The sequence below is a fragment of the Chiloscyllium punctatum genome, chromosome 12 (genome assembly GCF_047496795.1).
Source record: "Chiloscyllium punctatum isolate Juve2018m chromosome 12, sChiPun1.3, whole genome shotgun sequence".
NCBI lineage: Eukaryota > Metazoa > Chordata > Chondrichthyes > Orectolobiformes > Hemiscylliidae > Chiloscyllium > Chiloscyllium punctatum.
The window spans coordinates 96444518-96516606 of record NC_092750.1 but is presented as its reverse complement, the minus strand read 5'-3'; the positions used below and the strand labels follow the sequence as shown (position 1 = coordinate 96516606).

General features: G+C 44.9%; 1 long non-coding RNA gene across 4 annotated transcripts; it reads left to right on the top strand.

Moving 5' to 3' along the window:
• Positions 1-40152: 40152 nt before the first annotated feature.
• Positions 40153-70498, top strand: LOC140483966 (uncharacterized). Of its 4 annotated transcripts, none has more exons than XR_011962108.1 (4): positions 40153-40237; positions 45671-45753; positions 52166-52246; positions 69651-70498. It is a non-coding gene; the product is annotated as an uncharacterized lncRNA (long non-coding RNA). The 4 variants fall into 4 exon arrangements; XR_011962107.1 differs by lacking the exon at positions 69651-70498 and adding an exon at positions 54707-54848; XR_011962110.1 differs by lacking the exons at positions 52166-52246; positions 69651-70498 and adding an exon at positions 48577-51301.
• Positions 70499-72089: the final 1591 nt, after the last annotated feature.

Genomic DNA, 72089 nt, shown 5'->3' with positions numbered 1-72089 from the left:
CACACAGCGAGGTGGGACACTCGCACGCACACAGAAAGGGGGGGACACGCACGCACACAGCGAGGGGGGGACTCACGCACACACAGCGAAGGAGGGACACGCTCATGCACACAGCGAGGGGGACACACACGCACCCAGCGAGGGGGAGGACACACGAACACAGCGAGGGGGGGACACATGCACGCACACAGCGAGGGGGGGACACATGCACACAGCGGGGGGTGGACACACGCACACAGCGAGGGGGGGACTCAAGCACACAGCGAGGGGGGGGACTCACGCACACAGCGAGGGGGGAGACTCACGCACACGCTCATGCACACAGCGAGGGGGGGACACATGCACGCACACAGCGAGGGGGGGACACACGCACACAGCGAGGGGGAGGACACACGCACACAGCGAGGGGGGGACACATGCACGCGCACAGCGAGGGGGGGACACATGCACACAGCGGGGGGTGGACTCACGCACACAGCGAGGGGGGGGACTCACGCACACAGCGAGGGGGGGGACTCACGCACACAGCGAGGGGGGGGACTCACGCACACAGCGAGGGGGGGGACTCACGCACACAGCGAGGGGGGGGACTCACGCACACAGCGAGGGGGGGGACTCACGCACACAGCGAGGGGGGGGACTCACGCACACAGCGAGGGGGGGGGACTCACGCACACAGCGAGGGGGGGGACTCACGCACACAGCGAGGGGGGGGACTCACGCACACAGTGAGGGGGCACTCACGCACACAGCGATGGGGGGCACTCACGCACACAGCGATGGGGGGCACTCACGCACACAGCGATGGGGGGCACTCACGCACACAGCGATGGGGGGCACTCACGCACACAGCGATGGGGGGCACTCACGCACACAGCGATGGGGGGCACTCACGCACACAGCGATGGGGGGCACTCACGCACACAGCGATGGGGGGCACTCACGCACACAGCGATGGGGGGCACTCACGCACACAGCGATGGGGGGCACTCACGCACACAGCGATGGGGGGCACTCACGCACACAGCGATGGGGGGCACTCACGCACACAGCGATGGGGGGCACTCACGCACACAGCGATGGGGGGCACTCACGCACACAGCGATGGGGGGCACTCACGCACACAGCGATGGGGGGCACTCACGCACACAGCGATGGGGGGCACTCACGCACACAGCGAGGGGGGCACTCACGCACTCAGCGGGGGGGGGACTCACGCACACAGCGAGGGGTTGGACTCACGCACACAGCGAGGGGGGTGACTCACGCACACAGCGAGGGGGGTGACTCACGCACACAGCGAGGGGGGTGACTCACGCACACAGCGATGGGGGGACACACGCACACAGCGAGAGGGGACACACGCACACACAGCGAAGGAGGGACACGCTCACGCACACAGCGAGGGGGGGACACACGCACACAGCGAAGGAGGGACACACGCACGCACACAGCGAGGGTGGGACAGGCACGCACACAGCGAGGGGGGGACAGGCACGCACACAGCGAGGGGGGGACACGCACGCACACAGCGAGGGGGGGACACGCACGCACACAGCGAGGGGGGGACACGCACGCACACAGCGAGGGGGGGACACGCACGCACACAGCGAGGGAGGGACACGCACGCACACAGCGAGGGAGGGACACGCACGCACACAGCGAGGGAGGGACACGCACACACAGCGAGGGAGGGACATGCACACACACAGCGAGGGAGGGACATGCACACACACACGCACACACACACACACAGCGAGGGAGGGACACACAGTGAGTGAGTAATATGCATACACACACATACAGAGTGAGGGGAGGACACCATCACACACTGCAAGAGGGGCGCGCGCACACACACACACACACACACACACAGCGAGGTTGAGACACGCAGACAGAGCAAGGGTGAGACATGTGCTCAGAAAGCGAGAGGGGATACACACACACACACACAAAGTGAGGGAGGGACACGCACACACACATGGTGAGGGAGGGACATGCTCACACACAACGAGGGAGGTACAAAACACACACAGTGAGGAGAATTACACACACACAGCATGGGAAGGGGACACACACACGCATACACACACATATACACAGAACAATGGAGGGACACGTGCACACACAGTGATGTGTCTCCTCGGACATATCATCGTCCAGCTCTCACTCCAGTCTGCTCCCTCACAGGGTCACCGTCTCTGTGACTCCCAGGTACAACTAGGCCTCGATCCTCAGTGCGGATTTATATTCTCCCAGGTGAGAGTCAGCCTCATGCTCCTGCTCCAAGTTGGTCCCTCACACGGTCCCTCCCTCTGTGACTCGGTGCTGATTTCGAGGCTCGTGCTCTGCTTTTTATCCAACTCCAAGTCCCAGTCGGCCTTGACCCTCGCTGCTGATTTATATTCTCCCGTTTTGTGCTGCTCTCTCTCAGGTTCTCTCCCCTTGTGATTCCCAGGGGGTAGGCATCAAGCCTCAGCTGAGATTTATTACACCCCATTCCACACTGCTCTCTTACAGGATCGCCGTTGGGCCTGGAAGACAGTGGGGAAGGGGAGGATTAGACAGAGCAGAGGGTGTTACAGTGATTGAGGGAGCTGTAGGGGATGAAACAGGTTATCTGGGGAGCTAGGCAGACCTGCAGTAACTAAAGAACGTTACTGGAAGATACAGCGAGAGTTGGAGACACTGAAGAAGGTAAAGGAAATAGAGAGATGGTGGATTGTTCATGACGGAGCTTTGTAGAGTCGAAAGGGCTTCAAAGTTTGGGAGAAGATCTGGAGCTCGGGTGCTCATTATTGTGGTTCTGTTCACCGAGCTGGGAATTTGTGTTGCAGACGTTTCGTCCCCTGTCTAGGTGACATCCTCAGGGAGCCTCCTGTGAAGCGCTTCTGTGATCTTTCCTCCGGCAACTATAGTGGTTTGTATCTGCCGCTTCCGGTTGTAAGTTCCAGCTGTCCGCTGCAGTGGACCGTATATTGGGTCCAGGTCGATGTGTTTATTGATTGAATCTGTGGATGAGTGCCATGCCTCCAGGAATTCCCTGGATGTTCTCTGTTTGGCTTGTCCTATAATAGTAGTGTTGTCCCAGTCGAATTCATGTTGCTTGTCATCTGCGTGTGTGGCTACTAAGGATAGCTGGTCATGTCGTTTCGTGGCTAGTTGGTGTTCATGGATGCGGATTGTTAGCTGTCTTCCTGTTTGTCCTACGTAGTGTTTTGTGCAGTCCTTGCATGGGATTTTGTACACTACATTGGTTTTGCTCATGCTGGGTATCGGGTCCTTCGTCCTGGTGAGTTGTTGTCAGAGAGTGGCTGTTGGTTTGTGTGCTGTTATGAGTCCTAGTGGTTGCAGTAGTCTGGCTGTCAGTTCAGAAATGTTCTTGATATATGGTAGTGTGGCTAGTCCTTTGGGTCGTGGCATGTCTTCATTCCATTGTATTTCCCCGAGGCATCTGTGGATGAAATTGTGTGGAGTTTGACCCCACCCCACAGCTCACCAATAGGATAAACAACACACTGAGAAACCTACAAAAAAAACGGACAGATAACCAGGTTTGAACTAGAGAGAATGAAACCTGAAAGCAACAACACCCCCAGATTCTATGGACTACCCAAAGTGCACAAACCAGCCATCCCACTCAGACCCATCGTATCACTACCAGGGACACCATCACACAAACTGGCTCAAGAACTACAGCAGAAACTGAAACACCTGGTCAGCGGATCCAGACAATCTATACAGTCAACACAGGAATTCTTGGACATCATCAGAAATACACACATGACAAGGAAGAAACCCTGGTCTCATTCGATGTAATGGCACTGTTCACCTCTATCGACAAAACCCTAGCCAGAGAAACAATAGCCAACCTGCTGGACATACAGAACAGACAACAGGACGGTGAACTTATCAACAAAGACGGCATACTCAAACCACTGGACCTGGGCCTCACAACACACTTCACATTCAACAACCAAATATATGAACAAATCAACGGCACACCCATGGGCTCACCCATCTCTGGACTCATAGCACAAGCAATAATGCAAAGGTTCGAACAAACAGTCTTACTGCAAATTCAACCCAAACTCTGTGTCAGATATGTAGATGACACCTTTGTAATCGTTAAAAACACAGAAATAGAGAACACACACCGGATCATCAACGCCACACTCACAGGAATCCGATTCACTAGAGAGGAAGAAAAGGACAACCAACTCCCATTCCTAGACGGGACGGTACAGAGAACACCGAATGAAAAATTCACCACAAAGGTATACAGGAAAGCCACACACACAGACCAAGTCCTGAACTATGAAAGAAACCAACCCAACACACACAAAAGAAGTTGCATCAAGACACTGTTCAAAAGGGCCACAACATACTGCAGTACACCAGAACTGCAAAAAGAGGAAGAAGAACACCTATACAATGTATTCGCCAAAAACGGATACCCCCGCAATTTCATTAGGGACTGTCTGTATGGATTTGCTCGATGACTGTCCTCTGATATTGATGAGGGCAGTGCAGATGGTGTGGTTTATATGGAGTTCATTAAGGTCTTTGTCAAGGTCCCACACGGAAGGCTGGTCCAAAAGGGAAGATCCCATGGGATCCAAGGTAAGTTGGTGAATTGGGTTCACAATTGGTGGAGGGTTGGTTTTGTGATTGAAAGCCTTTGCCCAGCGGGTGTACCACAGGGATCTGTGCAGGAGCCATTGCTGGCTGTTACATACATTAATAACTTGGATATCAAAGCAGAAGGAATCATTAGTGGTTTGCAGATAACATGAAAGGTGAGGGTGTTGTCCATAGTGAGGGGGATGGACTCAGGCTGCAGTCTGATATCGAACAGATGATAAACTGAGCAGAGTAATGACAGACCGAGTTTACTTCTGATCACTGTAAGGTAATACACTGTGGGAAATCTCATAAATGAATGATATCCATCATGAATGGTAGGTCCTCCTGGAGTACTGAGGAACACAGGGACCTTGGTGGGCAAGTCCCTGGATGTCTGAAGGTGTCAGCACAGGTAGACAGGGTGGGGAATACACCTGAACTGGGAGCAGGAGGGGGACCCACATCCTGGTGGGGAACGTTGCTGGAGCTGCTCAAGGGGATTTAAACTCGTCTGGCAGGGCTGTGTGACCCCAAAGAGTCGTAAGGCCAGAAAGAAAGTTGAGGCTGGTACAAATGTTCAAGAGAAGAATATAAGTAGACAAGGCAGGCAAGAACATAGCAGACAATTAGGGCAAACTGGTGGATTAAACTGCAGTTATTTCAATACAAAAGGCCAAACAGATAAGGCAGATGAACCCAGAGCATGGATGGGAACATGGGATTGGGAGACCATAGATATTACAGAAACACAGCTGAGGGAGCAACAGGAGCAGCAGCTCAATGTTCCAGAGACAGCTGCTACAGGAAGGATAGAACAGGAGGGAAAACAGGAGGAGAGCTGGTGGGTTTGATTGGGGGAAAACATCCCAGCAGTACCTCGAGGGAGGATTCATGTAGGATCGCCCAGTTAAACGATATTAGTGGAACTGAGAAATAAAAATTGGTCATTAGTTTTCTACGGTCGGACTACAGCGATAGGCAATGGGAGATGGAGGAGCAAATATGTCAGGAGATTTCAGATATCTCTTAGAATAATAGGGTTGGAATGATAGGGGATCTTAACCGTTCCAAACCTGGACTGGGATTGGTACTAAGTTAAGCATTTGGATGGAAGGTATTTGTTAAGTGTGTTCCGAAAACTCCCAGTCATTATGTAATTGGCCCAACTGGAGAATGGGACTAAACCTGACCTCCCCTTGGGAAACAAGGCAGGGAACGGGACTGAGGTGTTAGTGGGGGAGCACTTTGGAAAGTTACCACAATTGTATTAGATTGAAAATAGCGATGGAAAAGGACAGGCCTGGTCCACAAGTTAAAGTTATTCAATGGAGCAAGATAGTATTAGACATGAATTTTTAAAGCAGATTTGGGGAGGCTATTTGCAGATAAAGGGAAGTCTGGCAAGTAGGAATATTTTAAAACCGAGATAAAAGGAGTGTTCAGCGCCAGCGTGTTCCTGTTAGTGTGGAGCTCAATGCTGACTGAATTAGGAAACACTGGCTGAGTTTCGAGGCTGTGGTCAAGAAAAAAAGGGGGCACATGTCAGATATAACTGGCTGACTCAAGGGAATCCCTTCAGGAGCATCGGGGCTGTAGGAATACACTTAGGATGGAAATCAGGAATGTAAAAAGGGGATACGAGATCGCTTTGGCAGAGAATGTTAAGGAGAATCCAAAGAGACTCTACAAGTGTATTAAGAGCAAAAGAAGAGCTCGGGACAAACCCGGTCTCCTTAATGATCAATGAAGGCAACGATGTGTGAAACTACAAGATCCAAAACAAATATTTCACTTTGGAACTTACTGTGGATAAAGACTGGGGCGCTCAGGGAACTAAACAGTGTTTGGCCAGACCACTATTGGAATAATGTGTGCAATTCTGGTCTCAATGCCATCGGAAGGATATCGTGGAACATGAAAGGGTTCAGAAGAAATGACCAAAGATGGTGCCAGGGTTGGAGGGTTTGTGCTTCAGGGAAAAGCCTGAATAGGCTGGGGCTGTGTTCACTTGAACATGGGAGGCTGAGGAGTTAACTGATAAAAGGTGTTTAAAATCATGGTGGGCATCGACAGGGTCAATAGACAAGGTCATTTCCCCAGGCAAGGGAAACTTTTCAAAGGGGTCTAAAGGACAACTGACTCCAGCAGAGTGGATGGAATAAGCTGCCAGAGCAAATAGTGGAGGCTGATAGAAATACATTTAAAAGGCATGTGGATGGGTGTATGAATAGCAAAGGGTTCAGAGGGATATTGGCAAAATTGTGGCAAATGTGACTAGAAACGTCATGCAGGAGTTGGTCCGAAGGGCCTGTTTCTGTGCTGTACATCTCTATGACTCAATGTCTTGAAATGAGTCCACATTATAGAAAAGGAGGTGCTGGAGGTTTTAAAACATAAAGGTAGAACAATCCCCAGGACCTGATCAAATGGATCTCAGGACATTGTGGGAAGCTGGTGAAGAAATTGTAGGGCCCCTAGCAGAGATACTTGTACCATCGAGAGCTATGTGTGATAGGCTGTTAGACTGGAGGGTGGCATTGTGGACAGTGAAGAAGGTTTTCTGAGATTACAAAGGGATCCTGATGAAATGTGTGAATGAATGGCTGAAAAACTGTAGATGGAGTTCAACCTGAATAAATGCAAGGTAAAGCATTTGGTACAACAAACACGGGCAGGACTTATACAATTAATGGCAAGACCTTCAGTTGTGTTGTAGAACAGAGAGACCTCAGGGTTCAGCTACATAATTCTTTAAAGTTTGTAACATGGAGAGACAGGATAGTTTTAAAAAAAGGTGCTTGCATCACTTGCTTTCATTGCTCAGTCGTTTGGATATCGGAGTTGGGAAGTCGCATTGAGATTATACAGGCCATTGGTGAGTCCTCTTCTGGAATACTGTGTCCAGTTCTGGTCGCCCAGTTATAGGTAGGATATTATTAAGCTGGAAAGGGTTGGAAGGAGATTTACTGGGATGTGGCTGGGTACGAAAGGCTTCAGTATAAAGAAAGGCTGAATAGGTTGGTATTTTTCACTGAAACCTGAATGTTGACAGATGACCTCAGAAGTTTATAAAATCATGAGGGGGATCGATAGAGTTAATGGGAGTTGTCTTTTCCCATGGACAGGGGAGTTTCAAGACAAGGCACTACATTTTTAAGTTTAGAGGAGAGACATATAAAAAAAGACATGAGGCACATTGTTAAAGAGGGTGGGTTGTGTGTGAAATGAACTTCCCAAGGAAGGGGTGAACATGAGGACAATTACAATGTTTAAAAGACATTTGCATTAGTACAGGAAGAGGAAAGGTTTGAAGGGATATGATCCAGGAACAGGCAGGTGGGACAAGATCAGTTTTAGTGTATGGTTAGCGTTAACCAAACAGTGCAGTATGACTCTGACTATGATTATAATGTTGTGTCATTAATTCAGAAAGGCTGCAAGAGAAAGCCAGGGAACTACAGACTGATGAGTGAGACATCAGGGTGGGTCAGTTGTTGGAGGTAATTCTGAGAGGTAGGTCTTACATGCATTTGGAAAGATAAGGCCTGATTACAGCCAGCATGGCTTTGTGCGTGGGAAAACATGTCCCACAATCTTGACTGGAGTTTGCTCAAGATGTGACCAAAAAGATAGACGAAGGCAGAGCAACAGACGTTGTTTCTGGCTTCCGCAAACCCTTGTTCAGGGTGTAGCATGATCCATTGGTTAGTAAGGGTAGATCACAAGGGATCAGGGAGAGCTACCCAACTGGATACAAAATGGGATGACAGTGGGAGACAGAGGGTGGTGGGAGAGGGTTGTTGTTCAGACTGGAGGCCTCTGACCAGCAGTGTGCTGTAAGGACTGGTGCTGGGACCACTGTTGTGCACCATTTACATAAACAATCTGAGTGAAAATATAGGAGTCCCTGTTATTATGTTTGTGGATACCAAGATTAGTGGAAGAGTGGGCAGGGAATATAGTTATCGAAGGGGATGGTAATCAACTGGGCCAGTGGGCCAAGGCATGAAAGATGGAGTTTAATTCAGGTGTTGGATTCAGTTCAGACAAACCAGAGAGGACTAACATAGTTAATGGTTGGGCCCTGGGCAGTGTTGTAGAAAAGAGAGAGACCAAGGGGTGCAGTTACATTGTTCCTTGGATTGGCATCACAGGGTGACAGGGTGTTGAAAGCAGCAATTGGCACACTTGTCTTCATTGGTCAGAGCATTGAGTACATGAGTTGGAGATATTGGTAACATTGTTGTCAATATTTCTTATAAAGGTTTATGAAACCATGTAGGGTCTAAGTAAGGTGAATTGCCAAGGGTAGGTGAGTCCAAAGCTAGAGGCATAAACGTGAGGTGAGAGAGCAAGGATTTAAAGAGGGAGCTGAGGGGCAACATTATCCACAGACGGAATGGACTGCCAGAGGAAATGGTAAAAACAAGTACAATTACACGATGGAAAAGACACTCGGGCAGGTACATGGAGAGGAGAAGGTTTGAAGGGATATGAGCCAAACACAGGCAAACCCAACTCATTCCATTTCGGAAACCTCGGCCGAAGAGTCATGCAGCACAGAAACAGAGCCGATGTCTCCAGTTATTGGAGGAGGAGACTATTGAGACAAGGCATGTTGTAGAGACTGAAGCACGTTACAGCGATACGGATGGTCATCTGGACTGGAGGTTTCAAATATGTGAAATAATTGGTGAGAGGGGAGGAGATGACAGAGATAGGAACTGTTATAGGAGTTAGAATGATTGAAGACACTGGTCCTCAATACAAGCCATAGATAGTGTTGGAGAAGGAATAGGGAACAGAAAGATCCCAGGCAGCATTACCACCCTCTCGCGGGAGGCCTGCTTTCCCCTCAGTTGTTCTGATGCTCTCTAAGAAAGCACAGGCCTGGACTAATAACTGGGAACTCCCGATGCTGTCTCATTACAACAAAACTTGCAACAGACGTGGTGATTGAGCCTGGGGTGTATCTGTACTGTGCTCCCCCTCCAGCACTTTCTCTGTCATGTCTTGTTAGCTGATGTTTGGATCCCCCTTATTACTGTCTGCTCTGTGCACTGGAATGATCTTACCTGGCAGCAGGATTTATTGAAGACTCCCGACCTCCCTGACTTTGTCTTTCTGGCTAACCAACCATTGTCCCAACCAGCAGTTGGCAAGTCTATTGAGTCAGGATCTCCCTGATTACCTGTAGAAGACACAGAAATAGGCAGAATGGGAAATTAGGCTGATGCTGTGAGGGTTACACATGTAGAATGGCACTGAGCCCACAGAGATCTGGAAAATCCCAGTCTCCATTCCTGACCTATGCTGCCTCATCTCTCTGGAGTGGAGAATTCTGTTGGCTCATGATCTGGAGTAGCTTCAAAAGTGAGAGACGCTGACAGAGGCAGCAATTAGACCCACACAGTGAGGGATACCACATGGAGAGGTACTGAGTCACATCACCAGAGTGCCGGGTCAAACAATTTATTTGTTTGTGCAGGAAGAAAGGGTTTTGATTCATGTTGCACTGGGATATACAAACTGTAAGCAGGTGAAGTGATGGCCTAGAGGCATTATTGTGTGACAATTTATCCAGAAACTCAGCAAGTGTTCTCTGGACACAGGTTCAAATCCCACCATTGCAAATGATTGAATGTGAAGTAAATGCTTCAAAAACGATGTAATTAAAAACCTGTAAATGAGTATTAAACAATTGCTGATGTTAAGAAACATCCATCGGGTGCATTTCTGTCTTTAGTGAAGTAATCTGAGATGGGACTGGGATATCACAGGTATTACAGAAACAACAGCTGAGGGAGGGACAGGACAGGCAGCTCAATGTTCCAGGGGACAGATGCTGCAGGAAGGACAGAAGGGGAGCTGAGAGAGGAGGAGAGCTGCTGGTTCTGATGGGGTGAAACATCCCAGCAGGACTGAGAGAGGATATTCCTGCAGGACCGCCCAGTGAAGCTGTGTTCGTGGAATTAATCAATAACAATGGGGCTTCCCTTTCCTCTGATTGTTCGACAGACCCCGAGAGCCCCGCCCCCCTGCACCTTGACCGTCTCAAGATGGCGGCACAGAGGCCCGCGCACCCTCTTCCCTCAAACAAATGGCGGCCGTGACCCTGGGCCCCTTCCCTGATCAGAGACCGCCGCCTCCTTATCCGGGCCTGGAGGTCTTTTCCGAGTTTTTTTTAACCTGTATCCTGGACTTGTGAATTCTCTCCGCTCCTTTCTCCCGGCGAGGCTCCCACACACCGGCTCATAGCGCCGCTCTCTGGAGCCGATCGAAGCCGCTGCCGCAGAAAACAGCTCCATGTCGCGCTCTCTCTGTGTCCTGATCAATGTGACACTGCGCATGCTCTGCATTGAAACAAAACTGCGCGTGCGTCTGAGATTATCGGTGAGTTTGTAGAGAATATTCATACCTGCACAGACTGATGGGTAAAATATTAGTCATTAACAATTGCTTTGTCGAGTATAGTCATAGAGATTTCTAGCATGTGAACAGATTGTTTGGTCCAACTCGACCATACCGGCTAGGTATGTAAATTAGTAATCGTTCTGGGAGTTTGAAAAGAAGTTTCTTACTCGAGTTGTGCAAATCCTTTGGAAATATGTATGTTATCAGATTTACATCTCAACTATTTCTTAAAATCTCACATTGATTTGTGAGAGAGGTTTAATACTCCACTATGTGGTGGGAACGATCAATCCTGCAAAACAGTTTGCTCTCTGACCAATCCTGAAGCGTTCACTCCTGGAGAATGCTTTGGCCCCGCTCCTCACTCACTCTGGTTGGCAGACCGGCCGCTGCTCGGTCCTCCACTTCCGCCCATTCCTCCCAATTGCAGAGTTGATTCAGGCGTGACTCAGCAGGCTGAGGGACAAGGGAAGTTCGAGTCGATTTCTTGTGATGCGGTGAAAATATCCCAAATCTTGGATCGAGAGGCTTGAGTTCAATTCATAGCTTGTGCAGGTGTGTGCAATAAAAACTTTGAACAGGTTCATTCCGAAAAATAAGGGAAGTCCGGAACAGAGTTAAAAACATAGAAAATGCATGCAATGTGGTGGGGCTGTCATAGCCCAGAAGATTTTCACCTTTACCAAGTGTTTCAGGACCCCAGTGGGTCCTAGTACAGACTGTTGCACTCCTAGTGCACAGCCAGATACCACGGTTGTGGGGAAAAGTGTCGTGGTGGGAGACAGAGGTGCTTTTCTGGAACGCGCTCGGTTTTGGAGGTGAAATAGATGAGAAGGAGTAGGGATTTTTATGGAGGTACCAGTTCCCCTCCTGTCGCAGCATCTTATTATTGTCCTGGCTTTGCCTCGTACATGTTTGGTAGAGATCAGTGACGTTTTGTAAGCCCACAATACAACATTCATCACTGTTTAAGATAGTAGAAATCTCTTGTAGCACTTTCGTCACAGAACAATACAGTGCAGAACAGGCCCTTTGGCCCTTGATGTTGCGCCGACCTGTGAACTATTCTCAGCTCATCACCCTACACTATCCCAAAATCACCCATGTGCTTATCTAAAGGATTGTTTAAACCTCTCTAATGTGGCTGAGTTAACTACATTACCAGGTAGCACATTCCACGCCCTAACCACTGAGTGAAGAATCTGCCTCTGACATCTGTCTTAAATCCATCACACCTCAATTTGTAGTTATACCCCCTCGAACACGCTGATGTCATCATCCTCGGAAAAAGACTTTCACTGTCGAACCTATCTAATCCTCTGATCATCTTGTAAGTCTCTGGCAAATCCCCTCTTAGCCGCCGCCTTGCCCCTGAGAACAGGTTCAAGTCTCTGAACATTTCCTCAAAAGACCTTCCCTCCAGACCAGGCAACATCCTGGTAAATCTCTTCTGCACCTTTTCCAATGCTTCCCCATCCTTCCCGAATTATGGGCACCAGAACTGCACACAATATTCCAAGTATGGTCGCACCAACATTTTGTATAGTTGCAGCATGAAATTGCGGCTCCGGAACTCAATCTCTCAACGAATGAAACCTAATACACTGCATGCTGCCTTAACAGTAATATCCACCTGAGTGACAACTTTCAGGAACCTATGGACATGGACTCCAACATCCCTCTTCACACCCACACCACCAAGAATCTTTCCATTGACCCAGCACTCTGCCATCCTGTTATTCTTCCTAAAGTGCATCACCTCACATTTAGCTGCATTGATGTCCATTTGCCACCTCTCAGCCCAATTCTGCAGTTTATCCAAGTCTGCATGAGTACCTGTAAAATTCTTCCACACTGTCCACTACTCCACCGACTTTAGTGTCGTCTGCAAATTTACTGATCAATCCACCTATGCCTATGTCTAAGTAATTTATAAAAATGACAAACAGCCGTGGTCCCAAAACAGGTCCTTGTGGCACACCACTAGTAACCAGACTCCAGGTTGAATATTTTCCATCAACCACCATTCGCTGTCTTCTTTCAAAAAGCCAGTTTCTAATCCAAACTGCTAAATCACCCTCAATTCCATGTCTCTGCATTTTCTCCAATAGCCTACCATGTGGAAACTTATTAAAGGCTTTATTGAAGTCCATGTATACCACGTCAACTGCCCTACCCTTATCTATATGCTTGTCTGCCTTCTCAAAAAACTCAGAGGTTTGTAAGACATGTCCTGCCCTTGACGAAACAATGTTGACTATCTAAATCAAATTGGTGTTCGCTAGATGATTATAAATCTTATCTCTTATAATCCTTTCCAAAACCTTTCCAACAACAGAAGTAAGGTACACTGGTTTATAATTACCTGGGTCATCTCCCCTGCCCTTCTTGATCAAGGGCACAACATTTGCAATCCTCCAGTCCTCTGGTACCAAACCTGTAGACAATGATGACTCAAATATCAAAGCCAAAGACTTTGCTATCTCCTCCCTAGCTTCCCAGAGAATCCTCGGATAAATCCCATCCAGCCCAGGGGACTTGTCTACTTTCACTCCTTGAATTGATAGCACCTGTTCGTAACTAACCTCAATCATTTCTAGTCTAATATCTCGTACCACATTCTTCTCCTCTATAATATTCTCCTTTTCCTGAGTGAAAACCGATGAGAAATGTTTGTTTAGCACCTTTCCGATCTCCACAGGGTCCACATTCAACTTCCCACTTCTGACTTTGACTGGCTCTATTCCTACCCTATGCTTTTGATCCTCACATATCTATAGAAAGCTTTAGGGTTCTCCTTTATTCTATTCACTAAAGACTGCTTGTGTGCTCTCTTTGCTCTTCTTAACTCTCTCATTAAATCCTTTCTAGCTGATCTGTAACACTCCATCGCCTCATATGTACCATCTTGCCTCATCAACACAGAAGCCTTCTTCTTCTCAACAAGAGATCCAATTTCTGTAGTAAACCACGATTCCCTTTCCATATCACTTCCTTCCTGCCTGACAGGAACATATCTGTCAAGGACACGCAATGTCTGTTCCTTAAACCAGCTCCACATTTCAATATTCTGCACCCCCTGCCTTTTGCTACCCCATTCTATGCATCCTAATTCTTGCTGAATCGCATTCTAATTGCCCCCAACCCATCAATAACTCTTGACCTGTGGCATGTATCTATCCCTTTTCATCGCTAAACTAAACATAACTGAATGTTGATCACTCTCTCCAAAGTGGTCACCGCCAACTAAATCAAACACCTAGTCTGGTTTATTACCAAGAACCAGATCCAATGTGGCATCCCCTCTTGTCGGCCCTTCAACATACTGTGTCAGGAAACCCTCCTGTACACATTGGATAAAAACCGATTCATCCAATGTATTAGAGTTATAGCATTTCCAGTCAATTTTGGGGAAGCTAAAGTCCCCCATAATGACCACTCTGTTACTTTCACTCTTATCCAGAATAATTTTGCTAATCCTCTCTTGCACCTCCTTGGCATTCTGCGGAGGCCTTTAAAATAAAACTCCAAGCAGTGTGACCTCTCCTCCACTGTTTCTAACCTCACACTACCTCAGGAGACGAGTCCTCATCAAAAGTTCTCTCAGCCACCATTATACTCTCCTCGACTTACATGATATGCATGGACCCATTGCAGTGCTTCAAACTCCATGAGGCATCCATACTCTCGATGACAGTCAGACTCAGTCTGGAACCTTCTCTGTCCTTAAGACCTTATCCACTGCCTGCGCTCCTCCATTTCCCCTTTGCACGTTCCCTTTCCAACCCACCTGCATCACTCCACAATTGGAGCTGTCACGGGCCGAAGTCTGTGGAGTAGCCTCCCTAACCTTCTCTATCCTCCTTTTAAGATGTATTTTAAAATCATTCTCCTTAATCAATGTTTTGATCATTCATGAAGCACCTTAGAAGATTTGCCATTGTGAAAGTTCCATACAATGCAAGTAGTTGTTTATATTGCTGTACATTAGGAGAAACAGGAATGATGCATTCAAAATTCTAACAAGAAAGTCACTGACAGGTTAGTGTGCAGGCCAGCAAATAATAACATCACATTGGGATGGGCAATAAACAAATAAATAACTGATGCCAGTAAAAATTGTACGGCGATTATCATGGGTGATTTTAATCTACATGTAGATTGGTCAAACCAGCTCAGTCAGGGTAGCCTTGAGTTTATTAAATGTATCCATGATAGTTTTCTTGAACAGTACGACATGGAACTGACAATGGAGCAATCTATCCAAGATCAGGCCCCTGTGCAATGAGACAGGAATAATTAATGACTTCAGGGTTAGGGATCCTCTTGGAAGAAGTGATCACTGTATGGTTGAATTTAGAATACATATGGAGAGTGTGAAAATAAAATCTAATATATGGGTCCTTTGCTTCAACACAGGGAACTACAATAGAATGAGGGAGAACCTGGATAAAGTAGATTGGAAACAAAGATTTTATGGAACAGTTGATGAGCAGTGGAAGATTTTCAAAGGCACTTTACGAAGTTTTCAGCAAAGGTATATTCCAGTGAAAAGGAAGGACTGTAAGAAAAGGCATACTCTGCAATGGGTATCTAAGAAAAACGATCAAATTGAAAGAGAAGGCATGCAAAGTGGCCAAAAACAGTATGAAACAAGAACTGGGAAAACTATTAAAGGTCAACAGAAAGCAACAGAAGAGCTACAAAGAAATGTAAGATAGAACATGAGAAAAATAAATGAGCACAGACTATAAAGACAGAGAGCAAAATTTTATATTGAACAAGAAAAGAGTGGCTAAAGTAAGTGTTGGTCCTTTGGAAAATGAGAAGGAGCATTAAGTTATGAGATATCACAGTGGAGAAGAACTAATCTCTTGCCAATAGTTAGTAAAGAGACAAAGGTAGATGAGGATTTGGAAACTATCATTATTACGGAACAGCTAGTGTTGGACTGTTGGAGGTAATTGAGTTAATGACAGAAAAGTCTTCTGACCCTGATGGAATGCATCCCAGGGTACGAAAAGAGATGCCAGGAGAAATAGCAAATGCACTGGCAGTAATTTTCCAAAATTCACTGGAAACTGTGGCAGTCCCAGCAGATTGTAAAGCAGCAAAAGTGACGCCACTGTTTTAAAAAGGAGGTGGAAAAAAGATGGGGAATTACCCAACAGTTACCTTATTCTCTGTAGTGGGAAAGATGCTTGGGTCTATTATCAAGGAAGAAATAGCAGGGAATCTCGACAGAAATTGTCCCATTGTACAGACACAGCATGGGTTCATGAAGGGCAGGTCATGCTTCACAAATCGGTTGGAATTCTATGAAGCCATTTCGAGCAAGGTGGACAACGGGGACCCAGTGGATGCGGTGTACCCGGATTTCCAAAAGTCCTTCAACAAGGTGCTATGCAAGAGGCTGTTACATAAGAGAAGGGCGCATGGCGTTAGATGTAAGGTATTAGCATGGATAGAAAATTGGTTGACTAACAGGAAGCAAACTGTGGGGATAAATGAGTACTATTCTGGTTGACAATCAGTGACTAGTAGTGTGTCTCAGGGATCAGTGTTGGGACTGCAATTATATCCAATTGATACAGATGATTTGGAGTTGGGGACCACATGTAGGGTGTCAAAGTTTGTATATGACACTAAGATGAGTAGCAGATCGAAGTGTGCGGAGGACTGTGAAACTTTGCAGAGGAACAGAGATACATTGAGTGAGTGGGCAATGGGCTGGCATTTGGAATAGAATGTTCATAAATGTAAAGTCATACTGTTTGGTTGAAGTAACATTAAAGAAGAGATTATGACTTGAATTTTAAAAAGTTGCATCATTTGCTATGCAGAGGTACCTGAGGAGCATTCTACATGAGGGTTGGTCACCAGGTACAACAATCAACTCAGAAAGCAAATGGAATTTTGTCCTTCATTGCTGAAGGGATTGTGTTTAAAAGCAAAGGGTTTGTTTGAGTAGTATTTGGGTGCTGGTGAGGCCACACCTGGATTACTGCATGCAGTTTCTGCCATCTTACTTGCTCAAGGATGTACTGGCACGAGAGGGGGTGCAGAGGAGGTTAACTAGGTTGATTCCAGAGTTGAGGGGGTTGGCTTAACAGAGACTGAGTCGATTGGGATTATATCCATTGGAATTCAGAAGAACGGAAACCTATAAAATAATGAGTGGAATGGATAAAATAGAAGTAAAGAGGATGTTTCCACGAGGTAAAAACAATGACTGCAGATGCTGGAAACCAGATTCTGGATTAGTGGTGCTGGAAGAGCACAGCAGTTCAGGCAGCATCCGAGGAGCAGTAAAATCGACGTTTCAGGCAAAAGCCCTTCATCAGCAATACAGGCAGACTGCCTGAAGCATGGATAGCTAAGTGAGAGGACGATGGGGGTGGGGAGAAAGTAGCATAGAGTACAATAGGTGTGTGGGGAGGGGATGAAGGTGATAGGTCGGGGGGAAGGGTGGAGTGGATAGGTGGAAAAGAAGATAGGCAGGTAGGACAAGTCATGGGGACAGTGCTGAGCTGGAAGTTTGGAACTGGGGTGAGGTGGAGGAAGGGGAAATGAGGAAACTGTTGAAGTCCACATTGATGCCCTGGGGTTGAAGTGTTCCGAGGCGGAAGAAGAGGCGTTCTTCCTCCAGGCTTCAGGTGGTGAGGGAGCGGCGGTGAAGGAGGCCCAGGGCCTCCATGTCCTCGGCAGAGTGGGAGAAAAAGTTGAAATGTTGGGCCACAGGGTGGTGTGGTTGATTGGTGCGGGTGTCCCGGAGTTGTTCCCTAAAGCACTCTGCTCGGAGACGTCCAGTCTCCCCAATGTAGAGGAGACCGCATCCACTGGCAGGTGAAGCCAGGATAAGAGGACATCCAGTCAAGATTAGAGACAGCAAATTTAGGACTGAATTGAGAAGGAACGTCTTGACCCCGATTGAATTCATTGCCCAGAGAAGTAGTTGATGCTAGTTCAGTAAACGTTTTTAAAGCTAAGGTAGATTTTATTAAAAAGAAATAATTAATTAAGGGATACGGTGAGAACATGGGTAAATGGTTCTGCATCCACAAAATGATCAGCCATGATCTTATTGAATGGAATTGCAAGCTCAAAGGGCAGGATGGCCTTCTCCTGTTCCTAGTTCTTTGGTTCTTATATTTTGCACTCCTCCCTCACTCTTGACTTGCAGGTGCTGGTGTTGGATTAGGATGAGGGCTGAAAAATGTGTTGTTGGAGAAGTGTAGCAGATCAGGCAGCCTTCAAGGAGCAGGAGAATCGATGTTTCCTGAAGAAGGGCTTATGCCCAAAATATCGATTCTCCTGCTCCTTGGATGCTGCCTGACCTGCTGCGCTTTTCCAGCAAGACATTTTTCAGCTCTGATCTCCAGCATCTGCAGTCCTCACTTTCTTCTAAATAGACTAGGTGTTTACCCTGGGGTGGTGGAGCCCAGAACTAGAGGATATAGGCTTAGGGTGAGAGGGGAAAATTCAAAAGGAGCCTAAAGGATAACTAAAATTGTTACACTTAAAAAGCATTTGAATAGGAAGGGTTCAGAGGGACGTTTGCCAAGTGTTGGCAAATGGGAATAGATTAGATTAGAATATCTGGTTGGCATAGATGGGATGGACCGAAGAGTCTGTTTCTGTGTTAGACATCTCTGACTGTGGGATCATAAAAGTGAACACTGCTCTGATTCACCTCTGGGCTCCTTGATATCCACTTGTTCGTTATCTAGCTTCTTCAGTCTCACGTGAGTTTATCTTTGCCATGTTTAGTATTTTACTATTACGTTCACAGACCTTTTCATAAATGCATTGTCCACTGCTGCCCAACTCCTGACCATATGCTGCTCCATTATCAGGTTATTTTTTCCTCAATATTTTTGACAATCAAGAATTCTTTTTTCCAATAAGTGAATGGATTTTCCTTCCATTTCTGACAGTCAAATTCCGAACCATTTTCAATCCCTATAATTCATATTGCACTTCCTGAAACATCATCTCCTTCCACAGATACCAGTGATCATTGGCAAAGCCCTGTTGCCTGTGGAGAGGGTGATGTTTGACTTCCTTGTATTGCTGCAGTTGGTATGATGAAGGTGCTCCCACAATGTGGTTGGGTAAGAGACATTACAGATTATTCACTCAGCGATAGTGAAGAGTAGAAGATATCTGTACATGTTTTTAATTTCACAAAAATATTGTGAACTTTTGACATAAGGCCACAGATGGAGAATATTATGTCCAGTGACCAAAACCATTGCCAAATAAGCATTTTTTCAGGAATGCCTTAAAGGAAGAAAGCAGATCTTAGAGGGTGGGAATTGCAGACCATGTTGCCTTGGAATCTATAGAAACAGTCACACAGCTGAACTCAAAAATAAACCCATCATTGGGAATCTAAACTAAAATGAGTTATTGAGATATGAAAGGGTGTCTGGTGCAGGAAGATAGGAATGATTACAGCCAGGAATTAAACCAAGGGTGTGAAAGTAAATTGCTGTTGCTTATAAATGGGAGCCTTTTGATGGATCAGCAAGTTCTGGTACAAGTGAGCACTTGGGCGGTAGAGTTTTCAATATTCTGGAGATTATAGGGAGGATGATTGTTGGATCCTGGCCAGGAGTGGGTTTAGATAATGAAATCTAGAGTTAACAAAAGGAATGAATGAGAGTTTCAGCAAATGAGCTGAGACTGTGGTGAGGTCCGGTGATATCACTGAAGGCGAAATAGTGGTCTTGGAGTGGGACTGGGCTGTCACCCTCACCTCTAGGATTCAGCTGTTTGTCAGTTTGTGAATCAAGTCTGTAACAAGCTCAGGAGCTGAGTGGCCCTGGCAGAACCCAAACTGGGTGTCACTGAGCAGGTTATAGCTGAGTATGTGCTTGACAGTACTATTGATGACACCTTCCAACACTTCACTGCGGAGCGAGTGTGGACTGATGGAGGGGAATTGGCTGGGTTGGATGTTTCCTGTGTTTTTGTGTTGAACAACACTGGGAAATGTTCCACAATGTCGGAAGGTGCCAGTGCTGGAGCAGTAATTATCTTGGTGTGTAGCAAGTTCTGGAGCACAGCCATCAGTCTTATTGCCACAATGTTGGCAGGGCCCATAGCCTTTACACGACTTGATCTGATTTGAAATGAGTTTTCAACCAATTCGATTCACATCTGTGATGTCAGGGACCAATGGAGAAGGCTCATCCACTTGGCACTGCTGGCTGAAGATTGCTGTAAATGCTGTTGTCTTATCTGTTGCATGAATGTGTGAGGCTCCTCCATCAGTAAGGGTGGGGATATTGTGATGCTGCCTCCAGTGAGTTGTTTAATTGTCCATCACCGTTCATGACGAGGTGTGGCAGAGCTCAGATCTGATCTATTGATTGTTGGATCACATAGTTCTATTTGGTGTTGCTTGCGCTGTGTGGCAGGCACATTGGTTAGCTTCACCAGGTTGGCACCTCATTTTTAGGTATGCCTGGAATTGCTCCTGGCATGCCCTCCTGCATTCTCCATTGAGCCAGGGTTGATCCCCAGCTTGATGTTAATGGTTGAGTGGGGGATATTCCAGGCTATGAGATTTCAGATTGGGCTGGAGTACAGTTCTGTTGCTGTTGTTGACCCACAGTGAGGCGGAAGTTGCAGGTTCAAGAGGGCTGTGTTGTTGTATTTTCCAGTGCATTAGTAGATGTAATGTGCTCCATCCAGTTTCATTCCTTTGTTGAGACTGTGCAGTGATTAATACAATGAGTGATTTGATGGGCCAGTGTCAGGAATGCAACTTTTAAAAACAGGTTTGGTGATTGACACATGAAAGAAGTGAAACTATCATGGTATTCGAACAGATGAAAGACTCAACAGACAATCAAGGTATTTTTCAATGGAGAATTTCAGTTACATCACACTGTAAATTTTTGCTATAAATTCCGTGCCTTTGAATTGTGCACTGCACAATCACCTGATGAAGGAGCGGCCCTCGGAAAGCTAGTGTGCTTCCAATTAAACCTATTGGACTATAACCTGGTGTTGTGTGATTCTTAACTTAGAATATTACAGCACTACTAACAGGACTGCATGTAAACAAGCTCAGTACAGTTGATCAATACATTCGGAAGGATTTTCTCCAAGTTTGATGATACCATAATAGTCAAAATCGTCAACTTCAACCTGCAATGTTGCTCTTAACAAAAACTTCAGGCTGACACAAATCTCCCCACCCCACTGCAATGTGGTACCCGGGCCCGGCCCAGGAATTGGAACTGGGACATGTGTGGACTGTGATCTCTAAGGAAGCGAGCAAACACAATTCTGACCGATTAGTCCTCAAAGATGAGTAGCAAGTTTGAGACACGGCAGGTGGTATGCCTTTTTGCATTTAGCTTAATTGCATTTCTTATTTGCAGTAATGTTTTGCAAAGTATAAAGATATGTGTTTTTTTTCCATGGTTGGGGAGTTTTATCCGAATTGATTACAGTTGCTGCCTCTTGCTCCCCAAGTCAAATCATAGGATCGATTACAAAACAATAAACTGCAGGTGCTGGAGATCTGAACCTCAGAAACAAAGTGCTGGAGAAACTCAGCAGCTCTGAGGGTATCTGTGAAGAGAAAAAATGTTACATTTGAAGTTCACTGACTCTTTGTCTGAATGGACAAAAGATCACTGGACTTGGAACTTACAACGTTTTTCCCCTCAGAGGTGCTGCTGGACCTGCGGTTCTCCAGCTCTGTGCTTTCTATAGTGAACTTTATTTACAAAATAGATCGGAAAAATACTAATCTCCAAAAGTGAAAGGTTCATTGCAAACATGAGCATAGTTTCCACACTTGCATTACACAAGCACGCCTCAGTTTAAAAACAAGATTTAACTCTGTGACATTCCATCTCAAAATTAGCCAAGTTACACCAGTAATAAAGCTCATCCACCCAATGAGGCACTTCAGCACAACATCCTGCAGTGTTTCACACAGCCACCTTCATCAAAGTATGATCACATGTCACAAAATTGAAGGCCAAGAGCATGTCTCTTTAAAGGGGCTGAAATCAAACTCTCAATTTTGGGAAGGCTTTTTGATCAAACCTGATTGAACACTTAAATCTCAGAGCATAATCTTTGTTTTTTTAAACAAAGTGTGTGGGAAACATCCCACATCTTGCTAAAGGTTCAGTTCGGTCTGATACATAGAGCCAAAGGTCAAACAAACAAAACACTTTCCATTCACTTTTAGGAAGACTTGACATCACATTTCTTCAGGATTTAAAATATTTTATAAATTGTTTGTAAAATCAATTGTCACATTAAAGAACTGGACAATAAATGTCATTGTATGCAATAGGAGTGAAGCCTGTGACAGCAGATTTAGCTTTAGAGGGCACTGTATGTGCTTTCTAAATTCTGGGAGCACTTTGGGAGACTGCTCCCAGATAGTGATAGTGAGCATACCTGGAATGCACTGTTTAGATTTGGGAGTCCTTGGGAAACAATCTGTGGTTTCACTAATACTTGGCTTGCGTTGGTGTACAGTAAGCAATTCATAAAGTTATTTATGTATTGTTGTTAACTACCTGAATGGTATTCAAATTGACCAGATTGCCTTCAACAGTGTGAATGCATCTATTGTAAATATTTGGAACATTCCAGAACTGCCCAGTGCTTGGCAAATTCAGGGGGGGACAAAAAATCACATTGAGTAATTTGAAATTAAGAATCCAAGAGGACTTGAATACTTCAGTGATTAATTCAAATAGTTAAATGGAGTGATCACATTTAAAATACCTCTTATCCATTGGAATGAATGGACCGACAAAACTGGGACCAAATGTCTAGCTGGGGACTATGAAAGGTGCTTTGATAATGTCACCTACATTTACCAACAATAATTTGGCAAGCTCGGAAATTTTAAAAAAAAACTAGCTTCATTGCTGCTCCGATCAGGTCCCAAGCTCTGTGAAAAACTAACAATGTTCAGGTTTATTGCATATGCTCCGAAACACATGTTTCTTCTACAGATCCTGCAAGTTTCCCCAACGAGTACAGTCCATCCAAATGATGTTGCTAACTTTGGCCAACTCAATTATTTCCTCACCTCTAGAGCCTGAAGAGTGACCAGAAGCAATTACTCCACATATGTGGGAACGTTACCGATGAGGATTTTTTCCTTCAGAATTGACTTCCATTTATTCAGTGCCCAGAACAGATAAAAAGCTTGTTATCTTTTATAGAACAATGAATCAGTGGGATTAAAACGCCAACCTTTTCTTGCTTAACAATCAAGCTGCCTAAATTTTAAAAATGAACACTTCTTAACAGTTCACTAGATCCTAACGAAATATTTTGTGCAAAACAAATCACATGATACATAGTTATTCAGATAACAAAACAGGTTTGGTCATTGAAGAACCCAGAGTAAAAGGTAATGAAGTAATGTGAGTTTGATATACCTCAATCATCATTTCAGGTGTATTCTCTCCATAAATTCTCCTTTTCCTCCTCGAAGTATTCAACTGCTTGAATAATTGAGAGAATGAAGTCACAGTTGTACAACACTCAATCAAACCCTTCAGTCCAACTTGCCCATGCTGACTAGATATCCTAAATTAATCTAGTCCCATTTGCCAGCATTTGTTCCAAATCCCTCTAAACCCTTTCTACTGATTATCAGTTTATTTTACTTTATCAGCACTTGAAACACTGACATTTCTTTCTCCCAACATTGGTAAAGGGAATCCTAAATTCATCCATCCAAGTTAATTTTGTGAACTTTCACAAAGAAACAAGTGAGAACAATAAATGGCTGAGTGCAAAACAAAATACTGCAGCTCCGCGATATCTGGAAGCACTGTAAAGCTCAGGCAGTATTAATCTTTCTGGACAATGACCTTGTTCTCGCTAAATATAACATACAGGCAAAGCAGAAGGAAAGTAGAATTTGGAATGATTTGGAGATGTCAGTGTTGGATTGGGGTGTACAAAGTTACAAATCCCACAACACCAGGTTATAGTCTAACAAGTTTAATTGGAAGCACACGAGCTTTCGGAGCGTCACTCCTTCATCAGGTGGTAGTGGAGGGCTCAATCCAAACACACAGAATTTATCGTAAAAATTTACAATGTGATGTAACTGAAATTATACATTGAAAATTTGATTGTCTGTTAAGCCTTTCATCTGTTAGAATATCACGATAGTTTCACTTCTTGCTTGTGTAAATCACAAAACCATTTTTAAAAAGTTCCATTCTCAGGTTAGCTGTTAACAATGGTGAGAGGTAGACAATATGTTGAAGGTGCTACACCCCTGTGTTCCCTGTCTATGCCATGATGTTTAGATTGATTCTAATCTAAAAAGTGAGATAACAGAGTTTACATGAATTCTTGCAGTTTTTGAGTAAAGTACAATGTAACCCTGCAAGGACAAATTCATCCCACAAAATACGTGTTCATGTGGGCCTTTGTCTGTCTCTCTGTGTGTGTCTGTCTGGGTTGGGGGTTTTGTGTGTGTGTGTAGAGTGTCTTAAGTCTGTGAGGGGGGGCATGTGTGAGTGTGGGAGTGTGTGTGCGTGTCTGTGTATATGTGTGTCCGTGTGCATGTGTCAATAGGAGTGCTTTGTGAGAGTGTGTGTGTGTGTAGGTGTATCTGTGTGTGTGTATAGTGCAATGGTGGTCACCTACAATGTGACATGAACCCAAGGTCCCAATTGAGGCCCTCCCTATGGGTACCGAACTTAGCTTTCAGCCTCTGCTCAGCCATTTTTCGCTGCTGCCTGTCCCGAAGTCTGCCTTGGAGGATGGTCACCCGAAGGTCCGAGGTCGAATGTCCTGGACCACTGAAGTGTTCCCCAACTGGGAGGGAACACTCTTGTCTGTTGATTGTTGTGTGGTGCCCATTCATCCGTTGTCATAGCCTTTGCTCAGTTTCCCCAATGTACCATGACTCCGGGCATCCTTTCCTGCAACGTATAAGATAGACAACGTTGGCTGAGTCACATGAGTACCTGCCATGTCGAGCAAAACATCACCCGTTCACAAAGCAATGCCATCCAGGCTCTCAAAACCAATCACAGCATTGTTCATCAAACCAGCAGATAAAGGAGGAGCCATTGTCATTCAGAATAGAACAGATTACTGCAAGGAAGTGTACCGACAACTGCACAACCAGGAACACTACAGGCAACTACCAGGTGATCCGACCAAAGAACAAGTTTGAGATTGGGGTTAGTGTATTTCAATGGACAGGGAGCTAATTGACAGACAGGAAACAAAGAGCTGGAACAAACAGGTAATTTTCTGAGTGTCAGCCAGTAACCAGTGAGGCACTACAGAGATCAATGGTCAAACCCAGTTACTTACAATATATACGGATGATTTAGATGGGGGATCGATTACTATTTCTATTCGTGGACGACACAAAGCTGGGTGGAAGGGTGAACTGAGAGGAGGATGGACTGTGAGGATGATACAGAGATGTTTCAGTGTGATTTAGATAAGTTGAGTGATTTTTTTTGTTGCAAAAACAGAAAGGGAAATTATCTGAATATAATGGGAAAAGGGGAGGTGTAACTAAAGGTGTCTTTGTCCACCAGTCCCTGAGAGTGAGCATGTAGGTGCAGCAGGCAGTGAAGGCAAATGGTCTGTTGGCCTTCATGGTGGGGTAGGCCTGAACCAGTGGGTATCGTCTAAAGGATATAAGATTAGGGTATTCAGAAGGGAGAGAAGGAGACATTTCTTCATCCAGATAGTGGGGAACTAACAAAATAGTCTGCCACAGAATGTATTTCAGGACAAAACATTGAAGATTTTTAATGGTTAGATATAGTTCTTAGGGCTAAAGAGATCAAATGGTATGAGGTGAAAATGGGAACAAATTCTGCATTTGGATGATCAGCCATGATCATATTGATTGACAGAGCAGGCTTACTACAACACTTGCTATTTATGTTTCAAACAGGAAAAAAAGTCAAATATTTCTAAAGCATGTCAATTTCTTATCTGGATCACAAAAGAAAATCCTCATTTTTTTTTAAACAGCCTCTTTAAAGATTGATATAAACACAATCATTACAAAGTTCCACTGGTATTTAATTCACCCTGGGAGAGGGTGCTAGTTTCTATTAGTTTTCCAATATTACAGCATTCACACAACAAACATAATTCATACTTAAAATTCTGCATTATTTTTCAATAATTCCAGTAATTCTGGGTGAATTTTATTCAGAAATGTAGTACAGCCTACCATATAATCAAGGCCATTATATCGAAACTTTCACATCACACTGTATAAGACAAAGAGGTCTTCAATTAAACTGGATTATCATGAAATACCATGACATTGCTTCAAAATGACAAAGCTGTTTCCCCTCTCATGATTGATTTAATGAATAAATTTTCAGTTAAATGTAGCGTTCTAACAAGAATACTATTAAAACAGGTGAGGTTCATAGCACAGTGTCTGCAGATTGTATGCACAGCTGCACTGTAACCACAGGATATATTTACATGACTTGTTTTTATTGAAGATGGTTTCATGGAATAAGAGGGTTGCCAATGAAACCAGCATTTGATGCTCATTCCCAATTGCCCTTAAGTGGTGGTATGCTGCCCTCTTGAAGGTACACCCACAGTGCAGTCAGGATGTGGTACATGTTTGATGATGTTATTCCAATTCAAAACGTTACGGAGCTTGGAGGGGAACTGGGTGGTGGTAGCATTAGTAAGGAAGCAGTAGCTACTATTGTCTTCAGATGGCACAGATCATGGCTTTAAAAGGTGCTGTCAAAACAGCCTTGGTTAGTTGTTGTAGTGCATCGTATGTATTGTACACACTGCTGCAAATGTGTGCCATTGAGAAAGAAGTCAATGGGTGGGGTGTCAACCAAGTGGGCTGCTTTGCTCAGGACAATGTTAAGCTTTTTCCTTGCTGTTGGAGCAGTATTCATCCAAGCACATAGAGACTGTTCCATCACACTCCCAAAAAGTGCCTCTCAGGCTTTGGACAGTTATTCATTGCAGAATGTCCAGAGTGCAGCCAGAGTATTTGTGTCACTCATCCAGTTACAATCCCAGTTAAGTTATCCTTCCATCAATGCCATGTCTTTTTCTCTGAAGAGGAAGAAAATGGTAGATTAACAACCCAGTTACATATAGAAATGCCAACAGTCAACTTGCAAAAATACTACTCCCAAAGCAAAAAAGAGGGAGATGGAATTGTCTTTTCTGTGGGAATCTACAAAGAGCTTCAGAAAAGCATTAACGTAATAAACTTCATTTTGAATGCAGTTTTAAAAGAAAAGATAAAAAAAGGGGAAATTAAATAGCTCTGAATCAAGATGAAATTCAAATTAGAAATCAACACAGATTTCCTGCCATTGCTAAAATCATCCAAAATGCTTTTGAGCTTGTCCAACATGCCACTAAATGCAGCACTAAGCCCTGAATTATATTTGATATCTGTAATTTCAATTCTAAATAAAAATCTAAAACCTGAAAGGACTATTAAACTGACACATGTTAAACAAAAATTCCAAGTATTCCACACAACAATTTATATCCAACCTCCCGACACCTTCTGGCTCAACACAACTCCTTCTGCTAAGATTCGTTAACTTCAAATAGCAACAGAGCTCAGTAACGCCAACACCAGCTCCATTTCTCTTTCTGACTTGGATAGGAGGAGAATCTCAAGCACAACCTTCCGAATGGTCCAACCACCCTCTGAAAAAGGGTGAGCATGTCAGCACCATTGGGATACAGAATAAAGAAACGTTCCTCGATGATACACTCACAAGCAAAGTTAAATTCTGTTTGTCTGTTGACAAATCTTTTGGAATGAGGCAAAGAAAATGGAAGAGGGTGAATTACATCAATATTCCAAATTCACACCACTGTGATTTACAATCCAATTTCACACCCAACCTCACAAACACACTAATCAGTCAGGTGAATAAGGACAGAGTACTTCATCTCCAACCAACCAGCATGTTTGACAAAGAGGGAAACATTTAGTCTTTCATCTGTATTACTGAACTTTCCTGAAATGTCCCAGAGATTCTGATCTTTGCTGATCTGGCTGCAGAGACTTGACAAGGCAGATGTAAGACTGCAGCTCACTGAGCAACCAGAGAATTGCCATCTTTCACTCTTTCAATGTTTGAACTGTGACATTCAGTTCACATAGTAAGGTTTGCATAAACATGACTCTCATTTTACAAAACTAAAACAGGGCCTGAAACGAGTGGGAGGTCATGCAATTAAAGGATACCACAGTACTTTCAAGTCTAAAAGGATTAAAAACAATGAAGAATTTGATATAAACTCCAACACAACTCAATGTCAATTATTTAAAAGATGTAGTAGGTCAGAGTTTTTCAAACCTGTTCCCACTGTGACACCATTTTAAGGCTTGTAAATTGTTAAAACTCAGACTGTCTGAGTGGTGAAGGGTTTGACCATTGCTACCTTGGAGCTCATGACACCAAAACATCATGTTGTGACCTCAAGTAGGGACTCACCCCACATTCTGTAAAGTCCTGGGGAAAATCATAACTGAAACCTTCTGATCCACTTGACACAATGGATTTCCCCGCCCCTTCATGTCATAAATTAATCTCTAATTTAAGAGAAAGTTTTATAGTAATACACCTCGAGTGTTTTCAGTTTAAGTTAACCAATTTGATTTAGGGCTTCGGATTTTTATCTTTCCATGTTAAGTACAGATCTTCAAATATCACTTGACTATCATAAATTCCCAGTTCTCAGGTGAGGAATTATAGGTGTGGTCTCAACCCTCCATTACACTCTTTCGCAGTGGGGTGTGAAACAATCAATTCAAAATCCATCACTGAATATTTTGGAAATTGATATTTAGGATTTCTAGTCTAGATTTTATAGTATCATTGCACATAAACCATCTGTTAACATTTATTGTGCCAGATACAAGTTGAAAACAGATGTTTTAGGGTTAGATAAGGCAGGTTCCAGACATATGCATGTTATTTCAGCAAGGGGGCAACGCTGCAGAAATATCACAATGGTCCACTCGTTATCTAAAGGTACTTTATTTGAATTAGTAACACTGAATTTTGCCAATTATTAGTTAATTATATACTGTCTTAAATGCAACTAATTCCTGTTATGGGATTACCAGATGAGCAAAACTGCTATGGATCTGCTGGCCTTGTCCTTTGAGATCTAAGTGGTTGTAGGTTTATAAGTTGCTGCCTAAGAATTTTTGGTGAATCTCTGCAATGCATCTTTAGATCGTACATACTGCTGTTACTGAGCTTTAGCGGTGGAGGGAGTGAGTGCATGTGGATGTCATGCCAATCAAACAGCTAGCATGCTCTGGATGGTGTCAAGCTTCTTGTGTTGTTGGAACCCCACCATTCCAGCCAAGGGGTGAGCGTACCATCGCCATTTTCGCGTGTGTCTTGGAGATGGTGAACAGAGTTTGGAGGTGAGTTGCTCGCCACAGTATTCCTAGTCTCTGACCTGCTCTTGTAGCCACTCTGTGTTGGTGTGGTATGTCCTGTTGAGTTTCTGGTCAATGGTAACCCTCAGGGTTTTAATAGAGGGAAATTCAGTGATGGACATTTATGTCAAGGGATGGTTGTTAGATTGTCTCTTATTGCAGATGGTCTTTAACTGGGGTTGTACAAATATTTCTTGCCACAAACCTGTGTATTAGTCAGCCCTTGCTGCATTTAAACATAGTTTGCTTCAGTATCTGAAGAGTTCCAAATAGTGCTGAACATTGGGGATGTTCAGCAGTGAGTACACTTTCTGACTTTATAATGGAGGGAAGGTCATTGATGAAATGGCTGAAGATTAGTGGAACCAGGACAGTACCCTTTAGGAACTTCTGCAGAGATGTCCTGGAGCTGAAATGACTGACCTACTACAACCACACCCAGCTTCCTGCTTCCCAGGTATGACGCCAGAGGAGAATTTGCCCCCAATAACCAATGATTCCAATTTTGCTCAGCCTCCTTGGTGCCACAAATGCGGCTCTGAAGACAAGACATGTTACCTCACCTCCCCTCTGGAATTCAGCTCTTTTGTCTGCGTTTGAACCAAGGCTGTAATGACCTCAAGAGCTGAGTGGCCCTGGCAGAGCCCAAACTCTGCATCACTGAGCAGGTTATTGCTGAGCAGATGCTGCTTGTTAGAATTGTTGATGACCATTTCCATCACTTTAATAGGGCAGGAAATAGCCAGGTTGGATCGGTTCTGCTTTGTGTACACGACATATCTGAGCAATTTTCTGTATTGTCGGGTTGGTGCAAGAATATTGTCAGGCCCATAATCTTTGCAGTATCCAGTGCTTCTAACCGTTCCTTGGTATCGTGTGGAATGAATCAAATTAATTAAAGACTTGTATTTACAATGTTGGGGACCGCTGGAGAATGCCAAAATGGATCATCCACGCCTGACAGAAGATTTCTGCAATTGGTTCAGCCTGAATTTTTGCACTAATGTGTTGGGCTCTTCCATTACTGATGATAGGGATACATGAGAGTGTTCTCCTGCAGCAAGCGTTTTTTTAAATAAAAGATTTTCCACCATCATTTACGACTGGATGTGACAGGACTACAGAATGTAGATCTCATTCACTGGTTGTGGGATCGCTTAGCTCTGCCTATCACTTGCTGTTTATGTTGTTTGGTCCACAAGTAGTCCCGTTTGATAGCTTCACCAGGTTGGCACTTCACTTTTAGGTCCACCTGATGCTGCTTCAGGGATGCCCTCCTGCACTCTCCATTGAACCCGGGCTGGTCTCCTGGTTTGATGCTAATGGTTGAATGTGTGATATGACAAACCATGAGATTACCAATTGAGGAGTACAATTCTGCTGCTGATGATGGCCCACGGTGCCTCATTGATGCCCGGTCTCAAGTTCTTAAATTGGCTCAAACATTTGTCCCATTTTGCATCGTGACCTTTAAGTGCTATTTTTCCTGTAAGAACTGTTCACCTTAAGGGCTGTTATCATTGGTGGAGTAGCCCAAATTTCTCAATTAACAAAATCAATTCCACAATTATCTATGAAACTGACAGTTAACTCGTAGCATTTAGCTGTGAAGGCAAGTGCCATGAGTATAATACTGGAAAAGCACAGCAGGTCAGGCAGCATCTGAGGAGCAGGAGATTCGATGTTTTGTGCCTAAGCCCTTCATCAGCAATGAGGCTTGTGGGTCGAGGGGCTGAGCGATAAATGGGAGGGGCTGGGGTTGGAGTACAGTAGCTGGGAAAGCGATAGGTGGAGGAAAGTTGGGGAGAAGGTGATAAGTCAGAGGGGGAGTTATGGACCGGTCTGGAGGGCAGTGCCAAGTTGGAGGCTTGGGACTGGGATAATGTGGGGTAAGGTGAAATGAGGAAGCTGTGGAAATCCACATTTATCCCGTGTGGTTTCAGGGTCCCAAGGCAGAATATGAGGCGTTCCTCTTCCAGGCGTCGGTTGGCAACAGTTTGGAGGTGGATGAGGTGCAGGACGTGCATGTCTTTGATGGATTAGATGGGAGTGTTGAAGTGTTCAGCCACGGGGCAGTGGGGTTGGGTGCGGGTGTCCCAGAGACCTTCTCTGAAATGATTCGCAAGAAGGCGTCCCGTCTATCTGATGTTGAGGAGACCACATCGGATGCAACGGATGCAATAGATGACATTGATAGAGGTGCAGGTAAATTTCTGATGGATGTGGAAGGATCTATTGGGGCCTTGGACGGAGGTGCGGGGAGTGGTGTGGACACGGGTTTTGCACTTCCTGCTGTAGGAACTCGACACCGCCCTCAGGACCCGTCCCTCACTCCCCACTCTGACTGATCACCTTCTCCCTTACTTTCATCAACCTATTGCTTTCCCAGCTACCTTCCCCCAGACTTCACCCCTTCCCATTTATCTCTCAGCCCCGACCCACAAACATCATTCCTGATGAAGGGCTTATACCCGAAACGTCAATTCTCCTGCTCTTCAGATGCTGCCTGACCTGCTGTGTTTTCCAGCACTCCATTCTTGACTCTGATCTCCAGCATGTGCGGTCCTTATTTTCTCCTCCCTGCAAGTCTACTTTATCCACACTTTTCATGATCAGACATTTTCCTTTCCTGTCGCTGGGTTTCATAACAAAAGTCACCAAAAGGAAATACACCAAACAATAAAGAGTATAAAATTTCTAATCACTTGTAACTGAGTAAAAGTAAAGTCACCATAGCCCTGGAAGGCAGTAGGGCTGCTCTGTCATGACAGAAAAAGTGGTGGTTTAACCTGAGGGTCACCGCACCTCAGGTGAGGGACAAGTTTGAAAAGATGGAGCCTCAGCCGATGCAGGAATTGAGCCTGCGCTGTTGGCATCACAGCATTGCAAACCAGCAATCCAGCCAACCGAGCTAAACAACCTTTATTATAGCATGTGCAACAACATGGGAGAGAAAAAGGGTTTCACCAAGCAAGGGTATGGAGCATCAACCAACAATAAAAGAAAATGATGATTCTCAAAAAACAGATAGCCAGTTAGACTCAGATGTACAAATTGGAGACAGGCCCTTTGGTCCAATTTATCCTTGCTGACCAGATATTCTAAATTAATCTAGTCTCATTTGGCCCATATCCCTTTAAACCCTTCCTTGTTTTAGGCTGAGTAACTCGTGGGTTAATTTGCCCAATTATCTTACTCATCCAGAAGATACTGCTACCATCCTAAAGATGGGAAATAAGCAAGGTATTAATGGGAGCAAAGATGTTATAACAGTCTCTCTGACAAGGGACAAATTGTTTTGTTCATCCTTCGATAGTTTGAAATTTTTAAACCTTCTGGTCTACCATCATCTTTGCAGTTTTGTGCATCTTTTCTTTCAATTTGATGTACCTCATAATTCCCTCACCTATGCACCACTGTTCATCCTTCATTTCTTTTACAAGTCTATAGATATTGTTGAGAATTATAAAATAACTGAATATATTCTTCTGCTTTAACATTCTAACTATAGTCCCATTCCAGTTTAGCTAACTGCTACTTTATACCCTTGTGACTGCCTTTAAATTTGGATACTAGTTGAAGAAGCAAATTCCTCACCCTAAAACTAAATTCTATCACGCTGCATTGAATCTTACCAAAAGAGTCGCTTATTTTGAGCTCATTAATCAATCACATTATCAGAATATCCCTGATTGGTTCCAGAGCATCTGTTCTGAGAAATTGTACAGAGCAGTCAACCTCAAATTGCTTCAGAAGGTAACATAAGCTGAGTGTACAATACTATTTTAACTAACAGAGAACCCTCTGCATACCAGGATTCTGTTAGATCCCCAAAATTACTCAGAGCATTGAATCCCTATGTTGTGGAAACAGGCCCTTCAGCCCAACAAATCCGCACCAACCCTCCGAAGCGTATTCCAATCAAACCTATTCCTCAACATTTACCCCTGATTAATGCACGGAAGCTGTGCATCGCTGGACACTATGAGCAAATTAGCATGATCAATTCACCGAACCTGCACTTCTTTGGATTGTGGGAGAAAACCACTTGGATCACATTTTGCTTTTGAAATCAGAGGCCCCTCTTCAACCCATCACAACTGTGCCGCCTTTTTAAAATAGCTACTTGGCTAGCCCCCCACTTTCACAGTGTTGCAAATAATTTCTTTTTGCAAGTATTCAAATTAATTTTGGAAATTAACAGTGAATCAGCTGCCACCTCCTTTCCAGATGATCTCAGCTCTTCTTTGAAACAGCAAAACCCAATCAGAACATTGAAGCATCCAATGTTTAAAAAAAATCACATGCTCGGTCACTGTAATATGATGTGTTTTTTAAACATAACGCTGAGCAAAAGTTAATTTAGGGCAAAATGGAGAACTCGAAGAGAAAGGTGAACCACCCGTGGGTAAGAAAGGCAGTCAAGGGCAGTACCCACAAGGAAAAAATGACATAGCAGCGGATGACTAAAAAGGGAGAAAACTGACCATGTAATTAAATTGACAAGAAACAAAAACGAATGGCAAGAGTTGTCCAGGTGTATTAAAAATGGAGTATCTAACGTCAGCATCGAACCCTTGGAGGTTCTGACTGTGGAATTGATCATGGGTACAAGGAAACAGCAGATAATTTAAACCGATATTTTACATTGATCTTCATGAAGGAGGATATCGTTATCATCCTAAAGGTAGCAAATAAGCAAGTTACTCATGGGAAGTAAAATGTTCTAACAGTCTTTGTCACAAGGGACAAACTATTGACCAACTAATAGGACTAAAGGCAGACAGGACCTAATGGCCTGGATCAAACATTTTTAAGGCAACTGGCTGCAGAGACATTTAAGGCATCGATTGGAATATTCCAGAATCAAGGAATACAGGGAACATCCAGTGGATTGATGAGCCTGTTCAAGAAGGAAAGGAAGACAGAACTCAGGAAACTATAGACTAGATTAGATTATTTACAGTGTGGCCCAATACGTCCCTACCGACCCGCCGAAGCACAACCCTCCCAGACCCATTCCCCTATATTCACCCCTTCACCTAACACTACGGGCAATTTAGCATGGCCAATTCACCTAACCTGCATGTTTTTGGATTGTGGGAGGAAACCGGAGCAAACCCACGCAGTCACGGGGAGAATGTGCAAATTCTACACACGCCTGAGGCGGGAATTGAAGCTGGGTCTCTGGCGCTGTGAGGCAGCAGTGCTAACCACTGTGCCACCGTGCCACCCAGTTAGTTAGTTTAATATGTTTTGGTAATATGACAGAGTTGAATATAATAGTCAGAAATAGCAGGACATTTTGAAAAGCTTATCCTGAAACATGGTAGACTGGGTTTTGTGAAAGAGAAATGGTATTTGACAAATTTGCGAAGTTCATTGAGGAGATAACAGACAGAGCTGATAAAGGGCAAGCAAATGATGTTCTGCATTTGGATTCAAAAATGCAGATGATAAGGTGCTCTTTAAAAGTTAATTGCACAATATAGGAGCTCACCGTATTGGGGTAATGTATTAGTATGGACTGAGGATTGGTTAACCACACTGGCTGTTGCTGAGACCTCACTTGGAGTACTGTATACAATGTTAGCTCCCATATTTAATAAAGGATAAACCAGCATTCGAGACCATTCAATAAAGATTCACTTAGCTGCTTCAAGGATGAAAAGGTTGACCTATCAAGAATAGCTAAACAGGTTAGGTCATTATTCAATAGAATCTCAACAAATAAGGGGTGACCTTGTGGAAACAAGATTCTGAGGAGCTTGACGGGGTAGATATTGACTAGATCTTCTAGCACCAGTGAAGTCTCAAATCAGGGGACATTACAGAAGGGAACATTCATTTTAAAACAAAATGTAAAGATTTTTTTTTCTCTCAGTGAATTGCAAGAATTTTCCAGCCCAAGGAATTGTGAAAGCTAAATGTGGTAGGCGAATGGGTCTTGGTTTACTCTTTGGAGGGTCAGTGTGGCTTGTTGGGCTGAAGGGCCTGTTTCCACAGAGTAGGGAATCTGTGATTCTAGACAATAGACAATAGGTGCAGGAGCAGGCCATTCTGCCCTTTAAGCCTGCACCGCCATTCAATATGATCATGGCTGATCATTCCTAATCAGTATCCTCTTCTTGCCTTATCTCCATAACCCTTGATTCCACTATCCTTGAGAGCTCTATCCAACACTTTCTTAAATGAATCCAGAGACTGGGCCTCCACTACCCTCTGGGGCAGAGCATTCCACACAGCCACCACTTTCGAGGAGAAACGTCTTCATCCAATCTCTGTCCTAAATGGTCTACCCCGTATTTTTAAGCTGTGTCCTCTGGTTCGGCACTCACCCATCAGCAGAAACATGTTTCCTGCTGCCAGAGTGTCCAATCCTTTCATAATCTTATATGTCTCAATCAGATCCCTTCTCAGTCTTCTAAACTCAAGGGTATACAAGTCCAGTCGCTTCAGTCTTTCAGTGTAAGGTAATCCCGCCATTCCAGGAATTGACCTTGTGAATCTACGCTGCACTCCCTCAATAGCCAGAAGGTCTTTCCTCAAATTTGGAGACCAGAACTGCACACAGTACTGCAGGTGTGGTATCACCAGGGCCCTGTACAGCTGCAGAAGCACCTCTTTGCTTCTACACTCAATTCCTCTTGTTATGAAGGCCAGCATGCTATTAGGTTCTTCACTACCTGCTGTACCTGCATGCTTGCTTTCATTGACTGGTGTACAAGAACACCCAGATCTTTCTGTACTGCCCCTTTACCTAAATTGATTCCATTTAGGTAGTAGTCTGCCTTCCTGTTCTTGCCACCAAAGTGGATAACCATACATTTATCCACATTAAACTGCATCTGCCATGCATCTGTCCACTCACCTAACTTGTCCAGGTCACCCTGTAATCTCCTAACATCCTCATCACATTTAACCCTGCCACCCAGTTTTGTATCATCAGCAAATTTGCTAATATTATTGCTGATGCCATCTTCTATATCATTAACAAATATTGTAAAAAGCTGCGGTCCCAGCATGGATCCCTACGGTACCCCACTGGTCACTGCCTGCCATTCCGAAATGGAGCCGTTTATCACCTTGGTTATGGAGAGAGATAGGTGCGCACAACAAGGTAGATTTTACAATTGGGGAAGGGAAATTATGATGCTGTAAAACAGGATTTGAGGAGCATACGTTGGGAGCATAGGCTGTCAGGGAAGGATGTGGTGGAAATGTGGAACTTTTTCAAAGAGCAGATACGACGTGTCCTTGATATGTATGTACCTATCAGGCAGGAAAGAAATGGTCGTGTGAGGGAGCCTTGGTTGACGAGGGAGGTTGAATGTCTAGTAAAGAAGAAGAAGGAGGCTTACATAAGGTTGAGGAAACAGGGTTCAGACAGAGCAGTGGAGGGATACAGGATAGCCAGAAGGGACCTGAAGAAAGGGATTAGGAGAGCTAAGAGAGGGCATGAAAAATCCTTGGCGGATAGGATCAAGGATAACCCCAAGGCATTTTATGCGTATGTGAGAAACCTGAGAATGACGAAAACGAGGGTAGATCCGATCAAGGACAGTAGTGGGAGACTGTGTATTGAGTCGGAAGAGACAGGAGAGGTCTTGAACAAGTACTTCTCATCAGTATTTACGAACGAGAGGGACCGTATTGTTGAAGAGGAGAGTGTGAAATGGATTGTTAAGCTAAAAGAGATACCTGTTAGGAAGGAAGATGTGTTGGACATTTTGAACAACTTGAGGATAGACAAGTCCCCCTGGCCTGACGGGATATATCCTAGAATTATGTGGGAAGCAAGAGAGGAAATTGCAGTACCGTTGGCAATGATCTTCTCGTCTTCACTGGCAACGGGGGTGGTACCAGGGGACTGGAGAGTAGCGAATGTTGTGCCCCTGTTCAAAAAAGGGAATAGGGATAACCCCAATTACAGGCCAGTTAGTCTTACTTCTGTGGTAGGCAAAGTAATGGAAAGGGTACTGAGGGATAGGATTTATGAGTATCTGGAAAGACACTGCTTGATTAGGGACAGCCAGCACGGATTTGTGAAGGGTAGGTCTTGCCTTACAAGTCTTATTGAATTCTTCGAGGAGATGACCAAGCATGTGGATGAGGGTAGAGCAGTCGATGTAGTGTACATGGATTTTAGTAAGGCATTTGATAAGGTTCCCCATGGTAGGCTTATGCGGAAAGTCAGGAGGCATGGGATAGAGGGAAATTTGGCCAATTGGATAGAAAACTGGCTAACCGGTAGAAGGCAGAGAGTGGTGGTAGATGGTAAATATTCAGCCTGGAGCCCAGTTACAAGTGGAGTTCCACAGGGATCAGTTCTGGGTCCTCTGCTGTTTGTAATTTTTATTAATGACTTAGATGAGGGAGTCGAAGGGTGGGTCAGTAAATTTGCAGATGATACGAAGATAGGTGGAGTTGTGGACAGTGAGGAGGGCATTTGTCATTTGCAAAGGGACTTAGATATGATGCAGAGCTGGGCTGAGGATTGGCAGATGGAGTTCAACCCTGCCAAGCGTGAGGTTGTCCATTTTGGAAGAACAAATAAGAATGCGGAATACAGGGTTAATGGTAGGGTTCTTAGTCAGGTGGAGGAACAGAGGGATCTTGGGGTCTATGTACATAGATCTTTGAAAGTTGCCACTCAAGTGGATAGAGTTTGTAAGAAGGCCTATGGAGTATTATCGTTCATTAGCAGAGGGATTGAATTCAAGAGTCGTGAAGTGATGTTGCAGCTGTACAGGACTTTGGTTAGGCCACAGTTGGAGTACTGTGTGCAGTTCTGGTCGCCTCACTTTAGGAAAGATGTGGAAGCTTTGGAGAGGGTGCAGAGAAGATTTACCAGGATGTTGCCTGGAATGGAGAGTAGGTCGTACGAGGATAGGTTGAGAGTTCTCGGCCTTTTCTCGTTGGAACGGCGAAGGATGAGGATGAGGGGTGACTTGATAGAGGTTTATAAGATGATCAGAGGAATAGATAGAGTAGACAGTCAGATACTTTTTCCCCGGGTACAACAGAGTGTTACAAGGGGACATAAATTTAAGGTGAAGGGTGGAAGGTATAGGGGAGATGTCAGGGGTGGGTTCTTTACCCAGAGAGTGGTGGTGGCATGGAATGCGCTGCCCGTGGGAGTGGTAGAGTCAGAATCATTGGTGACCTTTAAGCGGCATTTGGATAGGTACATGGATGGGTGCTTAATCTAGGTTAGAAGTTCAGCACAACATGGTGGGCCAAAGGGCCGGTTCTGTGCTGTATTGTTCTATGTTCTATGTTCTATGTACCCTTGTTTCCTATCAGCCAACCAATTTTCAATCCAGTCTAGTACTTTGCCCCCAATACCATGCACCCTAACTTTGCTCACTAACCTCCGATGTGGGACTTTATCAAAAGCTTTCTGAAAGTCCAGGTATACTACATCTACTGGATCTCCCTCGTCCATCTTCAGAGTTACATCCTCAAAAAATTCAAGAAGATTAGTCAAGCATGATTTCCCCTTCATAAATCCATGCTGACTCTGTCCTATCCTTTTACTACTATCCAGATCTGCCGTAATTTCATCCTTTATCATAGACTGCAGCATCTTTCCCACCACTAAGGTCAGATTCTATCTCAAATTATTTTAAAAGAGGGCAGATACATTTTTGAAACATTGAGCAGTTGAGGGCCATGCGAATCAAGCATAAAAGAGGTGTTGAGGCCTGGGTTGGCCCAGCCATGATCTGACAGAATGGGGGAAACAAGCTGAAGGGGATGAATGCCGTACTCATGCTCTGATTCCTTGAGCCTCCATTTCATGCTTTTTGTCTCCAAAGAAGAGCATGATACAATGTGCTAAAGATCTCAGATGTTGTGAAAATGGGGTGTTTATGTACTGATTCAGATGGCATTGATTCATCAATCACAGCGATACAGACATGAGTAGGAAGGGAATTCCCTCCATGAATAAAGGAAATCTACTGCAGAGCTCACACAAAGGGAATTCTTCCCTTCAGAGCAGAAAAGTGTGTTGCTGCAAAAGCACAGCAGGTCAAGCAGCATCCAAGGAGCAGGAGAATCGACGTTTTGGGCATAAGCCCTTCTTCAGGAATGAGGCTGGTGGGCCAAGTAGGCTAAGATAAAGGGTAGGGAGGAGGTACTTGGGGGAGGGGCATTGGGAGTGCGATAGGTGGAAGGAGGTCAAGGTGAGTGTGATAGGCTGGAGAGGGGGTGGGCGTGGAGAGGTCAGCAAGAAGATTGTAGGTCAAGAAGGCGGTGCTGAGTCTGAGGGTTGGGACTGAGATAAGGTGCGTGCAGGGGAAATGGTTGGGGCTGATATAAGGTGGGGGGAGGGGAAATGCACGAAACGTTGATTCTCCCGCTCCTTGGATGCTGCCTGACCTGCTGCGCTTTTCCAGCAACACATTTTTTCAGCTCTGATCTCCAGCATCTGCAGTCCTCACTTTCTCCAATTGTTCCCCTCAGTAAACTCTCCCATCACATTACCCAACATATCAGCTCAAGCAGGATGCACTGCGCATGCTCTTGCCAACAAAGGGACCCCGGGTGATTGATGTCAGCACGGGACCAATGGAAGGACGGTGGGCGGAGCTGGAGGTCCTGGCTGGGCGGTTGGTCCTCCAACCAATCAAAGTGAATGATGGGCGGAACTGGACTAAACCACGTGATCACCCTTACGCGCGGCGCAGAGTCGATGTAATGAATACTCGGGAAGTTATGGAGCGAAAGGATACGGTAAGGAAAGAAATAAACTGTGTTCCTATGAGAGGCGAAGTTTTATAAACAAATTGTGCACGTCGGAAAACACAAATTTGAACGTCCCAGTCCCGTGATTGCAGTCAACGGGGAATTGCCTCAGCGCAGCTTCAGGGCTGAGTGAGCGCCGCCATCTTTATTCGGGGCAACGATTCACTGGACACGTGCGGAGCCGCCATCTTTGTAGGGGGCAAAGGGGCAGCGTTTCTCTGGTAAAAGTCATAGGGCAGGATTTACACAGAGCATATTCAAACCTAGAGAGATGGGTGTTTATTTCTGGATTTGTTTCGTCATTCAATTAAATGATTTGGATGTCAACATAGGAGGTATAGTAAATAAGTTTGCAGGTCATACAAAATTGGAGGTATTGTGGACAGGGAAGAAGGTTACCTCAGAGTGCAATGGGATATTGATCAGATGGGGTTTAATTTAGATAAATGTGAGGTGCTGCATTTTGGAAAAGCAAATCAGGGCAGGACTTATACACTAAATGGCAAGGCCCTGGAGAATCTTGCAGAACAAAGAGACCTTGGACTGCAGGTTCATAGTGTTAAAAACAAAATCAATAAAATTTAGACGAGACCACCAAAACTGGAAACGAGACCCATTTATTCTACGATCTTGCAAGAATCTGACTCCAGTTGTACAGAACAATTGAAGTGAGGAAAAATTCAAATTACTACACCAGTTGTATCTTTGAGTTGCGTGAGGTCATCTCTACCGACTATGACTGGCTCCTATACTACCCAATCTTTTTTTATTGATTTCTATTAATGCCTAGCTATGCTCCACCCTTATTGCCCCCTTCTCTCCAAGTTGGCAACTTTCCCCTCTGTAAGTGCTGACACAAGGCTAAACCGCTATCTTGATGTTCCTTCTCACTTGTCCATTGACCATTATCCATAGGTACATCATGATCTGGTTCAACATTTTGTATCAACTCTCCTGGCACATTCCATCCCTGCATATTTCATTGTCTTGTATAGCTCAAGCATTTTGGTTATGTCAGCGTTTTGCTGAAAACACAAGTTTTAAACAAAACTGATTTGAACTTTATTTTAAACATTGAACTTATTTGAAACTTATAATAATTACACACAAAAATTAGTATTTAATTAACCATAATTATAGATTCTCTTCCCTAAATACTTATAGAGTTAATAGTTCTCTTGCTGTACCCCTTTTTCTATATCTGCAAAAACAACACTTTTCCCCATTTCTAACAATAGTTCATTGCCAGTCAAGTTGCACATGGATAGGATAGTGAAGGAGGTTTTTAGATTAGATTAGATTACTTACAGTGTGGAAACAGGCCCTTCGGCCCAACAAGTCCACACCGCCCCGCCGAAGCGCAACCCACCCATACCCCTACATCTACCCCTTACCTAACACTACGGGCAATTTAGCATAGCCAATTCACCTAACCTGCACATCTTTGGACTATGGGAGGAAGCCGGAGCACCCGGAGGAAACCCACGCAGACACGGGGAGAACGTGCAAACTCCACACAGTCAGTCGCCTGAGGCGGGAATTGAACCCGGATCTCTGGCGCTGTGAGGCAGCAGTGCTAACCACTCTGCCACCGTGCCACCCACTGAGGTGTTCAGTATATTTTCCTTTATTGGTTACAGCATCGAATATAGGATGTGGGAGGTCATGTTGCTGTACAGGACATTGGTTAGGCCACTTTGGAATATTGTGTGCAACTCTGGCCTGCCTCCTATCAGAAGGGTGCTGTTAAAGTTGAAAGGTTTCAAAAAAAGATTTACAAGGATGTTGCGAGGTTTGGAGGATGTGCTACAGGGTGAGGCATGAAAGGCTGAGGCTGTTTTTCCGGACTACCATAGGCTGAGCGGTAATGTTATGGAGGTTTATACAATCATGAGGGGCATGGATAGGGTAAATGAACAAGGTGTTTTTCCTCGGGTAGTGGTGTCCAGATGTAGAGGGCATTGCTTTAGGGTGAACGGGGAAAAATTTCAAAGGGGCCTAAAGGCCAACTCTTTAATGCAGTGGGTGGAATGAGCTGCCAGAGGAAGTAGTGAAGGCTGGTACAATTAAAACATGTTAAAGGCCTCTAAATAGATACATGATATGATTAGGAAGCGTTTACAGGGATATGGGCCAAGTGTTGGCAAATGGGAATAGATTAGGTTAGGCTATCTGGTTGGTATGGATGAGTTAAACCGAAGGGTATGTGTCGGTGCGAGACAGCTCTATGACTGTGGGATCATAACAGCTAATATTGCTCTGATTCACCCCTGGGCTCCCTCATGGCCACTTTGTCAAAACTAGCTTCCTCAGTCTTGAACAATAAGTGTATTTTTGGTCTGTTTAGTATTTTACTATTACTTTATCAGAGATTCTTGTAAGTTAATTTTTCACTGCTGCCCAGCCCCTGACCATGTGCTGCTCTATTATCAGATTATTTTTTTCTAGAAAAACTTTGACAGTCAAGAATTCTTTTTTTCAATAAGCACGTGTATTTTCCTTCCGTTTCTGACTATCAAATTCTGCACCATTTTCATTCCCTGTAATCTGTTTTGCACTCCCTGAAACATCAACTGTGTTCCTCCTTCCACAGATACCAGTGATTAATGCCAAAGCCCTGTTGCCTGTGGAGAGGGTGATGTTTGGCTTTCTTGTACAGCTGCAGTTTGTGTGGTGAAGGTGCTCCCACAATGTGGTTGGGTCAGAGACATTACAGAGTATTCATTACAGCAACAGTGATGATTTGAAGATAATGTCCAAATCAAGAACATGCTTATAATTTCACAAAAATATTATTGGGAACTTTAGACATGAGGCCAGAGAAGGATGATATTAGGTCAGGTGACCAAAACCATTGCCAAATAAGCAGGTTTTGAGGAAAGTCTGAAAGGAGGAAAACAGATCTGTGAGGTTTGGACTGCGAATTTCAGACCTTGTTGCTTTAGCAACTGTAGAAACAGCCACACAGGTGAAATAATGATTTAACAAATCGTTGGGAGTCTCGAACAGAATGGGTTGTCGAGGTCTCAAAGGGTGTGTGATGCAGCGAGCTAGGAATTAAATCAAGGGTGAGAATTTTAAATTGGAGGATGTGGGCCGGGTGCTGACAGGTGAGACTAGATTGGGATATCTGGTTGGCATGGATGGGTTGGATTGAAGGGTCTGTTTCCATGCTGTACATCGCGGTAGCTCTATGTTGTTGATTATGAATAGGAGCCTTTTTATTGATCAACAATTTTTGGTACAAGGGAGTACTTGGGCAGCAGAGATTTAGGTTTTCTTGCGATTACAGGGAGGTTGAATGTGGGAAGCTGGCCAGGAGTGTGGTTGGATAATGAAGTCTGGAGATAATACAAGGCAGATGAGAGTTTATGAGCTGAGATGAGGGTGGAGTCAGCTAGTAATAGTGGTCTTGGACTTGGGACTGAGCTATCACACTCTCCTCACCTCTGGGATTCAGCTGGTTGTCAGGTTGTGAATCAGGGCAGTATCACAATTGGGAGCTGAGTGGCCCTGGTGGAGCCTAAAATGAGTGCCGCTCAGCTGCTGGTTGATAGCCCTGTTGATGACGTCTTCCATCACTTTACTGCTGATCGAGTATGGACTGATAGAAAGAAATTGTCTGGGTTGGATTGCCCTTTGTTTTTTGTGTTGAACATCCCTGTTCTACATTGTTGGTCGATGTCAGTGCTGGAGGGGTACTTGGCTTGGTGGGTGGCAAGTTCTGGAGCACAAGCCATCAGTATTATTGCCAGAATATTGGCAGGGCCCATAGCCTTTGCACTACTTAACCATTTCTTGATGTTATTCAAACTGAATCGAACTGGCTTAAAACTCACATCTGTGATGTTGGAAACCACTGGAGAAGGCTAAGATGGATCATCCACTTGACACGTCTGGCTGCAGATTGCTGCAAATGCTGTCGTCTTATCTGGTGAATGGATGTATGAGGCCCCTCCATCAGTAAGGGTGGAGATATCTGTGATGCTTCCTCCAGTGAGTTGTTTAATTGTCCATCACCGTTCACAACTGGGTATGGCAGAACTGCAGAGCTCCGATTTGTTCCATTGGATGTAGGATCACTTAGCTCTGTTGCTTGCTGCTGATGCTGTTTGAAATGCAGATAGTCCTGTTTGGTAGATTCACCAGGTTGGCACTTCATTTTTAGGTATGCCTGGTGCTGCTCTTGGCATGCCCTCCTTTACTGTACATTGTGATGGGTGAGAGCGGGATTTACAAACCCATGAGATTATAGATTGTGCTGGAGTACAGTTCTGCTGCTGTTGATGTCCCACAGTGCCTCAGAGATACCCAGTTTGAGATCCTACATCTCTTCAAAGTCTATCCCGTTTAGAACGGTGATAGTGTCACTCAACACAATGGAGGTTTTTCTCAACTTTAAGGCAAGACTTCTGTCTCCAAAAGGAATGTGTGATGGTCGCTCTTACCAATACTGTCATGGACAGATATATCTGCAGCTGGTCAATTCATAACAATGAGATCAAGTATGTTTTCCCCTATTGTTGGTTCCCTCAGCACCCGCTGCAGACTCAGTTGAGCAGCTATATTCTTTAGGACCTGACCAGCTCAGTCAGTAATTCTGTTGCAGAGTTAGTCTCGATTGTGGACATTGAAATCCTGTACCCAGAGTACATTTGACGCCATTTTATTGCCTCAGTGCTTCCTCCAAATGTTGTTGAACATGAAGGAGAAGTGATTCATCCTCCAAGGGAGGACGGTACGTGGTAATCAGCAGGAGCCATGATACTTCCTGGTCACCGGAGTCAATGCTGAGTACTCCCAGGGCAAATCCTCCCTGTCTGTACACCACTGTGCCACCACCTCTGCCTGGTCTGTCCTGCCGGTGGGACAGGACATATCCAGAGATTTTAGGAGAAAGTGAAGACTGCAGATGCTGGAGATCAGAGTCGAGAGTGTGGTGCTGGAAAAGCACAGCAGATCAGGGTGATGAAGGGCTTAGGCTCGAAACGTCGATTCTCCTTCTCCTCGGATGCTGCCTGACCTGTTGTGCTTTTCCATCACCCCACACTCTATCTAGGGATGGTGATGGTGGTGTCTGGTCATTGTCTGTAAGGGGTTACTCTGTGAGTATGACTATGTCAGGCTATCCCTTGATTGGTCTGTGAGACAGCTCTGCACATTTTGGCCCCAAAATCCAGATGTTAGTGAGGAGGACGTTGCACCATCGAGAGGGCTGATTCTGTGGTTGTATTAAATGGTGCCTTGATAGATACCAAGCGGTCTATCCAGTTTCATTCCTTTGTTGAGACTTTGCAGTGATTAATACAGTGAGTAGCTTGTTGGGCGACTGTCGGGTTGGCAGGGCTTTTTTCGCCATTGACAATGGTTCCATGGAGATCAGGAAATTCCTAATTCCAGTTATTTTTTTCTTGAATTCAGACTCCACCATCTGCCAAGATGGGATTCGAACCAGGACTTCAGTCGTTTGTTTTAATATTCTGGATAAAAGTTAAATACATCAGGTTTGTTCACTCACTTCAAATATCACTTACCCAGGTTTTGTTTCTTTGTGAAACACTGTCCATCGTCCTGTCTCCTCCAACATTCTCTCCAATAACAAGAGTTTGGAGCACATGTAGTTTCTCTGTCACTAAGACTGAGATAATCCGATCTGCTGCTTCCCTCCCTCCCACTAACCCACTGAGTCAAAGTGCATCACGTAGTGTTCCTGGTTTTTGTCCTAAACTTACATCTTTGTCCAATCTCATGTCAAGCCTTATCAGAGCTCATCTTGACCCTTTACTCTAATCTAACTAAACTACAGACTTTCCAACTCTCTTTCCTCCTCCTCCTTATCAGTCCCCCTCACCGATTCACAGATATTGTTCCTTGTTCTGTCTTTTCTGGTTATGCCCTTCTCTTCCAAAATCCTGCTCCATCTCCACTCTCCAACTCCTTTCTGAATTTCTTGCATTTGGTGTCCTTGGTCCCTCCTGTATCTCACATACAATACCAGGAAGTGTCATTGTGCAAAAGCACCGTGTTAGGTTTCACATGTACACTGACGATGCCCAGCTCTCCCTCCCCATCATCCCTCTCCATTACTCCAATGTTACTCAGTTATCAAACTGCTTACCACATTCCCACTACTTGATTAGATGCAGTTTCCTCCAATGAAACATTGTACTGGTTAAACCCATTGCCTTACAAATTCCTTTCCCTTATTGCTGAGCTCCTCCCTCTCACTGGGAACTGTCTGAGGTAGAACTACACTCTTCACAATATTCCTCTCATATCTGACCCCAAGCTGACCTTCTGATCAGACATCTACACAATCAAAAACATCAGGAATTCCAATCTCTTGAACGTTGTTTGTCGCCTCACCCCAGCTCCATTGCTACTGAAACCCCTTACCCGCGTCGGTGTCGCCTTAAACTTGATGAATCTGAAACGGAACCCTTGATTCCGTGATGGGAAATATCCTCTCACTATTTATCCTGTCAAACCCCTGAAGAATCTGGTGGTGGAGTTTGATTGTAGGTGGTGGAAATGGCAGAGGATGATGTGTTTTATCTGGGTGGATGGTAAGGATTTGGGGAGGGTTCTATCCTTGCAGTTGGAAGTGTGGATTTCAAAGACAGAGGTGCGGGAAGTGGAGGAAACACATTCGATTGTATTGACTACGTGGGAGGGGAAATTGCAGTCCTTGAAAAACGGGGCAATTTGGTATGTTCAGGCTTTACTGGAACACAGCAGTAAGCGTTAGACAGAGATGTTGGCCAGGGAACAGGCTCGTGTGTTAAAGTGGCAGGCAGCTGGAAGTTCGGGGTTTGTTTTTGCAGCAGAACGTAGATCATCAGTCGCCATTTCCGCCACCTCCACTGAGATGCTGCCAGACACAGGTTCCTGTCCCCTCCATTAACAGCTATGCACCCCCCCAGCCAGAACGTAATCCACTCCTTTGTCTTTCCAAATGTTCAAGTCTCTCTTTGGGTTCTGTCCCTGCCTGTTATTTACTCTTTAACCCCTATCTCCTGCAATACAAAGATCTGCAGGTTAGTTGAATTGGCCAAGCTACATTTCCCATAATATTCAGGGATGTGTAGGTTAGGTGCATTAGTCAGGAGAAATGTAGAGTAATAGGGTAGGGGAATGGGTCTGGGTGGGATACTCTTCGGAGGAACGCTGTGGACCTTTTGGGCCAAATGGCCTGTTTCCACACTGTCAGGATTCCAGTTTTCCCAGCTCCCATCGGTTCTGAGGAAGGGCCACTGGACAGATTTCTGTTACCCAGATGCTGCCAGACCTGCTGAGCTTTCCCAGCACCTTCTGCTTGTTGTTCCTGATTGACACCATCAATACACCTTCTGGGTTTAATTCAGACAGGGGGAGGATCCCACCACTGACCTCACAATGGGGTCCAGCTGATTGATGGCAGCTTCAGACCAATAGGAAAAGGTCGAGGGACTGGTGGACCAAGTGGAACCAGCTGGTCATCCAAACAATGGGAGTGATTGAGGGGCGTGGCCAATGGGATGACACGTCACTAGTAATTCTGCTGATGCAGTGCCACGTGACACGGCCGTTGGTGAATGTGGGAGTCGCAAACAGGGAAGGGGAGAGTGGCCTCGGAGACGGAGATAATGAGGCACTTTAGACTGGGAAGTTTTAATTACTCTGTGCGGTTCGTTAGTCTGAATTAGAAACTCTGGGTCCCGTGTTTGCAGCAGATGGGAAAACGGCTGCGGCCCTCAGGCGGTGATAGGACCTGGGTTATGGTCGCCATCTTTATTCGGGGCAAGGTACAGGTGAGGCGCATGTGCATGTCCCCTTCCTAGTAGTGGGGTGCGATTTGAAGAGAGGCATTTACACATCAAGCACATACCAAGAGAAAAGTATGTCTTTACTATTGTTCCTGCACTGACTGTGAGTTTTGTTTTGTGAATTCATTTCATAGGATATTAAATCAGAATAATTGAGGCTGGGATCTCAAAGCAAATTTTTGCAGTCAATGGAGTCATCAGGATCTGAACATCATTGGCATTTAACTGTGGAAGGAGAAGGGTTTGTTCTGTTTGCGGGAAAATATTTTTGTTAAGCAGAAAGATGTACAAATTCGTGGTTGGATCACCCTTTGGGTATGCGCTGCCTCCTGGGCCCTGCAGCTGAGGAAGGAGATATTGGCCTGAGAGGGAGCACGTATTTATCCAAGCTACACCTCGTCTCTTTTTAAGAACTGTCAGATTTCGATCCAATCACCCACTTCATGATGTTAACCTATAAACTCTTTATTTTCAATCACCTGCAAACTTCTCATTAAAACTCCTTTTGGACTCAAATTCCAGCACCTTTCCAGGTGGAATGTTCCAGATTCTACCAACTGTCCATTCATCCAGAAACTGCTGAGGTCCATGTTGACTCTGGGGTTACAAAGGGCTGAATTGAAAGATGAGGTGCTGTCCCTGAGCTCCCATTGAGATGCATTGGAACAGGACAGGAGGCTGAGGGCAGTGTAGGTGTGAACAGACAATGAAAATGACAGGGCTGCACTGTGAGGGCTGCTTGGCTCAATGAGTGTGTTTTAGAGTTGGGTGAAAACAGAGGGAGATGAGACAGGGAGAAGGTGATGCTGAAACTCAGTTTTGGTTCAGGCCATTCAGAAACTCACATGATCCCAATGGGAACAGCCAATTTTTAAGTGATACCTGCGGAGTATTTCTTAACAGTTTTTAAAGTAAAGCATAACAGGCTAAGTAAAGATTGGTGCTTTTGATTTTAATAGAAATGTTTGTGTGAAGGAAGGTTGCTAGTTCATTTAAATTCTCTTAATGGGAGTAACTAAATGAATAAAGAGAGACATTGAGATAGGAGCCCTCAGATCCGTGGTGTGCTACTCTTGCACAATGTGGGAAATAAGGGCCGCTTCCAGTATCCCTGACGGCTATGTATGCAGGAAGTGGACCCAAATGCAGCTACTGGGAAAGTGCTTTTCAGAGCTGGAGCTGTGAGTGGAGTCACTGTGGAGCATCTGCAATACTGAGAATGTTATGGTCAGCACGTTTAGTGAGCTAGTCACACTGCAGGTGAGGGTTACACAGGCAGAAAGGGAATGGGTGACCATCAGATCAATAAAATAGATAGGAAGGGTGTGCAGGAGTGCAGGAGTCCCCAGTGGTTATCCCCTTCTCAAACAGGTACACATATACCACTTGGGATTCTGTTGGGAGGTTACGGGTGGAGTAGCCTCTCAGGAAATCAGCAACAGTCAGGTTCGTGACACCACAGAAAGGTCTGCTGCACAGAGTGGGAGGAAAGAGAGTGGCAGGGCTAGAGTGACAGGGGATTCAATAGTCGATGCACAGACAGGCACTTCTATGGCCACAGACATGAATCCAGGATGGTATGTTACCTCCCTGGTTCTAGGATCCGCAATAGCTTGGATAGGCTATCGGACATTGTGGAGCTGGTGGGTAAACAGCCCATGGTGGTGGAATCTTCTCACTATGAAGACCATGGATCATTTACATTCTCCACTGCTTCCCACTCCTATCTGCTTCGAAAAGAGAATCGCAGAGAAACACGGAATAAAATGGGGTCAGAGTCTCTGATATAAAACTGTTTAACACAGTGCCCCCATCTTATCCATATTGGTCATCAAGCACACATACCCTGTATGATCATCTAATACCTTTTGATATTAGAATAGATGATACATGATTAGTTAATGTTTTGATGAGGAAAATGAGCAGAGAGGTTTAGTAATTTCTGGAGCTCAGGGTGCATGAATCTGAATTAAAAATGGGCTATCCTCAAGGCTGGAATTAGAGAAAGGCACTTAGCACAGAGATTTGTGAGACTCGAGGAGATTACAAATACAAGGAGGATTGTGAGAATGGATGATGTTACAGAGACAGATGTTTTGTGATACCAGAGATAGTGAGGGTTCTGAGGCTGGAGAGGAATTACAGAGATAAGGAAGAGATGTGAAGCTGATGAAGTGACAGTGATAGAGAGAGTTATGAGCATGGAGCAATTTACAGAGACACCGAGAGTTAGAGTCTTAAAGTTATTCAGCATGGAGACACACCCTGTGGTCTAACCAATCCATGTCGACTCTAATTCCAAATGAAAGTAACTGCACCTGCCTCCAAATATTTCCTATTTATGAACTTTTGCCCATGGTCTTTTAAAGATTGTAATTGTATTCACAGCTACCATTTCCCCTTGCAGTTCATTCCACAAATGTAAAAATATCCTAATATCTGTTAGGATATCTATAAAACATCCTAAAATCTATTTAAAACCTTTCTCATCTCTCTTCAAAATGTATGCACCTGAGTCTTCAATCCCCCTGCGACCCCCCGGGCATTCATCTTATCTACACTCTCTGTGATTTTATAAACCTCTAATAAGTTCACCCCTCAACCTCCTATACTCCAGTGACAGAAATCTCAGCCTATCCAGCCACTCCTTCAACACGACCCCTCCATTCATGGCAACATCCTGGGAAATATCTTCTGAACCTTCTCTAATAACATCCTTCCTGTAACGGGGAACCAGAACTGGACGCAGTATTGCAGAAAAGGCCTCACCAGCATCCTGTACAGCCTCAATATTATGTCCCAACTCCTCTACCTAAAGGTCTGAGCAATGAAGGTATGTGTGCTAAATACCTTCTGAACCACCCTGTCTACATATGACAAGACCTGAAACACTCGGTCTGTTTGTTCTTTGTCACTACTCAAGGCCTTACTTTTAATTAGTGAAATTAATTAATGAGGCTAAAGGTGATGTCTGTTTTATCAAAATGTAATAGCTTACATTTATTCAAATTAAACTCTGTCTGCCCCTCTTCAGCCCATTCACCCAATTGATCAAGATCCCTTTGTAATCATAAATAACCTTTGTTACTGTCCACTTTAACAGTTTTGATGGCACCCACAAACAAACCATACTTTGTATATTCTTACCCAAAACATCTACACGTATGGCAAACAAAAATGGACCCAGCACCAATTCCTGTAGAACACTACTGGTTACAGGCCTCCAGTCTGAAAAGCAACCCTCCACTATTACACTCTGTTTCCTACTGTTAAGCTAGTTTTGTATCCAGTTGGCAAGCTCTTCTTGAATCCCATGTGATCAAACTTTACAAATCAGTCTTCCATGCAGAACCTTGTGAAAGGCTTTACTAAAGTCCAAATAAACAATGTCTAACGCTCTGCCCTCGTCGATCTTCTTGGTTACTACCTTAAAAAGCTCAATCAAGTCTGTGAGACACCCTCTTGTGTAACCATGTTGACTGTCCCTAATCATTCCTTAAATCTCCAAATAGATGTAAACCCTATCCTTCTGAATGAGCTCCTACAGGTCACCCACCACTGAAGTCAGACTCCGAGGTCTACAGTTCCTGGGCTTCTCCTTCTATCCCTTCACAAACAAAGGTACAACATTATCCACTCTCCAGTCATCAGGTAGCTCACCCGTAGTTATCGATTATCCAAATATTTCTCCATGGTGCCCACAATTTCCTCCCACCCAAACTGTTCCCATCCTATCACTTCAGTCACTTGCCCTGTCTGATCAGCCAAGAAAAGCTCAGGTGTTGCTTGCTTTCTGATAGGAACATTTACATATTGATAAAGAACATTTTCTTGGACTCGTTTAACAAATTCTTTCCCAACCAAACCTTTCACACTATGGTCGTCCCAGTCAATGTTTGCAAAATTGATTCGTCTACTATTACCACCTTATTATTCTGACTTTATATCTGAGATCTCTCTGTATGTTCCTTTAGTTCACTCTGATTATTGCGGCATCTGTAGTGCCATCCGACCAAGGTGATCATTTTTTAAATTTTGAAAACACAATTTTATTTTTAAAAAGCTCTCCTCCGCGATTTAAAAATAAATCTCTTTTTGTTTATTCACTCAGTTGATGTGGGTGCTTACCTTGAGGGCAGTTGAGAGTTAACTCCATTGCTGTGGGTCTGGAGTCACTTGTCGGCCAGACCAGGTGAGGAAGACAGTTTCTTTCCCTAAAGGACATTAATGAATCAGATGGGTGTTTTCTAACAATCGACAATAGTTTCATGGTCATCATTAGCCTTTTCATTCGCGATTGTATTGAATTCAGATGCCACCATCAGCCATGTTGGGATTCTAACCCTAATCCTCAGAACATTACATATATTACTCGTCTAGCAAGAATACCATCTGGCCATTACCTCCCTTTTTAGCAGAGTTTTTAAAAAAAAGTTCCCTCATTCTACATGTATAATTTGTGATAAAATACTCAAATGTCCATGTGTCGGCCTCTCCAAAAGGTCACTCAACAGAAATCTGTTTGGGTGGAAAATATTTCACTCTTTTTTTTTTGTCGGGGGGGGGGGTTTATTTTTCATTTTTGAGGTAAAAGAAACAGCAATGAATCCAAATAAAAATCTTACATCAAGGACATGTAATTTCTGAAGCTGGAGGGGGATTACAGAGACAGGGAGGGTGGTGAGGCTGGAGGGGGATTACAGAGACAGGGAGGGTGGTGAGGCTGGAGGGGGATTACAGAGACAGGGAGGGCGGTGAGGCTGGAGGGGGATTACAGAGACAGGGAGGATTGTGGGGCTAGAGGGTGATTGTTGTCCAAATATCACTGTGGTGTACATGGACTGCAGCATTTCAGGAAGACAGTCTACCACCACTTTCTCCAACACGAAGGTGGTCAATCAATACTGGTCTGGGCAGCAAAGGCAACCCCCAGTGAATAAAACCAAGCAGTGACCTCTCTGAGCTGACTGGCTGTGAAGTTATAAACATCTCTGGAAATGGAGTGGACAGAGAAGAGAAACAGTGACATTTCACAGCTGCCCTCAGAGAGTCCTCACCCTTGGAAGTACTCAGAGCCGGGTATCAGCTCAGTGGGTTTCAGTATCTTCAAACATCAATCTTAGTCTGCTATACTTTATTTAATCTACAATAGTGAGTAAGGTGAGGGTTTCTTTTTAAGGTCTTACAGTCTCTTGATTAAATGTTTAAAATATAAAACATAAGCATTGTTATTCTCGGGCAGTATTTTTAGAGCAGTAAGACTGTGCCTTTTTCTTGGTCTGTAGATTCTTAAGGCCGAGAGGTGGCCTGTTGTAGAGTGGCGTGCTGTTCCTGTCGGATGTGGGCGATTAGGGAGAATCTCCATGATCCTGTGGTTATGTCTGCAGGAAGTGTGATTGTAAATCCAATTGGATCGCATGTATTGGTGGAGGAGTGATTAAAGGCAGTGAGGAATTGACAGGAGCTGGGGGGGGGGGGGTGTGATAAGGGGCAGTCTCAGGATTGCAGGATACTGCAGATACAGTCAGGTAGGTGGGTTACCTCCAGGAAAGCTAGGAGGGGTAGGCAGGTAGTACAGCAGTCTTCTATGGCTATCACCCCTCTCAAACAAGTATACTGTTTTGGAAAATGTAGTTGGTAATAGACTTTCAGGGGAATGTAACACTGACAGTCAAGTTACTGTGACTGAGACTGGCTCTACTGTAATGTGAGGTATATCCAGCTCCACATGATCAATGGTGATAGGGGACTCTCTAGTCAGGGGCACAGTCTGCTGTTTCTACAGCTGACCGTGAGACATCAGAATGGGGTGGTGCCTGGGTCAAGGATGACTCAGAGATTTTTCAGAATCTTCTCAAAGGGGAGGATAACCAGTGGGAGGTCATTGTACATTGGTACCAATGGCATGGGAAGGGGAAAGCCTGGGGTCCTGACGAGCAGGGAGATTTGCTCGTGCCACTCGGGAGGCATTAAACGAGTGAGGGATTCAGGGTAATCCTAAAGAGATAGTGAGAAAAGAGGCGAGTCTGAGACTGGTACTGTTCACAGGTCAGACTGTCAAGGCAGGCAAGAGCAAGTCACAGAATGAGATGGGACGGACCAGTTACACTGCATTTATTTCAGTGCAAGAGACCTGACAAATCAGGCAGATGGGCTCAGGCTATGGTTTTGAACAACATGGCACTGGAATATTATAGCAATTACAGAGGCAATATTCAGAGATGGATAGGACTAACAGCTTAATTTTCCAGGGTATAGATGCTATAGCAAGGTTGGAAGGGGGCAACAGAGCAGGGGGAGTGGCATCTTTGGATATTCCTTGGAGTACATCCAGGCAGTTATTTGGGTGGTACTGAGAAATGAGAAAGGGATGATCATCTTATTGGGATTGTATTATAGACCCTCTCCCAATAGTCAGCAGGGAATTGAGACAAAATTTTACCGAGAGATCTCAGTTATCTGTAAGAATAATGTAGTTGCAATGATAAGGGGTTTTAACTTTACCAACATGGCCTCGGAGTGCTGTAGTGTTAAGGGCTTGGATGGAAAGGTATTTGTTCAGTATGTACGAGAACATTTCTGATTCAGTTTGTAGGATGTACCTACTAGAGAAGGGACAAAGCCTGACCTGTTTTCTTTATTCATTCACAAGATGAGGCTGTCACTGGCTCGGCCAGCATTTATTGCTGCGTTTACCCAGAGGGCAGTTAAGAGTCAACCACGTTTCTATAGGTCTGGAGTCCCATGCAGACCAAACCAGGTTAGAATGGCACTTTCCTTCCCTAAAGGTCATGAGTGAACCACATTGGTTTTTCCAACAATTGACAGTGGATTCCTTGTCGTCACTAGATGATTTTTTTTCCAGATATTTATTGAATTCACGTTCCACCATCTGCCGTGATGGGATTCAAACCCAGATCCCCAGATCATTATCTGGGTCTCTGGATTAACTGTCTAAGGATAATTTCACTCCGTCATCAGGACATGAGGCAGGGTGAGTGACTGAGGTATCAGTGGGGCAGCACATCAGCACCAAAGATCCCACAGTATTGTGGCTCAGTGGTGAGCTCTGCTGCCTCAGCACCAGGGACCTGGGTTTGATTCCAGCCTCAGGTGACTGCCTGTGTTCAAGTTGGCACATTCTCCCCAGTATCTGTAAGGGTTTCCTTCAGGTGTTCCAGTTTGCTCCCACAGTCCAAAGATGTGTAGGTTAGTTGGATGAACCACGTTAAATTTCCCATAGTGTCTAGATGCAGTATATGAGGTTTTGGGATGTGCAGGCAAATCTCTGCCTGATGTGAAAAGATCCTTTTGGGGTCTTGGACATAGGTCAGAAGGAGGTGTGGCCGCACGTTTTACATTCCCGTGGCGGCAAGGGAGGGTCAAGGGTGTGGAGCATGGGTTGGTGGGAGGGTATGGACCGAACATGCGAGGTGCAGAGGGAATGGTCTCTGCAGAACACAGATAGGGGTTGGAGAGGGAAATTTGTGTCTGGTGGTGGGGTCTGACTTTATGTAGCAGAAATAAGAGGTTAATGCGCTGTATCTGGAGATTAGTGGGGTGGAAGGTGAAGACTGCAGGGTTATATTCTTTATTGTGGCTGGAGGGGTGGGGTAAAGGTGAAGGTGAGGGAAGTGGAGGGTATGTGTTGGAGGGCATTGTTGATCAAGTCAGAGGAAAATTACGGTCCGTGAAGTAGGCCTTTCTGGGATGTCCTGGAATAGAATCCAAAGAGATTAAACAAATATATCACAGACAAAAGATTAACTGGACCAGAGAATAGGACCCCTTAAAGGTCAACAAGGCTGTCTATGGAACCACAGCGGGTGCGAACGATATGCAAATATTTCACGTCATTTTTACTGGAGAAGTATATGGAAACTCTAGAGTTTTTTTTTTAGAAATAAACAGTGATAACTTGAAAAGTGTCCATGTTACAGAGGAGGTGGTACTGGATGTCTTAAATCGCATCAAGGTGGATAAAGCCCTGGAACCTGATCAGGTGTATCCTGGAACTTTCTGGAAATCTAGGGAAGTGATTGTTGGGCCTCTCCTGGGGTATTTGTATCGTTGATAGCGACAGGTGAGGTGCCATTATTTTTAAAAGGTGGTAAGGAGAGGCCATGGAACAAGAAAACAGTGAGCCTGAAGTCAGTGGCAGGCAAGTTGTTGGAAGGGATTCTGAGGGACAGGATATCCATCTGTTTGGAAAGGTAAGGAATGATCAGGGAGAGTCAATGTGGCTTTGTACATGCACAATTGGGTCTCACTAACTTGAGTGAGTGTTTTGAAGTGACAAAGAAAATTGATTACGCCAGGCGGTGAATGTTGTTAATATGGACATTCAACAAGGTTCCACAAAGCAGACTGGTTAGCAGGGTTAGATAACATGGAATGCAGGGAGAGCAAGCCATTACAAAACTACCTTGAAGGGAGGAGACAGAGGATTTGGAGGGTTGCTTTGCGGACTGGAGGCTTGCAAGGGTGGATATAGGGCCCTTAAATAAATGACTTGGATGTGAATATATGAGGTATGGTCAGTAGGTTTACAGAAGACACCAAAATTGGAGATGTCGTGGATAGTGAATATGGTTAGTTCAGAATACAACAGGATCTTGATCAGATGAGCCATTGGAGCAAGGAATGGCAGTAGGAGTCCAATTTATATCAATGTGAGCTGTTGTATTTTGGAAAGGCAAATCAGGGCAGGACTTATACACTTAATGGTAAAGTCCTGGGGAACATTGCTGAACAAAGGGACCTTGGAGTGCAAGTTCATAGTTCCTTGAAAGTAGAGTCACAGGTAAGCAAGGGAGTGAATGCAGCATTTGGTACGCTCCCCGTTATTGGTCAATGCATTGAATGCAGCTGTTGTGATGTCATATTGTGGCTGGACAGGGAACTGATTAAGGCCCTTCTGGAATTCTGTTTTCAGTTCCAATCTCCCTGTTCTTGGAATAATGTTGAGAAACTTGAAAGGGTTCAGAAAACATTTGCAAGGATTTTGCCAGGGTTGGACGGTTTGAGCTATTGGGAAAGGCTGAATAGGGTGGGACTATTTTCCCTGGAGAGTTGGAGGCTGAGAGGTGATCTTATAAAATCATGAAGGGCATAGATAAGGTGAGCAGTCAGGGACTTTTTCCCAAGTTTGGTGGGTCCAGAACGAGAGGGTACAGGCATAAGGTGAGAGGGAAAAGATTTAAAAGGGATCTAAGGGGCATCTTATTCATGTTGAGGGCATTGCAAGTATGGAATGAACTGCCAGAGGAAGGCTAGTACAATTGCAGCATTTAAAAGGCATTTGATTGGGTACATGAAGAGGAAGGGTTTAGACGGATAAGGGTGAACTGCTGGCAAATGGGACTCCATTAACGCTCTCCGTTATTGGTCAATGCATTGAATACAGGAGCTGGGATGTCATATTGTGACTAGACAGGACATTGATTAAGCCACTTCTGGAATTCTGTTTTCAGTTTGAATTTCCCTGTTCTGGGAAGGATGTTGTGAAACTTGAAAAGGTTTGGACAAGATTTACAAAAACGTTGCCAGGATTGGAGGATTTGGGCTACTGGGAGAGGCTGAATAGGCTGGGGCTATTTTCTCTGGAGAGTCAAAGACTGAGAGGTGACTTCATGGAGATTTATAAAATCACGAGGGGTGTGAATAAGGTGAGCAGCTGGCATCCTTTTTCCTCAGGTTAGGTGGGTCCAAAACTAGAGCACCTGGGTTTAAGTTGAGAGGGGAAAGATTTAAAAGGGATCTAAATGGCAACGTTTTCAAGCTGAGTGTGGTGTGTGTATGGGAGGGGCTACCAGATGAAGTAGTGGAGGCTGATAAAATCACAACATTTAAAAGGCTTCCAACTGGGTACATGAATAGGAAGGGTTTTGATGGATACAGGCCAATAGCTGGTAAATGGGAATCCATTAGTTTAGGATTCCTCGTTGGCACGGACGAATTGGACGGAAGGTCTGTTTCTTTGATCTTAATAAATTAAGATGCATTCCTCTATTTTGCGGAGAGCTAGCTGAAGCACAGATAATTATCCTTGGAGCTGAGAAGGTGAAGCAGTGATTTCGATCTGGTGCAGATTTGGTTCCAAGATCTTGAATTTGCAGAGAGAGAGAGGAATTGTTCACACTGTCACAATTTTTAGTAACTACTTTCAAGTAATTGGCAAATAATACAAGGTGAAAATGTGAACACTATTTTACTCAGTAAGTTCTGAGCATCTGGAACAGTCTGAACGACACAGATTCAGCAGGTATTCTGAAACAGACTTGGAATTTTACTTTTTAAGGAAAGATTTGGGGGGCTATGGGCACATGGGAGGGGACTTGGGACGGATTTGCAGCATCTCCAGAGGGAGAGAGTACAGCCCCAATGGGCTGAATAGCCCCCAGGCCCTGTGCTCTGTGATACTGCCCCATTCACTGTGAATGATGAAGCTCATCCCAGGGCAGAAAGAGGGATTAGCCCTCCACTCTCATCACAATGGGGCCCGGCTGATTGATGGCAGCTCCAGACCAATGGGAGGAGAGGCTGTGTGGTCCTGCAGCCAATGGGAGTGAATGAGGGGTGTGGCCAGCAAGACAACACCTGTCCATGAGCTGTGCAGGTGCAGTGTCACTGTTTGGGGTTGGGAGAGACAGCAGAGACTGGGACAGAGGCTGTGGGACCTGAATTACAAACTCCCGGTAAATTAAAACCAAAAGAACTGAGGAAGATGTAAATCAGAAACAACAACCAGGAGGTTCTGGAAAAGCTCAGCAGGTCTGGTAGCATCTGTGAAGAGAAATCAGAGTTAACGTTTCAGACTCAGTGTCCCTTCCTCAGGACAGATGTTACTGAGAAAAAAAGTCAGTTTATGTGCAGAAGTTCGTGTGGGGGGGAAGATAAAAGGAGTAAAGGATAGGTGGGGATAGAGTGAGAAGAACGGTTGGATAAAGGAGGGGATAACCGTCTGGCTGGGGGAAGGTGATTAGCTGTTAATGGAGACTGTTAGTGGCTAACCATAGGTAGGGTGTAATGGCAGGCTGTGAGAACAAGTCCTGGTGTGTGGGGTAGGGGGGGCTATGACGTGAGGTGGTTAACCTATGGTTAGCCACTAACTGTCTCCAGTATAAGCTGTTCCCCCCCTATATCACTCCACGATTGGAGTTGCCGAGGACACAAACCTTTCGAATATCCTCCCTAACTCCCTCTCTCCACCTTAAAGATGTATCTAAAAATCGTTCTCTTTAATCAACATTTCTATCATTTATGAAGCATTTTAGGAAATTTGTCATTGTGAAAGGCTCCATATAATGCAGGTAGTTGTTGTTGTTGTCTGACATCAGGAGAAACAGGGATGAGCCCTCTCTCTCATACCTGAGGAACAGCAGCAAAAGCAGGAAGCACTGAGCATGCTCCAGCCCACAATGAGCCTCGGATTATTGATGTCAGCGCAGCACCAATAAGAGTTGGGGAAAGGGGGCTAGAGGTGCTAGTTGGTCCTTCAACCAATCGGAGTGAATGAGGGGCGGGGCAATACTCAACCACGTGATAAACTTCACTGACAGCACACTGTTGTGCCCAAGGCATTGGAAATGTGTGAAGGTGAAGGGCAGGGGAAAGGAAAGACATATTGACCAGGAAGAGAAGGAAATTTTCATGGTATGGGATGAGAGGCTTTACAGAACTTAGTGCACATTGTAAAACACAAATTTCAAAATCCAAATTCTGCACCATTTTCCCTCCCTATAATGCATTTTGCACTCCCTGAAATATCAACTGTGTAGTTCTCCCTCCACAGATACCAGTGATTAATGCCAAAGCCCCATTGCCTGTGGAGAAGGTGATGTTTGACTTCCTTGTAGAGCTGCAGTTCGTGTGGTGAAGGTGCACCCACAATGTCGTTGAGTAAGAGCTGTTATAGATTATTCACTCAGCGACAGTGAAGAGTTGACAATGTATGTGCAAATCAACAACAGTTTTTTTTTAATCATGGTTATAATTCCACAGAAATACTATTGAGAACTTCTGACATAAGGCCATATTAGTTCAGGTGATCAAAAGAAATGCCTAATAAGCAGGTTTTCAGGAATACCTTAAAGGAGGAAAGCAAGTCTGAGGGCGTTAGGGTGGGAGTTCCAGACCGTGTTGCCTTGGCAACAGTTGAGACAGCTAGACAGGTGAAGCAATGAATAATCATCGTTGAGAGTCTGAAAGAAAATGAGTTGTCGGGATCTCACAGGTTGTGTGGTGCAGGGAGACAGGGATGTTGACAACCAGGAATTACATCAAGGGTGAGAATTTTAAATTGTTGCTTGTTAATAGGAGCCTTTTGATGAATCAACAAGTTTTGGTACAAGTGAGCACTTGGGCAGTAGGGTTTTAGATACTCTTGAGATTACATGTAAGTTGAATGTGGGAGGCTGGCCAGGAGTGTGTTTGGATAATGAAGTCTGGAGATAACACAGGGATGGACGAGTATTTCAGTAAATGGGCTGAGACTAGGGTGGAGTTGGGTGATGTCACTGATGGAGGAATAGTGCTTTTGGAGTTGGGCTGCTCCTCCTCCTCATCACCCCCCCTCCCCAATTCACAGATATTGTTCCTTGTTCTACCTGTCTGTATTTTCTGGTTATGTCCTTCTCTCCCATTCTGCTACAAACTAATATTTGACCCCACCGTTTATGCAAAAACCTACTCCATCCCGACTCTCCCTTTCCTTTCTGAATTCCTTGTATTTGGTGTCCCTTAAGGATCTCTCCTTGGTCCCTCCTGTTTCCCACCTACATACTGCCAGGAGGTGACATTGTCCAAGAGCACCGTGTTAGGTTTCACATGTACACTGACAATGCCCAGCTCTCCCTCCCCATCATCCCTCTCCATTACTCAGTTATCAAACTGCTCATCACACTCCCACTACGGGATTGGCTGCAATTTCCTGCAACAGAACATTGCAATGGTTAAACCCATTGCCTTCAGTTGCTATTACAAATTACTTTCCCTTACTGCTGAGCCCCTCTCTCTCCCTGGGAACTGTCTGAGGCAGAACCGCACTCTTCACAATATTGCTCTTATATCTGACCCCAAGGTGACCTTCTGATCAGACATTTACACAATCACAAACACCAGGAATTACAATCTCTTAAAATCTTTCTTGTCTCCACCTCACCCCAGCTCCATTGCAGCTGAAACCCCTGACCTGTGTCGGTGTTGCCTCAAACTTGACGAATCCAAAACAGAATCCGTGATTCCGTGACTGACCCAGAATCTGGTTCCAGACTCCCTCATGATGGGCAACATCCTCTCCGTATTTACCCTGTCAAACTCCTTAAGAATCCTACATGTTACAATGAGATCCCCTCTCATTCTTCCCAAATCCAGTGAGTAGAGTCCCAACTTCTTCAGCCTTTTCTTAAAAGATAATCCCTGTAAACCAGGGATCATCCCAGTCAATCTTCTGTGAAATGCCTCTGATGGAATGATGTATTTCCTTAAATAAAGGGACCAAACCTTCTGTCATTACTCCAGATGTGGTCTGACTCGCACTTTATAAAGTTCCTCTCAGGTATATACTCCAAACAACTCCCTTTAAACTTGCACAGATGTTGTTGGAAATGCTCAGCTGGTCATGCAGCATCTGTGAAGAAAAATCAGTTAAAGTTTTGGGTCTGGTCACCCTTCCTCAGATACCTTAAGTCTAATTTCTTTTCACAGATGCTGCTAGACCTGCTGAGCTTTTCCAGAAACTTCTGTTTCTCTGCCTGGTTTCCACCATCTTCAGTTGGTTTCGGTTTTCACATCCTTTAAACTTGCCATCTCTCCTCTAGAATTTGTCATTTCCACCTTGGAAAAAAGATTCGCATTTGTTTGGTCTCCCCTACTCTGGGGGAAAAAAAAGAAACCATTGCTATCATTGCTCCTCATAATTTTATAAAGTTCAATAAAGCCACCTAAAGTGTCCAGTGCTGCAGGGAAATAGCCTCAGCCTATTCAGCCTCTCCCTATGGTTCAAATGTTCCAATACTGGCAACACCCTGGAAAAACTTTTCAGAACTCTTGCAAGTTTCCCAACGTCTTTCCTATAGCAGGGAGACTGGAATTGAAAGCAGTCTGGGGATTCCAAATTTGGCTGAGCCAATAAACTGTACAACCGAAACATGATCTCCCAACTCCTATACTTAATGCACTGCCCAATAACAGCTAGCATACCAAACACCACTTTGACCGACCTGTCTACCTTCAACCACACTTTCAAGGAACTATCAACCCACACTGCATGGTCTGTTTGTCTGTCAACACTTCCCAGGAACTTGTCATTAAGACGTTGAGTCCTATTCTGGTAACATCTTTCTGAAATCAGGGAGACCACAATTGAATACAGTATTCTAAAACTGGCCTCAGCAATGCCCTACTCAGTCACAACGTGACCTCCTAATCCCTATACTCAGTGACAGAATCCCTACAGTGTGGAAACAGGCCTTTCGGCCCATGAAACCATACCAACCATCGGAACAGCATTCCACCCTAACTCTGTAACCTGCCATTACCCATAGCTAATCCGGCTAACCTGCATGTCTTTGGATTTGTGGGAGGAAATTAAGAGCACCCAGAGAAAGCCCACGCAGACACACAGGGAGAATGTGCAAACACCACACAGACAGTGGAATCGAACCAGAGTACATTTATTGATCAGCACATTCCATTCAATGGTAGTGTCCCAAATGCCACGTTGAGCACCTGATCTCCCTGAAACTCTACTTTCCAAGAACTACGCAGTTGTTCTGAGACTTTCAGAGGGAATTAAGGTGAGGAGGAGAAAACAGGAACATGGTTGAGTTTTAGATCTATAAAATAACTCTCCATCTTCTCCGCATCTTCCCCTGCTCTGTCTGCTGTCCCACCCCCCCCATCGGCCTGTCTCTCCCCCCTCAACTCGTCGGCCTGTTCCCTCTGCCCCCCCACTTCCCTCCTTTGTTGGTTGTCTCTCCACCCCCCCCCCCCCGCCCCCCCCGGTCGGCCTGTCCACATTCCCCTCAACCCGTCGGCCTGTTTTTCCCCCTCTGTCGGCCTGTTCCTCCTGCCATCTCCCCCCACCCCCGGGTCTGTTTCACCTTTCTGTCATTCGCCCCCCCCCCTTTGTCCCTTTGTTCCCCCTGTCTGTTCCCCTCCCTTCTAATCCCACTTTCTGTCCTCATCTGTCTCTATGCCACCCCTCTCTGTCCCCCCTCTCTTTCCCCACCCATTTCAGTCCCACCCCTCTCCACCCACCCACCCCCTGTCTACCTGCCTATCCTCCCTCCCAGTCCCCTAGTTCTGTACTCCCCCACTGCAGGGCAAATATCTTGTCTATTTACCCTATCCACGCCCAGCCTGATTTTAAAAATCTCTTTCAGGTCACCATTCAGCCTCTGCCGCTCCTGGGAAAACAGCCTATCCAACCCTGGCAACATGCTATACTTCATTTCTGATCTCTTTAAAGTTTAAGAACATCCATCTGATAGGAAGGAGAACAGAATTCTATGGTATATTGATTCGGCACCTTTTGCAATGTCCGGTACAGCCGCAATATGACCTCCCAACCCCTATACTCAATGCTCTGACCAATAAAGACAAGCAGACCAACTGCCGCCTTCACTATCCTATCTACTTGCTACTCTACTGTCAAGGAACTATGAACCTGCACTCCAAGGACTCTTTGTTTAGCAGGACTCCCCTGGAACTTACTATTAACTGTATAAGTCCTGCTAAAGTTTGCTTTTCCAAAATGCAGCAGCTTACATTTTTCTAAACTGATCTCCTCAGCCCATTCACCCATCTGATCCAGATCCTCTTGTACTCTGAGGTAATCTTTTTCACTGTCTACGACACCTCCCATTTTGGTGTCATCTGCAAACCTACTTACAATACCTCTTATGTTCACATCCAAATCATGGATATAAATGATGAAAAGTAGTGGATCCAGCACCAATCCTTGTGAGACTCCACTGGTCACAGGCCTCCAGCCTGAAAAGCTCCCTCTGCCTTCTACCTTCGGGCCAGTTCTGTACTCCATGCGATCTAACCTTGCTGACCAGTCTCCCATGAGGAACCTTGTCAAACACGTTACTGAAGTCCATGTAGATCATGTCCATGCTCTGACCTCAGCAATCCTCTTTGGTACTTCTTCAAAAAAACTGAGTCAAATTCATGAGATATGATTTCCCATGCACAAAGCTGTTATTGGTATCCAGGATTTAACTCTGTACATTGGGGTCTGCGTTGCCCAGTTATAGGTGTTAATATTCTGGATGAAGTTCAAGGACGCCAGCATTTTCTCAGTGAGTCTGTATTGAGTCTTGTTCATGTCACCAACACAGGGGAGTTCCTTTTGAAAGGCAGTCTCTTTATCCCTTGCCCACCAGGAAATGGTGGTGTCCTTACCTCTGGACTAGGAGGATCAGTCTCAGAGTTGAGAAACAGCATCTTTGAAGAGGCTGATTAGTAAACCTGCCCAAGCCCTCAGGCCATACAGTCTCCCAGCTGTCCCTGCCTGAGTCTCCAAACAGAACCTTCCTGTAGTTTCTCTCCTGTCAGACTCTCCCATTGCTCAGTTTGTCCAGGATCCCCTCCTGCTGCTGCACTGATCCTGTCCCTCACTGACCTGTCCATCGCCCAGTGTCCTCCACTTTCATTCACTGTTCACAATCCCATTCACCCAGTCCTCCCGCCCCGCCCCCTCCACTCTATAGAGACTGCTCAGTGGTTAGCACTGCTGCCTCACAGCACCAGGTACCCGGGTTCGATTCCGGCCACGGGCGACTGTCTGTGTGGAGTTTGCGCAATCTCCCCGTGTCTGAGCGGATTTCCTCCCACAATCCAAAGATGTGCAGGGCAGGTGAATTGGCCATTTGAAATTGCCCATAGTATTAGTTACATTATTAGGGGGAATGGGTCTGTGTAAGTTACTGTTTGGAGGGTCGGTATGGACTTGTTTGGCCGAAGGGCCTGTTTCCATACTGTAGGGATTCTGATATATTGGGCAGCAGCTGCTGTCAATCACCCAGACTCCTGTATGATCGGGAGCACGTGCTGTAGGAGGGGAGACCAGTGCACGGGCGCAGTGCTGACCAATTGTGGGAGTATGCGCAATATGGGTCAGTGCCTGGGAAGGAGGCTGTGGGTGTGAGGGATTAATCTATCATTAGCAGCTTCATCCCTCTGGGAGCAGGACCCAGGGGAATGGCCCTTCTCTTGCTACCCTGACATGTGATCAGACTATCAGTGGGGCAGCGTTTTGCAGAAAGTTATCAGAACTGTTTTGTGAAGATTCAGGGTTGTTATGGAAAGAGACAAGGATGGGCCTGCAATTAAAATTCTAATTTGACTCATTTTAGTAAGATGGGTCTTGGCCAGAGTGAGCAGGAAGCAGTGTATGCAGGATGGTTCTCATCAGGAGCTAGGAAACTGAGTTCGAAGAAAGTGTGTGTGAGAACTGGGTGTGGAGGAAAGGAGTGGGGGGATTGGTTTGGATTTCAGTTCACAGAAGAGAGAAATTGTGAGACTGAGGTTTAAAGCTTTGGGGGAACAAGGAAACTACAGTTTAATACTACGATTGTCTTATGAATTTCCATCCTGTATTAACAGTGGTAACTTGTGTGCTCTGTTGTATGGTACTGAAAGGGTTGATTTGCGGATGAGAAATACAAATTGAACTTCATGTTCAGATCTGATGGTTACTTGATCTGTGCCGATCTGAATATCATTGGCCTTTTCATCTGGAAGGAAAGGTGTGCATTCTGTCCGTGGGCAAATATTTCAAATCTCAGTGTGACTGGAAAAGTACTGAGACACTGCCAAGTCCATGTCAGCATGGTGAGTGTGGAGAGAGATTTCATTTGCTTTTGAAAGTCTGGAAAATCATGCCACATTTCCCAGGAACAATTAAGCCACAACTTTGCTTTGTAGAAGGACAAGTCTTTCTGGCTGCATGGTTCATTAAAGACACAAGGATACCTACACCATGGGAAGCACTATGAAAGCAGGATTGTTGTCAAGGAGTTCATTCTCGAGCATGGATTGTAATCCATTGGCATTGTCACGTTGGTTCCAGCGCTGTGGGGAAACACTGGAAATATGATGAATGTAATGTAGGTTTCAGTTATTAAACTGTAAAAAGTGCAGAACAATTTACAAGGATGTTGCCAGAGCTCAGCGGTCTGAGTTATAGGGAGAGGTTGGAGAAGTGAGGATTTTATGTTTAGAGCAGAGGAAACTGAGGGGGTTCTTTTCTAGAAGTGTATAAGACCATGAGAGGCATGGATAAGGCGAATGCACTCAGTCTTTTTCCCAGGAACTCAAGGATTGGACGGCTTGATTGGATCAGTTTAAGGTTAGAGTAGAAAGAATAAAAGGGAAGCTGAGGGGCAACTGTTTTACACAGAGGGTTGTATGAATATAGAATGAGCTGCCAGTGGAAGTGGTTGAGGTGGGTACACTCACAACAGGTAAAAGACATTTGGACAAATACATGGATAGGAAAGGTTCATAAGCAGATGGGTCAAGTGCAGGGAAATGGGGTTAGTGTGGATGGACATTCTGGTCAGCATGGGCCAGTTTGGGCCAAAGGGCCTTTCTCTGCTGCAGGATGCTATGACTCTAAGTGCATCTGCTATTTCTCCCACTAACTCTGTTGGTATCCTGGGATGTATTCCATCAGGGCAATGAGACTTGTCTACCTTTAACTCCATTAGCTTGTCCAGCTCTAACTCTTTCACGATCATGGTTATTATCTAGGTCCTCACCTTCCTCAGTCTCCTTATCAATTACTGGCATGTTCTTCATATCCTCCACTGTGAAGACTGACTGCTGTGTCCTCATCTTCCTGAACCCTACTGGATAGGAATAACTAGGCACAGAACTCTGAGAGGTCTTCTTTGAGTCTTTATTGATGAGACACGGCAGTTACATGGATAGTGTACATGCAAAACGCCTCCAGGCAGCATCAGGTAACTCCCCGCCTGTCCGATGTACGGCTCCCATTCTTATACCTTGGTGGTTTGGGACTTTGAATAGAGACTGTCTCTCAGTATTATCTCCATGGCAACGGCAATTAGAAAGTCCAGTTCAGTTCAGCACTTTGTGGTTAAAACACACACCCCTCCCCCCACACCCCTGTGGCTCCCTCAAGTATCTGACAGACGCTTCAGCTTCAGTGGGGTATCTATCAGGATTCTGATGTGGAGGAGCCGGTGGTGGGGTGGACAAAGTTAAAAACCACACATCACCAGGTTATAGTCCAACAGGTTTATTTGGAAGTACAAGCCTTTGGAGTGTGGTGTGATTTTTAATTTGATCAGGATTATCTCTATGGTAACAGTTAAGTGCTTCAGCAATTACAGAGGCCATATGTTCCACACACAATAGGTTCCCCTCTAGCAGGGTAAACTGCTATTCTGGCCCTGGGGATAGCTACTCATCACTTTTTTCTCCCCCAATCCCATTTCGCTTTCTGTTGATCTTTAAAGTTTTTCTAATCTCCTAGTTTCTCCTTGGTCTTTGCCAATTTGTATGCCTTCTATTTCAATTTGATAGACTCCCTTATTTCCTCAGAAACCCACGGCAGATTACGCCTTTTCCTACAGTCCTTCCTTTTCACTGATATATACTTTTGCTGAGCACTTTGAAAAATTGCTTTGATATTCCCCCACTGTCCGACAACTTTCCCATACATAAAGCCTTTGCTTCCAGTCTACATTAGCCAACTCCTGCCTCATCCTATTGTAGTCTCCTTTGTTTAAGCACTGGATCTTGGGATTGGATCTAATCTTCCGGCATTCCAGCTGTATTCTAAATTCAACCAGATTTATCAGAAGTCTTTTATCAGATTACGAGGTGCGACAATGTTATCTGGGAGTTTTGCATTTCATTCTCAAAGACCTTGGCTTTGTAGTAAAGTATAGGATAGATATTCACAACAGAGTATTCTGGACGGTGTGAATGTACTGCACAGTCGAAAACTATAAATCACTGTCCCCCTCAGTTTAAAATTGCAAAATCATTATCTCCTACACGCTTCCTCACTACCTAAATTTGGAACGCTAATCCACCTGACTATCCTGCATTTTCCCAAATCTCCTTTGGTGAAGATGGTGAGTTTTAATTCAGCATTCCAGTTATTACCATAAGAAGATAAGCCCTGGGCACAGGGGAGGCAATGCAGCCCTTTGAACCAGCTCCACCATTTAATACCATGATGATTGAGCTCACCTCGGTCTCAGCTGGATTTTCCCACCTGCTCTCTCTCACACTTCATCTCATTGCAAAATAAACATCTGCTTCGCTTCATTAAATCTACTCATTGTCCTGGCATCCACCGCATTTTGAATAGGGAATTCCACAGATTTGCAACACATTGAGACAAGTACATTCTTCTTCATGAGAATATAATAGAGTCCCTGTAGTGCAGAAACAGGGTATTCATCCATGGAGTCCACACCAACCCTATGATGAGCATCCCATTCAGATCCACTCTATCCCTGTAACCCTGCATTTCCCATGGCTAATGGCCTAACCGGCACATACATGGACACTGTGGACAGTTTAGCATAGGCAATCCACCTAACCTACACATCTTTGGACTGTAGGAGGAAGCTCGAGCACCCGAGGAAACCCACCCAGACATGCTGAGAACGTGTAAACTCCACACAGTCGACTCTGGCTGAAATAAAAGCCGGGTCCCTGACGCTGTGAGGCAGCAGTGCTAACCACTGAGCTACATCTGCTTAAAATCTGCTACCCCTTATTAACCTCCCTACTCCGCAATTGGCTAAATCAATGTTCCTTATGTCAGAAATCAGGTTGTGGAAGCAGATGTCTCAGTAAAATCCAGTACCAGCCCGTGTCTGAATGGGGATCCTATACACAAGACCCTCCATCCCTCACTTTTCATTCACTATCAATAAACATATCTCCAGTGGCTTCATGGGGGCTACATCTCCCACAATCCCTGAGGCAGGGACCACGCATGTGTGGGGAAGCCTAGCACTGCACATGTACAGAATATGGGCGGACTTTGGAGCATGTGCTTTGGGGTAATTAGCGGAAAGCATTTGACGTTGTGATTTCCTGGAGAAGGAACGTATCAGCTTGTAGTATTGATGGGTTGGGGGGGTCAAAGTGTCACCACACCCACATGGGCCCAAGTTCCATCCCCAACTTGTCATAATGCTGGGAATCGACCAATGGGAAACAAAGAAGGGTCTTACCCATTCTCCCAGACTGAAGGTTCCTCTTCTGTACAGGATCTGCTACCACCCTTTCTGTTTCCTTTTGATTTATTCTCCTGTTACATTATTGACTTGCAGTAACTGAAGGGAAATGGAGTAAACCCAGAAAGGGTGCAGAGTCTAACCAGGGACGGGAAGTGGTGGCATGGGTCTGTTTACCAGTCACTCCATGAGAATGGGGAGGGTGTACATTAGGGACAGCAGAGGCAGAATGGTGGGAGAGAGTAATAAGTGGGCTGGAGCATTACAGCTTTGGGGGGAGAAAGGGGGAAAGGATATTCCAGAGAAGCTAGAATTGTCTGTTCTGAATTTCTAACCTGTACATATTCCTTTATACAGGGTGCTAGATGGTGAAGATTTGCTGACTGAAATCTCAAACTCATGTGCCGATCATGATAAAGTTAACCAGCATTTGAAGAACCAAAGATAGAGAATCACTTGACCAAAATCCTGCAACACTCTCCCTCACAGGATTGTCGGTCTATCTGCGCCAAATGGACTGTGAATGGTTCAAGACAGCAGCTCACTACCATCTTCTCAAGGGTAACGAGAGATGGGGAATAAATGCTGGCTGAGACCGTGATGCCCACATCCTGGAAATGGTTTCTATCTCTAGTTGCTGAAATCCAGTTGATGTTACTGCAGGATGATGAGGGAGGCTGAGTGCGTCTTCCAGGAGGCAGCACCATCACATTACCCTTGCCTACACCCACACAGTAACACAGCAACGTCACTGGAACAAAAGCAGTGAAGCCAAAGGAGAATATAGATATAGTTCTTAGAGATAAAGTCATAAAAGGGGATTGGAACGCAGCAAGAAAAGGAGACTGAGCTGGATGGTCACCTGTTTCCCCTTGAATGGTGGAGCAGGATTGAAAGGCCGAATGGCCTCCTGCTATCTGCAGGTCTGTATATAGCCATGGAGCCCGCGTAGGAATAAGTAGGCAGGGATTCTCCAGGAGATTGCACCTCGACATCAGTTTTCTGTGAGGGTTGGTTTGATGGATTTTATTTCACATTTGTCTTTAACAGAAGGTTTGTGAATATGATATTAAAATATTGTAGCTATTTAATCCACAATAAATAAAACGAAAAGAAAAGAAATGAAACTATCTGAACATAGCAGTTTTTAAAATTTTCAAACGCCGTGTGAAACAAAATCCTGTCTATTCCCGGACGCCATCACTTTCCAGTTATTCCAGCTGCAGGGAAATATTCCCTCCCTGTCTGAACCTTTGGTTTGATTTAACTTCTTTTCAGTTCTCCTTTGAGCTGTGAAGCGTTCTTTCTCCGCCCCCCCCCCCCCCCCCCCCCCCCCCAGAGGTTATCTCACACAGCTGAGCAACCTTCCCACGTTCATCATTTCGCCATTTTGGGTTTTTGTTAATATATGATCACCAGCAGTAAACCACCCATGTAACCAATTAAATATTTACAAACAAAGCCCATTACAGGCAAAGCAAACCATTACAAATGACAGAGTGGGAAGGGACCAAATCAGAGTTAGGGGTGAGGGGGCAGCAGTGGAGATAAAGCACTGTATCCCCTGCGATGCCCACCTCTATCTAAAGGCATCGAGAGCATTGATACATACCAATTGCTGCTCTCCAAGGACACCCTGCTTTATCCTCAATCATAGAATAGCCTTTATCCTCAATCATAGAATAGAATCCCAACAGTGTGGCAGGACAGCATTGGCCCATCAAACCCCACCAACCATCCAAAGAGCATCCCACCTGGAGCACTCCATCCTTGTAACACTGCATTTCGCATGGCTGCTCCACTGAGTCTGCACAATCATGGAGACTGTGGACAAGTCCACACCGACCCGCCGAAGTGCAACCCACCCATACCCCTACATTTACCCCTTACCTAACACTTCGGGCACACACAGAAACACAAAAGATAGCATGTGTACCTGAGTTGAATGAACCTGGACTTAGGAAAATGTGACAACAATCACAACTAGTTAGAATTACAGAATCCCTTAGGCGCACAAAGAGACTATTCGGTCCATCAAGTCTGCAATGACCTGCTGTCCCACCCTACCTCCATAACCCCACATTTAGCATGGCTAACCCAACCCATCTAACCTACACACTACAGGCCATGTTAGCACGTCCAATCCATCAAACCTGCACATCTGTGGGAGGGTCACATATTATATCTAAGTGCTCAGGATTGTGAATGAAGGATCGCAAATACTTGACTCTGACGCAAATCCTCTTTTATTTTCAAAAGAAAATCTGGAGGATATTGCAGCCAGAAAGATTTCCGATTATCTCATGAGGAAGAGAATTCAAAACTCGTGCCACTGACCCAGGGGGCGCAGTGAAGTCACAGAGGTCTGGGAACCATCAGAAATGTAACAAGTTGTGAGCAAGGTGGGAGTGAGACAAGGACAAAAAGACAGTCTGTCACACGGGGGAAGGCAGGAGAGATTAAGATGCAGAAATGGTAGTCCCTCAAGGCCATGGGGAATGGATTTAATGCTGGGAAAGAAACCAGGAAACAAGGTGAGCAGCTGTGAAAGAAATACATTGAAAAAACAGATTATAACCACATAGAGGGCAGAGTACACAGTCTGAAATTGTTGCTCTCATTGGTGAGTACAGAACGCTGTAAAGCCTGGGTCATTCTATTACAGCCAACACATGCAGGATAGGCCAAGTGGCCTCGATCTGTGCTGTAACTTTCTGATAAATTTATTCGGACATTTGGAATTCAGGTCAGATGATCATAAATTCTCAAATTGGACTTGAGTTTAATATTCTGGAG